Raw genomic sequence first — 72,089 nt, 5'->3', positions numbered from 1 at the left:
AATGCAAATATGTGAATTGGTCATCACTTATTTAAGAATTATTTACTGTGCACATAATGTGTTCTTTTACTTTAATAATTACAGAAAATATTTGCACTGTTTTTGTTTTTATATCTCACAAAATATGAATATAAGAAGAGTAGGTAAAACATTAGTTCACAATTTTTGATAAACTGAGAGCAACCCTGAGGAATGTATGGTGGAACATTTATCTCTCAGTATGATTTAGAATGCTTTCACAGGATTGCATGCAGACACTTTCAACAATTAAGGTTGGTCAGGAATGAGATTTGGAAATGTATTCTTCTAGATCCTGCTTTAGAGAGTTGCTTTTAAAATAAAGATAGACTAAGGGAACTACTCTCATGTATAAGCACTTATTTTTTTTTTTTACTTAGTCTTTCTGCAGTCAGTTTAGCTTCCTAAGTTCATTTTTATGTAAAGGTAAATTGATCAGGACTGTAGGAAACAGAGTTCTTAGCTCTACAAGTAACCTCTGTAAATAATGCATCTAGGTAAAATTCAGCTACAAATTGTGTGTGTATGGAGGAGACATACATTGATTTTTCTTCTATATTTGAACACTCAGGGAGTAATATACATGTATTTAAAATATTAATATAAGTGACGGTGAGTTCAAAAATCTATTCCACAACAACTGTTCAACCAGGATTCTGAAACACATTTTCTAGCAACATTAATACCTAATTTCAAACTAAAAATATCACATATTCCTACCAGAAAGAATTGTCAAGCACAGTTCAGAAACATATTTACAAATGTTTGGTTTTCTTATGAGAAAATAAAAGTCTTTCAACAAAGGTAACATTTCTGCCAGTCATTAAAATATCTTAAGTAGATCACAGTCAAGGTTGCCTGCAAAGCCCCTCTGTGTCGTATGTTCACTTCACTTCTGCTTATTGTTGACTTACTGAACCCAACAGAATGCAGACACGGCGAGGTGTGTTCAATGAATATCTCAAGTTCCAATTTCTAACTTGGGTCCAATGATGGTCACACATGACAATTTAATTAGAAACAATATGCAGAATCAGCTAATAGTCTGTGAAATTGTTAGCTATTGCCTCCCATCAGTTTTATTGAGGGCAAGAAAACAGAGCAAAAGTGTAACAGGCCCTGTGTGCTGAAAGGTGGAATCACTGGATCACCCATTGCATTAGTTTTCCAGGACTCCTGTAACAAATTACCACAGCCTTGCTATCTTAAACCAACAGAATGTATTCTCTTGCAGATTTTGAACCCTGAAGTACAGAATCCAGGTATCAGAATGGTCATTCTCCTTCCAAAGGCCCTGTGAGACAATCCATTCCTGCCTTTTGCAGATTGCTGATTCCAGGCATTCTTTAATTTGTAGCCAAGCAACTTCTATCTTCACCTGTCTTTGCATGGCTTTTTCCTCTTCTCCATGACCCATTCAAATAAACCAGGATGATGTCATGCTGCAATTGTTAACTTAATTACATCTGCAAAGTCCCTTTCATCTTTTATAAAGGTACATTTACAGGTTTCAGGGATTAGGAGATGGACATACCTTTTCTTTCTTCTTTTTTGTTTTTTGTGCATGTGTTGGGGGGATACAAGCCACCCCAGTATAACTTCTACCACTATTTATGCTGCTGCATTCTGCTATATATCAATGGAATGGACAGGTTACATTTTCTTCTGTAATGTCTGCCTACCTGCCTTCTCTCATAGAGTGGTGCACTCTCAAGTAAATTGTTTAATGATAACAGCAATAACTATGATAGTTAATATATCTTGAATTTCACTATGTGCCAAACACTTTTGTAACTCATTTACTCCTCATAGCAGCTCTATAAAATGAGGATCATTGTGCTAGTTTTACCAATCAGGAAACAAAGACATAGAAATGTAATTTGTCTGATTGACACAGGTAGGTAGTAGAGGAGCTGGGATTTGAATTCGGACAAGTTGACTTCAGAACCTGTACTGATAAATTATCAACTATATTTTGTAGGCTTCATATCACTTAAACCAAATGATCTAGAAAAAATCTTAGCAAATATATGGAAATTTTGAAACCACAATACATTTATTAAATTTTACTTTGTAAATTAGTTGCTATTTTTCAAACATGGGTCATACTGAAGTATTATTCAAATAATTCATAGAAATTTGATGTTACAGGGGCAGATGTGGTGGCACAGCATATTTTAAGTCACAGCCCCCTAAGAAACTCCATTCCCTTAATCCTAAGGGACATTGAAGGGCATAGAATCATCACATCTTTAGCTGCTTCCTGCTTATGAGGGGCATAGCACATGCCCTGCCTGTCCTGGGTCTGGAAATCTGTCTATCTTATCTAACACATCTGCTTTGTGAGCTGAAACAGTCTCAGTCACTGCCAATGTCTATGTCTTGTGCATGGTCACTTATTGCCAGAAGTCGAGTCCTGAAACATATACATTTGTTAATTAGCATAAACATAACTGGAACAAGATCAATTGTGAGTAGAGTACCTCTCAAGATGAAAAGAATGTATCTTACAGACTCCCAGATAGTAGGTGGTGATAGACTACCCTTATGTAGACTATAAACCCATTTAGCTTGAGTATAGAGAACTATAATAGAAGAATCCATTAGGGGTTTTATTATCAGCAACAGTTCTCAGAGAGAATCAGAAGAGGCAGGTGCAGCACATCTGCCTGAAGGGGCAGCAGTCTTGATATGAGGAGAGTAAAGGTTCTACTTACCCTTTTTGCTTTGAAGAGGTACTTAAGGTCTCTGATTGGCTCACAGGAATAGTCAAGCATGTCTTTTGAGTTCACCTGTGAAGACTTGAGTTGGACGTTTAATCCTAACTTCAGCGAGGTAGTCGTGCTCAGTAGCACCTAGAAAGGTCCCTTCCATTTAAGCTGTATCTGATCCAAAGAAGATCTTTCTATGAATGGCTTGCTCAGGAATTCCTATTGTGGGAGTTTCCATTAAAATCTCCCTAATTCCTTGGAACACATTCTGGAGCTCCCCTGTCCAACACAGTGTGTCTGTGTCAGAGGCTTTTTAAGCAAATACAAGGCCTACAAAATCCAAATCCTGGAAATCTATATTCCATAGATGCCCATGCAGTCTTTGAAGTACCCTTGTATATTAGAATCCAGAGATGAAGACGTCATTTTATCATATATAGAGAAAGAAAATTTTACAAAAGGAAAGCCATACATCAATAAGGTTTAAAGAGCAAATTAGGAAATCTAGTGAAGAAAGCAATTCTGTCTAACTTCTATGTCTAATTTTTGTTTGCATTTGATAGGGAAAAAAAGGAACAAGCCAAATTGAATTCTCATAATTAGAGGGAATGTGGCAAATTTATTTCCCAAAGATGGCTATACCAGTATGGATCCCAATCTATTTGCCTGAAATACAACAAGACATTAACACATCTTATCAAGAGATAACAACTATTCCACTTCTCCTGAACCTGGGTGGGCTTTGGAACTGTCACAACCAGGTGGTGCAGTGCTGTGGGAGGGTTGTTGAGGCTAAGTCCTATCAGGGAATAAAGCTTCTGCTAGCAGTTTCTGTATCAGTGTCTGTCCATATCTCTTTTTTTGAGACATGGGATGTAGAACCGATATTTGAGTAAGCTCTGGCCACCTGTGGAGGCCGTGTGATTGTTAAGGTTTACAGCCCACATCAACTCAAGCCATATTTGAGTAGGACTTTATATAATACAAGTCCCTATTTTTGATTATTCTCACTGATTTTTCAGACAGATAAGGCATTTCTGTTGTGTCCTGCCTAACGTTCTACACCAGGGAACCGTGAGAAGTATTAACCACTGTTTTTTAAGCTACTAAATCTTGGTCGAATTTGTTAAACAAAATTAGATAATTAATACAGGGACTTAAAACATCATGCTTTTTTCCATATTGAATATTACTTTATCTTTTAATCTTATAAGTTTACTTTTCTGACTAATCAAGTTTCCATTACATATAGACTTTCATTCATTCAAGAATATTTGTTTAGCATCCTCTAAGAACCATGTTTTGTGATACAGAGATAAAAAAGTCACTAAAATCCCAGTATTGCAGAACATACTTTTTAACTTCACAGAAATATAACTCCTGCTTTTTTTAAGTACATACTTCAACTTAGATATATGAGAGAGGCTCTGCCAAAGTAGTCATGATTTGTATCTTAAGTTCTCCAGTAGCAGAGCCTGAGAGGAATATTTATATGCAAATAATTTATTAAGGAAACAATTGCAGAGAAAACCACAAAGAGAGACGATGAAGCAGGAATGGAAACAGCCAAGCAATGGAGCAAGTTTTTGGTAAAGTTTCACCATCAGCTTGATCTTAAGGTACAGATTCATGGGTGTGTCATACCTACAAATTTATCTCCATTACAAATGACAAGGCTAGACTTTTGTGCTCTTATATTGGTTGGTTATCTTCATAAATTTCCCATATATGTATATATATATATTTGACAGGTAGAGTTATAGACAGTGAGAGAGACAGAGAGAAAGGTTTTCCTTCTGTTGGTTCACCCCCCAAGTGGCCGCTATGGCTGGCGCTGCACTGATCCGAAGCCAGGAGCCAAGTGCTTCCTCCTGGTCTCCCATGCTGGTGCAGGGACCTGAGCACTTGGGCCATCCTCGACTGCCCTCCCGGGCCACAGCAGAGAGCTGGACTGGAAGAAGAGCAGCCGGGACTAGAACCCGGAGCCTATATAGGATGTTGGCGCCGCAGGCGGAGGATTAACCAAGTGAGCCACAGCACCGGCCCCCATAAATTTCCCTTTAGTTTGAACAACACAATCCTCACAATGCAAGGGAAGTGTGGGGAAATATGCTTACTGAAACTAGGTGCAAGATAAACAGAAATGAAAGAAATAAATTTAAGAGATCTAGGAAAGCATGGATGTGTGTTCCCCTCAGTTACTTCTTATTAATTTTAGGAGCAGAAAAGACAAAATTTACAAAGCATTAAACTTGCAGAAAGAAAAATCAAGAACCAAAAATGAAAATATTGAATTATACTTACATAAAGTAGAATATCTTGCACCACTAAAAAGAAAGCATATTTTGCAACTCCAAATGTATGTACATATTGGTGCTTGAATGTCTTGTTCCTTTATTCTCCTTTTTTTTAAGTTCTTTTTTGTTTTTGACAGGCGGAGTGGAGAGTGAGAGAGAGAGAGACAGAGAGAAAGGTCTTCCTTTTCCACTGGTTCACCTCCCAGTGGCCGCTCCGGCGGCGAACAGCATTGATCTGAAGCCAGGAGCCAGGTGCTTCTGGTCTCCCATGCGGGTGTAGGGCCCAGGCACTTGGGCCATCCTCCACTGCCTTCCCGGGCCACAATAGAGAGCTGGACTGGAAGAGGAGCAACCAGGACAGAATCCGGCGCCCCAACCAGGACTAGAACCCAGTGTGCCAGCACTGCAGGAGGAGGATTAGCGTATTGAGCCACAGCGCCGGCCCCTTTATTCTCTACTCAACCTTACTTGGTAATAGTGATGTGGCTTTGATTTTCCTGTAGAGTCAAGTAATGGAAGGGTTGAGTGAAGAAAGTATTCATATTTTGTACACCGGAGGCAGAAATTGTGTGTTCTTTCTCCAATTTGACTAGTCTTAGTGCTTGTGATTAGTTTTAGCTCTACTTTTAATTTTTAGCTTCTTTATTTTTTGCTACCCTTGTACTGTTGTCCAGTAACTAGAATTTCTTTGCTTCTACAGTCTACTCATGGGCAGTGCCAAGGCCCCCACTTTGGAGCCTGGGAAAAGGAGTGAGACTTCCAGATATGGGTTCTATGTATTTCCTTATTTACTTTACTGGGAAGAATTTTTTCAGTGCCAAAGCAAACTTAAACTGAGAGTTAATGGTTAAATATAGAATATAGTGAAGAAAGGTATAGCTACCTTCACTGATTTCTAACCATTCCTGCCATTTGGTAAGAAGAGCTAAGATCAGAACATGTGATAGAAAATTCATTTTTACTGTTTTTAAAAAGGGTAGAATTTCTCTTCTCAGCTCTTTGCTAGTTCTCAATGGATGCTGAAATCGTTATGTGAAACTTTGTTAAACAAAAAATATTCCTCTATGATACTTCATTTGCATCCAATAGGTACAATAGTATCAAAAGAAAGGAGTCACTTTATCTAACAGAGTACAATTGATGAATCAAAGTGTGACTAAATACATGTGTGTGTGTATCTGTTATCTGTTGCTGTATAACAAATTATACACTGTAATATTTGTGGGTCAGGAGTCCATGTCTGGCTTTCCTGGGCTCTCTACCACAGTGTCTCCCAAAAAGCTGCAATGGAAGAGCCACCAGCCTCATCTGAGGATGAAGAGAAAAGATCTCTTTCCAAGCTTACATGATTTGTCAGGATTTGGCACACTGTGTTCCTTCTGAGGATCTGAAGTCCTTCCCTAGCCGTCACATCGGGATTCCCATCAAACCTTTGCTTCTTAGTCCTCTCTGTCTGGAAAGATACGTGGTCAAACCAACAAGAGCCAGTGGAAAGTATCTAAGCTGGGCAGAAGCTAAGAATGTTAGGTAACATAGTCAGGGAAGCAACATCCCACCATCTTTATTGTATTCTACAGGTTAGATATGGGTCACAGCTGTTACACTCAAGGAGAGGGGGAAATCACACACACACACACACACACACACACACACACACAAACATGAACAATAGAAACCAGTCATGATGGGGAGCCACTTTGCAGTCTGTCAGTCCCTGTGGTGGCATAATGTAGGAATTAATCACTTCATTCAGGCATAAAGCAGGTTTTTTTTTTGTTCTAGAAATTTAAGATCTAGGGCTGAAAATGTCAAAATAAGCAGCAGCTTTTGCAGCATTTTAATAAAAGTATGTTGGTATGTTCTCATTTTGTTTATGAGTTACACACAGTGACTATAACTTCTGATCAATGGTGTTGCAAAAGCCTATCACTTTACTTTTTCAAAGTGACTGTTAAGCAGGGAAGATTGGCCATCGAATAGTCACACTGGACCTGAAACAGTATTATTGAGGAAACTACAGAGACAGGCATAGCAATTGCATAATTGTCCTGTTGCTCATCACAGTCTAAGGTTGCACATAATGAAAGAGTGGAACAAGAAATAGATTCTGGAGGCGAGAGCAGTCCTCTGGGTTGTGGCTTGTACAGTTTCATATTACAGTAAACACAAGAGCTTCCACTGCCTTGATCCAGAGTGGAGTCCAAACCTAGACTTAACAGCTATGTACTATGCTGCACCAGTGATGTTCAACCCCAATCCATCAACTCAGCACTTTACTAGAATGGATTATTTTAGCATTTAGATCTTGCAGCTGATTTCAATATCAGTTTCAGTTTCAAAGTATCTTCATGGAACCAGCTCCCACATAGACAAGTTAATCCCACATTCTCAGTTAACAGCTTGAACTCCCAAAGATGGCCTCAATGGTTACCTGTCTCATCACCAACACTTCCCATTTCAACCCATTTGCTAACATAGTTATAGCAATGCTGTAAGCATTCTCAGTATAGGGCTTTGAGTTCAGCTTTAAATCAAGTTACTTAGTTCATGTTTAGAGACTTTAATCTATAATTTAGATCGTTTTTAGATAAAAATTTTAATTTTAGAAGTTAGTTTTTTCCATAAAATTAATTTTAATCACTTGTGCATACTTTTCCTTTACATTCTATGCTTTTTAAAAGACTCTATCACTTCTTCCACAAGATATACTCTAAGTTGACTTTAAAAATGTATACATTTAGTTTTTCAGGCTGTTTTATTTTATAATTCCAGATAACACTTTTTGATACATTTTATTGAGTGGAAATATCTTATAGGTAAGAGCGTTTTATTATAAAGTTTTATTAGTTTCTTATGAATGATACTATTTTAAATTTGTCAAAAAATATACTTTTTATTTCAAATTCTGTCTGAGGCCAATAATATTAGAGAACATTTTCAATATATCTCCTTTTTTGTCTTTTCTAAAGGTTAATGGTCTAGTTTCTGAAATAACCATTTAGTAAATGTTAACTTTATGCTAATTCATATTATTCTCCAAAAATCTGCCCTGAACTAATCTCTTGCCATTTTTATACTTTAGCTAGAAGAAAATAAAAATGATAAAAAATCTGATGGTGTCTCATGAAAGAAGGGGAAAAAGAGTATTAAACATATATTACTAAACCTACAAAAGGAAAGCTTTTTTGTTTGTTTGCTTGAGCTATTTTGACATATATTTGACTATTCTTTTCAATGGGAAAATGCCAGAGTCAACGTTTTTCTTTTGATGTTTATGCCAGAAGAAAATAAACTCACTTAAAAAAACAAAAACAAAAACAAAGAAATGTTCCTCTAGGTAATGTGAAGTATCTGATTGGATTGGTGGAGTGCAACAGCTTAGAAGTGTAAAACTGAGTGAAGGGATGAACCAAGACTGGTTAGAAGTATGAATTCAAGACTTGCTTTTTGAAAATTCAACAAAAAGAGAAGACTCGGTAGTGATCTTTTCACAACATTTCAATGATCCAAAATAACAGATCAAATACTGCCTGAGGATAAAAGGTTAAATTTTCCAGACATCTTAGCAGTAAAATATGGGAGCCAGTAGACAAAGTTTTTTTTTTCTTTTTTCTTTATTTTTTGACAGGCAGAGAGGACAGTGAGAGAGAGAGAGAGACAGAAAGAAAGGTCTTCCTTTGCTGTTGGTTCACCCTCCAATGGCCGCCGCAGCCAGCGCGCTGCGGCCGGTGCACCGCGCTGATCCGAAGGCAGGAGCCAGGTGCTTCTCCTAGTCTCCCATGGGGTGCAGGGCCCAAGCACTTGAGCCATCCTCCACTGCACTCCCGGGCCACAGCAGAGAGCTGGCCTGGAAGAGGGGCAACCGGGACAGAATCCGGCGCCCCGACCGGAACTAGAACCCGGTGTGCCGGCGCCGCAAGGCATAGGATTAGCCTATTGAGCTGCGGCGCCGGCCAACAAAGGTTTTAAAAATAATTATGAACTACCCTTTTCTGCACTGTAGACAGTCTATATCCTTCAGACATTTTCTATCTTTTTCTAAAGACTGAATATAGAGTCCTGCCCATTTTCTTTAAGCAAAAAGTGATAAAAGTGTAATATTTTACTATTCCTCTCAAAATATTGCCACTTACAAATGTGTAGGGTTCACAAAAGTAATTTGTCTTGACAAACAATATTCATTAAAGTCACTTGAAAATAGATGAAAACAAACTTAAAAATAATGCCTAGTCCACTCTTAAAATGTTATTTGGAATTTCTTTTTAAAAATTTTCAAGGATTTATTTATTTACTTACTTATTTATTTGAAAGAGTTACAGAGAGAGGGGGTGGGGGAGAGACAGAGAGGACTTCCATCCTCTGATTCACTCCCCAAATGTCCAGAGCTAAGCCTATCAGAAGCCAGAAGCCAGGAACCAGGAGCTTCTTTGGAGTCTCTTACATGGGTGCAGAGGCCCAAGGATTTGTTTGGGTCATCCTCTGCTGTTGCTTTCCCAGGCCACAATCAGAGACCTGGATCAGAAGAGGAGCAGCCGGGATCTGAACCAGCGCCCACAATCAGACGCCAGCGATGCTGGCAGAGGCTTAACCTACTACGCCACAGCGCCAGTCCCTGAAATTTCTACTTAGAATAAATACTGTGACTGCAAACAAATAAATGGAAATGAATGGTAGAATTTGTGTTTTATAATTATGCACTCCCTCTCTTACATAAAAAAAATCTTTGTATGCCTCTGACTTAATTCTTCCTGTCATTGTGAAAATGCTTTCCAATGTTTTTGTTTTATGTATAAAAATCTATACTAAATAGTAATTGACAGTTCCCTCAGATGTTGATATACAATAATACCAAGAACAGATTCTATGGAATAAACTAAAAAATAGCACTTAGGGTAAACCTCTGTAACACCCCAGTATTCCATTAGTAAGTTGAAAGGGAAAGTGAAGGAAACACACTTACAGAAAAGAGGAATCTGCACACACAAACAAAAGTCTTTAGAATGCTTTAATTAATGGATTGTGGTGGTTTTAAAATAAGTTCACAACTCTTTTCACATTCCTTCCCTCAAGAAGTAGAATCAAATTACTCTCCCCTTGAGTGTGGATGGGCTTACTGATGGCCATCTAATGAGCAGAATAAATCTGAAATGATAGTGTTACTTGATAGACAAGGTCATAAGACAGACGGTAGTGTCCTCATCACTCAGACTTGGATCACTCATCTGGAGGGGAGCCAGCTGTCACGTTTTGAGAAACGTCATATTAAGAAGCTGTAGGCTCCACCCAACAGCCATGCATGTAAGCATTCTGCAAAGCAAATCCCAACCCCAATTAATCCTTCAACTGACTGTTCACCCTACCGTCAACATTCTGACCACCATCTCATAAGAGATCCTGAACCAGGACCAAACATCTGTGCCAATCCTGAATTCATAAACTATGTAATCTGTGCAATAATAGATATTTTTGCTATAAATCATTAAGTTTTGGAGTAATATATATATAGTTAAACACAATAAATAATACAAGAGCCAGGAAAATGGTAAGAGTTAAAGGGAGAAGATAGGGCTGACCATGCCAAATGTGTTAAAAGCTCCTGTAAAATGAGGACCAAAAATTGTCCTTTGGATTTATAGGCTTAAAAGCAATTTATGATCTTAGCTAGAGCAGTTTGATGGAAAAGTGAGAATTCAAAATTAGAAAATGTGACTAGGGAATATGAGAAATTTAGCTTAAAAATTTGGCTGTGGATTATAGAGGGAAGATAAAGTGGTAACTGGAGGAGGAAGAGTTCCAGGGAGACTTATTCAAGATGAATAAACAAGAGAATGTATGAATGATGTAGGAGTTGACATGTAGAAAGGATAAACAGTGAATCTGAAAATGCCAAAGGGAAAAACAAGCAATCTCTTTTTTGAGGGAAGTTTACAGAAAAGGGGTAGTTGTAATTTTTCATCTGAATAAAAATGGAGCAGAAATTACACATCCAGTTACATACAGATTTGCTAGTAAAAAATTAAAGTATGTCAGTTTGGTTGATTATATTACTTCCTTAATGTTGAGTTACCTGCTACAAAAATGGAACTGAAAATTTTAAAACAGCAGCTTAAAGACAGAAGTTCTCAGGGTGGGTCTGTGGTGAAGCAGATTAAGCCGCCACCTGCAGCACCAGCATCCTGTATGGGCTCCAGTTGGCGTCCCAACCACTCCACTTTTTATCCAGCTCCCTGCTCATGAGCCTGAGAAAGCAGTGGAAGATGGCACAAGTGCTTGGACTCATGCACCTTTGTGGGAGACCTGGATGAAGCTTCTTGCTCCTGATTTCACGCTGGCCCAGCCTTCTTTGTTGTGGCCATATGAGAAGTAAACCAGAGGGTAGACGATCTCTTTCTCTCTTGCTCTTTCTGCCTCTCCCTCTCTTCTGTAACTCTGCCTTTCTAATAAATAAATGAATCAGAAAAGACAGAAATTCTCTCCTTTTTTAAAATCGCCTAAAAATCAAAAAAAGATTTTAAGAAACATAAAGTAAATTCGATTTTTGATAAAGATGCGAAGATAAATATATACCAAAATTGTAAATAAGGATTAAAATTAGCATACTAGCCAAAGTGTTTAATAAAAAAAAAAAAAAAAAAAAAAAAAGGCAAGCCAGCACCGCGGCTCACTAGGCTAATCCTCCACCTTTGGCGCCGGCACACCGGGTTCTAGTCCCGGTTGGGGCGCCGGATTCTGTCCCGGTTGCCCCTCTTCCAGTCCAGCTCTCTGCTGTGGCCTGGGCGTGCAGTGGAGAATGGCCCAAGTGCTTGGGCCCTGCACCCACATGAGAGACCAGGATAAGCACCTGGCTCCTGCCATTAGATCAGCGCGGTGCGCCGGCCGCAGTGCACCAGCCGCGGCAGCCATTGGAGGGTGAACCAAGGCAAAGGAAGACCTTTCTCTCTGTCTCTCTCTCTCACTGTCCACTCTGCCTGTCTAAAAAAAAAAAAAAAAGGCAAATAGAAAGATATTAAGAGCAAATGATGAATTAAACAGTGGCCCAGAAAATAATGTACCTACCCGGAATCTTTAAATATGACCTTATTTAGAAAAATAGTCTTTGCAGATATTATTAAGTTGAGGATCTCAAGATGAAATTGTCCTTGGTTTGATGAGATTTAAATCCAAATAATATTTTTGGTTTTTTTAATGCTACAATGAGAAAGAGGACATGAAGGAAAAGCTTGTGACATGGCCCTTTGCTTTGTGTCTTAGTTCTACGTGACAATGCAGCTGAGATCGACGTTCTGATGCAGAAGTCAAGAAACACTAGGATCCACTGAAAGCTGGAAGACAGGGACGGATTGACCTCAAGAGCTTTCAAAGGAAGTGCAGTGTTGTCAGCACCTGAATTTCAGAGTTCTCGCCTCTGGAATTATTGAGGCAATACAATTCTGTTGTTTTTCAAAAATCTATGGTAATTTGTTAAGGCAGTCCTAGGAGACTAATGCAAACCTCTTTGGTTTTACAATTCAGAAAAAGAGCCACAGTATGTTCTTCAAAGGCCCGCTCTGTAAACTATTCACCAATCAAACCATAATTTGGAAACCTGGGTAGACAGTAAGACCTTAAAAGAACTGCTTTGGAATAAAACCTCCAGATTAATAGAAAACAGGACTTGAAACACGTCACAAAGGCAAGCCATATTGTAAGAGTTATTCTCAAACTTAGTGCAGTACTAATCTTAGTAAAAATATAGTTAAAAATTCTCAGAGAAGTTATGTCAAACTTTAAAAAGCATATGAAATATGACAAAGAAAGTACTAGATAAAAGGTTAGCATAAAACAAACATTAATCCAACAAATACAAGCTTCCAGGAAAGTGCAGCCACATTGTATTTAGCAACTAATTAATTAGATTTGCTGACAATTTAGCAACTAACATGCAGGATAGGACTGGAAAAAGAAGGTAGATAGTGGATAAAATGGAGATGAAAAAGGAATCAAAAAATAAAGAATAATGAATCATTTTGCAAAATCAGTACCAAAAGAAAATGTATTAACTAGAAAATGGTAAAAGTATCCTAAGATAAAATAAAACTTTCCAAAAATTATATATATCTCTTTCCAGTATAATATAAAACTTTCCAAAAATAAACATATGAATCGCTAGATTTTATGTAATGACATCTGTAATAGGAAGAACTGACACAGAACATCCAATATTTATAAATATGATATGTATATGTGTTACTCACTGTGGGTTTTTGCTTATGCTCTGTCCTGTGGTGTAAACATATTGTTACAAATGTCAAAAAGGCCTGCAGATATTTCTATGAATAACAATGCTAAGAAAAAGAGGAAGAATGTATGTTAATTTGTAGCACAAACTCAAGCTGCTGGAGAAACTGGACAACAGTGTATGCATGAAACATCTTGCAGCAGAGTGTGCAGTTAGAATAACCACAATAGGGACAGTTCCGGCATCCCTTGTGGTCACCAGTTCAAGTCCTGGCTGCTCCATTTCCAATCTATCTCCCTGCTAATGTACCTGGGATAGCACCAGAGGTTGGTGCAAGTCCTTGGGCCCCTATAACCATGTGAGAGACCCAGAAGAAGTCCTGGCTGTAGACATCAGCCTGGCCCTGCCCCAGCCTCCACTGTTGCAGCAATTTGGAGTTTGTGGAGGGAACCAGTGGGGACAGGATCTCTCTTTTACTCTATCTCCCTTTTCAAATAAAAGAAATGAAAAAACTTTTTCCCAAATTTGTTTAAAAGTTGTAACACAATATTTCTTTATTACTAAAAGACCCACTTCCTGCTCTTTAAAACTAATTCTGAAGTTTCTTCTCACCTAAAGAAAAGACATGCAATATGAGTGTATTATATACTTTTAATCCTTTCTTTGTTGTTTGTATGGTTTAGCAGTGATACAACTAATGCTGCTCTATTGCTTAGCTTTCCTGAACACATTATTTTTAGACAGAACTAATGATATATTGCATTTTTTACAGTTAATACTTATGTGTAAGTCTAAGAAAATCATTGCTCATCATTAGTATATAAATTCAGAGTCTGGGATGATGGTGATGACAAACAACCACAAATAGTCTACTTGGGTAGCTGAGGTAACTTTGCTTTCTGATGGTTCAGTGTACACATCTTTGTTTCATGCACAACATTATTTAAAAACTTGTGTTGTAAAATCATGTGGGGCTGGCATTATGGTGTAGTGGGTTAAACTACTGCCCACAAGTGTCCCATATGGGTGCCCATTCACATCCCAGCTGCTCCACTTCCTAGGCAGCTCTCTGCAGGTGTCTTGGGGAAAAGCAGTGGAAGATGACCCAAGCACTTGGGCTCTTGCACCCACATGGGAGACCCAGATGAAGCTCATGGCTCTTGACTTCAGCCAGGGCAATTTCTGGTTGTTGTGGGATTTGGGGAGTGAACCAGTAGATAGAAGATATCTCTCTCTGCCTCTCTTCTGTCTGTAATTCTGCCTTTCAAATAAATACTTTTTAAAAAAATTGTGTAAAATCAACTTTAGGGTATATATGTATAAGGTATATACAAATACGAATAAATGTGATGCTTAGACTTGAGTCCCATCCCCAAGAAAGCTTGGTATGCATATGCAGATAATACAATGTCCAAAAAAATAAAATCTGAAGCAATCCTTGTACTTCAGATACAGGATCCTCAACCTGTATGATGGAAGGATTGTTTTCTTTGAAAATGTAGAAATAATTTAAGTAAAATGTTAATAGAAGGAAAACAATGATTGAATGGAATAGAATGTCTCATGTTTTATAGATACAAGTTAAATGAAACCATTTAATAGTATAAATGGTTTAACTGTTCTTGAAATATAAAGCTAAACAAAAATAGTAATCAACTAAAAGTTTAAGAGGACATAGAATGCAGAGAAAAGAAGTAGAAATATTGAAATATACCGTTGATTATAATAACAGACATCTAAATAAGGAGGACTGTAGTAGGCATGGTGACACAGCAAGTTACACCATCCCTTGGAATGACCACACCCCTGATCAGAGTATCTGGGACTGAGCCCCATCTCTATTTCCAATGTACCTTCCTTCCAATGCACCTGGGAGACAGCAGATGTTAGCCAAAGTATTTGAGTAACTGCCACCCTCATGGGAGACCTGAATGAAGTTCCAGGTTCCTGTAGACTTCAGTCTGGCCCCGTGCAGGCTCTTGCAGGCATTTGGAGAGTGAACCAACAGATGAAAGATTTGTTTCTTCCTCTATGTCTCTCACTATGCCTTCCAATAAACAAATAAATTAATAACAAATAAAGAATGTACATTTGAGGTATAATTAGAATTATAAATTCTTGAACATCAGAAATATTTCATAAGAAAAAGGAAACTAAACAATATAAGAAATAATGAAAAAGCAATAAATAGTAAACTAAACATAGGATGTTCAAAGCAACTAAAGTTGATCAAAACATATATCAAGCCACTATTGTAAACGTACTATTTATTTATACTAAAAAACTACTCATATTCTCAGGTTAGATTATAAAACAAAATATGTTATAAAATCCAAATACTTTTAACACATTATATCTATCTTGCCTAAAAATTTACAACTGAGTAAAAGCATACCAGACACACATCTGTGCATCAAAATACATAGTTTTATCTTTAATGGATGCAAAATCAACAGAAAAGACACAAAGGAACAAAATTATAATTCAAAAATTTTTAAAGATTTATTTATTTATTTGAAAGGCAGAGTTACAGAGAGAGAGAGGGAGAGATCTATAGAGAGAGATCTTCCATCTGCTGGTTAACTCCCCAAACAGCCTCAACAGCTGGAGCTGGGCCCATCCGAACGTAGGAGCCAGGAGCTTCTTCCAGGTTTCCCATGTAGGTGCAGAGTCCCAAGGACTTGAGACACCTTCTGCTGCTTTCCAAAGCCCATTAGCATGAAGCTGGATAGAAAGTGGAACAGCCTGGAGTAGAACTGACACCCATGGAGGATGCCAGAACTAAAGGTGGTGGCTTTACCCCCTAGGCCACAGCACCGGCCCCAGTAGTAGAGAATTTTAAAAGTCATTTCTCAATGTACAACATATTCAGAAGACCAAAAGTAAACAAACATAAAAAAGTAAATAGTTTTAAACCCAATTTTATTAATATTATTTCATATTCTTTATTATATGTATATGTGTGTGCTTCCAAAGGATAGAACAATATATATAATTTTCAAATTCTTAAATGATATTCACATATTGACTATGTATTGGACCTCAAAGAATCACTTAATAAATTCTTAAGAATAAAAACACAACCTCAATACAATAAGATGAAAATTAATAACAAGAGCAGGTAAATGATCTGCCTAGTGGGAAGTGTAAAACTTCTCTCTTACAGAAAAAAGGACATTAAACCAAACCTGGAAATGAATTAGACAATTTTGATAATTGAAATGTATTTCTGTACTGATGAACTGTATAGTTAAAATAGGGCATATAGGAAGCATAATATATAATACCAACAGAATATTCATCCAAGTTTATATGTTTGCAAAGGAACCAATATAACGAAAGATATGAGAAATAAAGATAAAAGCTGAATTCAATTAAACATGAACTGCCAGATGTTAGAACCAATAAAATATCCTCTTGCTCTTTCCTTGGACTACAACTGAGAATATTATGTGACCTTATCTGTGACAATTAAAAATAATCACAGGTGTGGTAAAAATTAGAATTCCAGAATAACTAACTTGTTCAAATCTTTGCAAGTGAATTTGAGAACATGGATGAAATGGATGCTTGCCTTGGAAAATACGCACTGCCAATATGACTTAAAAGTGGGCCTGGAAAACTACACAAACCATTTATCATTCAAGAGAAAAAGTTGCCTAATAGCTATTGCCCAGATGGTTTCACAAGGGAATTCTTCCCAACTTCAAATAACAGATAACCACAATTAAATTTTATTTGTTCAGAGCATAAGTTAAAAAAGTGAAAATATTCCTAAGTGCATTAGAATATATACATCACATTGATCCCCAAATCTCATTAAAGGTGCAGACACACAAGAAGACCACAGAACAATTTATTCAAGCACATTAAGATAAAAAAGACTGCAAAAACAGCCAGCAAAATTCAGCTGTTTATTTAATGAGTAGTAAAGCAAGTGCAGTTTACTCCTGGAATATTACCGAGGTTAAATATTAGGAGAGTTAAAATTGTAAGTCAATGTATTTAGCAAGCCACACAAGACAGGCACGTGGTGGATATTTGGTGCAACAGTTAAATTGATGAGTGAGAGCCTGGCATCTTGTGTTGGAATGCCTAGATTTGATTTCCTTTCCCACTCCTGATTCCAGCTTCCTACTAACGCATACCCTGGTTGGAAGCAGATGATGGCTCAAGTACATGGGTCCCTGCCACTTATGTGGAGACCAAGATATGCTGTTCCCAGTTCTTGGTTTAGAAAAGGTCTAGCCCCAGCTGTTACAGGCATTTACAAATGAACGAGTGGATTAGAGCTGTCCCTATTTCTTTATCCTTCTTTGTCTCTCTCTTTCTCTATCTCTCTCTGCCTTTAACAAACTAAATAAATAAAGTCTTTTTTTAAAAAAGATCTTATAAATCTTACTAGATATAAAATCTAACATCACATTTTGATTTTAAAAATCATAATAAAGTAGGGTATTTTCAATATGTAAAAATACCATAAGTGAAAATAGTGTATATATATGTTGAAAAATCATAAGAAACTTTTTTTAAAATCCAGAATAAAGCAATAAAACTGGCTATTAAAATTTTGATTAGAAATTGTTCTAGTGGGACCAGTATTGTGGTACAGAAGGTTCAGCCCTCTGTGACACCAGCACCCCTGGTCTCTGTGCAGGTTTGAGTCTGGCTGCTCCACTCCTAATCCAACTTCAGGCTAATGAACCTGAGAAAGAGCAGAAGGTAGCCCAAGTACTTGACCCCTATCACCCACATGGGCAACTTGGTTGTAGTTCCAGGCTCCTGGCTTCATCCTGGCTATTCCCATTGCAGGGGGCATTTATGGAGTAAACCAGGAAAATCTCTGTGTCTCTCCTTTCTGTCCCCCTCTCTTTCTGCAACTTTGCCTTTCAAATACACAAATAAGCAAATAAATAAATCCTTAAATTATAAAGAAATTGTTCTAGAGATATTAGCCAACGAAATTTGAAAATATAATGGACAATGACTTTAGATAAAAAATTAGAAAAGGGAATTTTAAATTACCATAATTTTGGCCGGCACCGCGGCTCATGAGGCTAATCCTCCACCTTGTAGCACGGGCACACCGGGTTCTAGTCCTGGTCAGGGTGCCGGATTCTGTCCCGTTGCCCCTCTTCCAGGCCAGCTCTCTGCTGTGGCCAGGGAGTGCAGTGGAGGATGGCCCAAGTGCTTGGGCCCTGCACCCCATGGGAGACCAGGAAAAGTACCTGGCTCCTGCCATCGGATCAGTGCAGTGTGCCGGCCGCAGCGCGTCAGCCATGGCGGCCATTGGAGGGTGAACCAACGGCAAAAGGAAGACCTTTCTCCCTGTCTCTCTCTCACTGTCCACTCTGCCTGTCAAAAAAAAAAAGGAAATTACCATTATTTCAGATTAGCAGATATTTTACCCCCCTTCCCAGAAGATCAATTGGAATATCAAAATAAATAACATGAAAAACTAGTTTCAGGGTTGGGTTCAAAAGTATACATAGGAATCAAGGGAGTTCTCACATGGACAATAACTGGATACAAGAATTAAACATCAAAAAATAAAATGCAGAACTTAATAAGAAATATCCAAAATTCTGTGAAGAAATTGTACATACCACTGAGAAACACAAAACAAAGCTTTAAGATAAGGAAAGAAATATTCTTAGAAAAGAAAATGCAGCATCATAAGAATGTCAGTTCTCTTATAAATTAATCTATAAATTTAGTGTGGTGCCAATAAAAATACCAACAGCATATTTTTGTAAACTAGACAAGTTGGCTCCAAAGTTAAAAAAAGCAATAAAATAGACAAAAATGTCTCCAAAATAGAGAGATATAAAAAGAGAGAGCTATGCTTTTCTAGTTCTATCATTTTAATTTCGTAATAATTAAAGCAGCATGATACTAAATAGAAAAGCAATTTATCTATTGTGAAGCACTACAAGCATTTTTACATTATTAGCAGTTTTATTTTTTTAAGTCTGAAACCAGCCAATTACTGATCATCATATAATGCCTTTTAATAAACTTTTAGTCAACAGATAATGTAAATGAAAAGCACATTTAAGAACCATGTAGAAAAATATATACAAAGTAAAGGAAATATTAATCAGAAACAGCTTTGCGCCTGAATTAGAATCAAACAGAAGGAAACTGTTAGAGTCAGGAGAGAAGTGATTAAATCAAAATTTTTTCCCTATGGAAAAGGAGTGAGATTCAAGATATGATATCATGAAGAGTGACTAACTTCTGAAGGCATGTTAAAAAAAGAAAAGAAAATTGAAAGATAGTAGCAAAATTGTAATCTCTTCAAGAAAAATTGCCTATCATGGAATACAATGAATTGTTCTGAGTCACACTTAAACCATAGTCAAAACTACAATCAATTAGTGAGTGGTTTTAAATGTATCTATTTTCATTGAAATTCAGAGGTTAAATGCCAATTGAAATTTTTCATGCTAAAGGAGCATAAAACAAATTTCTACATTGAAAAATATTTCTCTATGGAAGGCCACGTATTCCCTAAGTCATTTGCACTTTGCGCTCTTTCATTTGGGGCACTAATTTCATATATGACTTATCTTCGCTTTCATCTGACTAGATGAATTATAAGAATGAGAGATGTGGAGGAGATTGTGCTTTTTGTTTTTTTCTTTTAGTGATTTTTTTCCATTTTTGCATTTGCTTCTTTGTCTTCATGAAATAGCTAATGCTGTGAGGCATAAACTTTCTGAAGTGACTCATTCATTTGGAGAGCGAGGTTTCTGCACATACTTTTGAGTGGCATCTCTGTTCATTCCCTGTGTATTCTTGAACACTCTGCAGGGCTGGTTGGATGCCTGATGCATGGTGTAAACTCTAAATTGACAGGCTGGGGGCCACTGCATATTCTTACAGCTTTTCTGGTTGCTCCATTATTATAATTTAAGAGTAACAATCTTGTTGCTGTTGTTCAAAATCTTAATGTTATGGTTCTGGATAAGTCTCAGGTTTCCTATCTATTGTAGCTGACATGAAATACTCTGGTAGTATTTCCTGAAAATTTGGTAAGAATTCTATGTGTTACATTAATATATATACATGCATGTGTTACATTAATATATATATATACATATATACATATATATACATATATATGTAGTTGTAGATTTCTGCCTTATCTGACAAGAACCAATTTTGATTTCTGTCAAAACAATCCATAATCAAATCAAAATCATAAAGTTTTTCCAAAAGATGGGAAGGTTCTTTAAATGAAGTTTGGTGTTTTGTGTGTTCATGATCATTTTTCAGCATCATTTCTCTTGTGATAACTAATGGTTCAGAGGTCATATTGATTAGATCTAATTAGATGTTCTCATCCCAAGAAATCCAAGGTTGCAAGAGAAAGTCAGGAAACCAGGGTATATAACTGAATCACTGCCAGTGCCACATCATAAAGATTATTCTACTGCAGACTTTCTCTGAACTGACTTATTACAGAATTAGAATGAAATTGATTTCATTATGTGAGAAGTTTCCATGTTCTTCTCTATTTTTGCTAATTTGTTATATTTTTAAAATGTGGAATTTCACCCCCAATTTTAATGAACTACAATTGTTTGCATGAAATGCACTGATAGGGGCTGGCACTGTTGCACACTGGGTTAATCCTCTGCCTGCATCACCGGCATCGCATAAGGGCACTGGTTCTAGTCCCAACTGCTCCTTTTCCAATCCAGCTCTCTGCTATGGTCTGGGAAAGCAGTGGAAGATGGCCCAAGCGCTTGGGCCCCTGCACCCATGTGGGAGATCTGGAGGAAGCTCCTGGCTCCTGGCTTTGGATCTGCTCAGCTCTGGTGTTGTGGCCATTTGGGGAGTGAACCAGTGGATGGAAGACCTCTCTTTGTCTCTCCCTCTCACTGTCTGTAACTCTCTCTCTCAAATATATAAATAAAATCTTTAAAAAATAAAAATAAAAAATAAAATGCACATATGTTAAATCTACATTCCAATGACTTTTGACAAATGTGATGGACCATCCTTAATAAAGACAGAGAACATTTTCCTGGGAAATACAGCTCACTCTATTTTGTAGGCAGTCTCAACAGTGTCCCTCCTAACAATCCACTGCCAAAACCAGGAAGCACTTTTACAATCTCTTAGCAGAATTTGGATATAAGTGGTCGTTATTTAATTTGAAAAAATGTTGACTAACAAGCACTATTACTTCTCAATCTTTCCCCATCACACTCTACTCCCAGTCCGCCTGTCTACAGCCCATCCATTAAAGTTACTTGGGGAAGATTTCAATGCTGTTTTTCTTTTTTCCTTAGTTGTTTATTTATTCATATATTGAATGCCTTTGGCAGGCCAAACTATATTAGTCTCCGGAGACACAAAAATAAACAGAAAATACACTCTCTCTGTGTCATGATACTGAGATCCTAGTATGGGACTTAAAGAAGTAAACGTAAAACTACTGTGGAATCAATTTCAACAACTCAGTACCATTTGAAGATAACAGACTCCTAACGATCATAGTGTAGAAAAAGCACTGCTAATGAAAATATAGTACCAGCATTTCATAACCTTATGTAGTCATCTAACTATTTCCAGCCAATGAGTCATCAGTGCCACAGCATATAACACTTTCAGGCATGACCCCTAATGATCCTTTTTAAAAATATTTTTAACTGGGACCAGTGTTGTGGCATAGTAGGCGAAGCTTCCGCCTGTGGTGCCAGAATCCCATATGGGTGCGGGTTTTTGTCCTGCCTGCTTCTCTTCTGATTCAGCTCTCTGCTAATGGCCTGAGGGAGCAGTGGAAGATAGCCCAAGTGTTTGGGCCCCTGCACGTGCATGGGAGACCTGGAAGAAGCTCCTGGCTCCTGGCTCCTGGCTTTGGATTGGCCCTGCTCAAGCCATTGTGGGCATTTGGGGAATGACCAGCAGATGGAGGACCTCTCTCTCTGTCACTCTCTCTCTCTGTCTGTGACTCTCAAATTAATAAATTTATTTTTTTTACTTATTTATTCAAAAGGCGAGTGACAGAGACAGACAATGAAAGATAGAAATTCACTGGTTCACTTCCCAAAACAGACTCATTAGCCAGGGCTAGGCCAGGCTGAAGCCAGGAACCTGGGACTCCACCCAGGCTTCCCACACATGGGTAGTAGGGTCCAAATAATTGAGTCATCTTCCACTGCATTAGCAGAGAGTTGGTGCAGAGATGGGACAGCCAGGACTCCAACTAGCAGTCTGATAAAAAGGGATGCCACCAATGCAGATGGCAGCTCAAACTACTGCACATTGCCAGTCTCTCCTAATGACCCCTTAATTGTGTCTCACCAAGATCATTTCCCTTGTGTCTAACTAGTATAGCTGAAAATGAGCTCTCTCAAAATGGTGAGTTGGAGCTGGTGCTGTGGCTTAGCCAGTAAAGCTGCCGCTGGCAGTGCCAGCATCCCACATGGGTACCAGTTCGAGTCCCAGCTGCTCCACTTCCAATCCAGCCCTTTACTATGGCCTAAGAAAGCAGTGGAAGATGGCCCAAGTCCTTGGGCTCCTGCATTCTCATGGGAGACCCAGAAGAAGCTCCAGGCTCCTGACTTTGGATCAGCACAGCTCTGGGCGTTGCAGCCATCTGGGGAGTGAACCAGTGGATGGAAGACCTCTCTCTGCCTTTGCCTCTCTGTAACTCTGCCTTTCAAATAAATAAATAAATCTTTAAAAAAATGTTGAGCTGAGGATGGTAGTCTCTCTCAGGCTGGTACCTAATGAGCTCCAGAAGGAAAGTTGCTCTGAGGAATGGTAACTTCACTAAATAATGGCTGTTACATGAAAAGGAAGAAACTTCTGATTAATTAGAAAAGTTATTCATTTTGTTTGCTTTTCATGAAACATTTATTTATTTGAAAGGCAGAGGTTCAGAGAGAGAGAGAGAGGGAAAGAGATCTTCCATCTGCTGGTTCACTCCCCTAATGGGCACAACAGCCAAGGTTGGGCTAGGCCAAAACCGGGGGCCAGAACTCAATCCTGGTCTCTCACATGGATGGCAGGGCCCCAAGCTCTTGGGCCATCTTCCACTTTCTCAGGGCCATTAGCAGCGATCTGGATAAAAACCGAGCATCAGTCATATGGGATAGGGCACTGCAGGTGATAATTTAACTTGCTGGCACTGAAACATGGGCCTCTGAGCTTGCTTTTTACAACTGGCAATTTTCTGCAACTGATACCATGAAGGTCTGTAGTGTCCCTTCATACGTATAAAATCAGCTTTCCCTTTTCAGTCCATTTGGCAAGATATCATATAGAAAAGCATCTTAATATTTAATTCCATATATCAACACCTGAGCTGATGAGCCCTTCTCTTGGGGGGGGGGGGGAGGAAGGAGGGAGAGAGAGATCAGAAACCAAATTAATATTGTTGTAAATATACAGCTTTCCATATCAGAACGCCTGTTTGAGTATCTACTACCTGGCTTCTCAGCCAGCTTCCTGCTAATGCACCTGGGAAGGCAGCAGCAGACGATCCAAGTCCTTGGGCCCCTACTGTGCATATGGGAAACCAGGATGGACTTCCTAGCTCTTGTCTTCAACCTTGGCCAGACTTGGCTGCTCTGGGCATTTGAAGAGTGAACCAGGAGATAAAAGAAGATTCTCTCTCTCTCTCTCTCTCTCTCTCTCTCTCTCAGTTTCTTCTCTCTGTCTTTCAAATAAATAAATCTTCTTTAGAAAGGGAAGCATGTGTGTATAGTAACTCAGTTTCCAATTATAACAATAGTGTCTTTTCAACCTTTCCCCTTAAGTAGCATACGGGTTCAAGTGTAAACATACTTATGCATCAGTGAAGTTTGTTGAGCATCCAAAATGTGCCAGTAGTTGCTTGGAGCCCTGACAATGTATTGCAAGCGATGAGAGCCTTTGGTCATGTCTCTGACCTCCTGCCACTCAATGCACCTGACAGGAAGTGTCCGCCTGCACTGGTATAATGTGTGGCCAGTTCTGTTGTCATGAGGTCATGCCTGGTCACGGTGCTGGTGCTCTGTGCTATCTGATTTGTTCCTCAATGCAGTCAAACACCTCAAGTGTCTGAGACAGCTGGGCAATAAACACTTGGGAACTAAGCACTGAGTGCATGCTACCTTCCCACTGAAATGCCCCCCAGAGATAGTGAAGACAGAGGGAGGAAAGGAAACACAGTGAAGGACTGAGACCCTGTGGAGTTTCTTCCCCTGTGGCCTTCTCCTCGTTGCTCATCACAATCCTCCCGCCTGTGTATTTGCCACCCAACACCCTCAGCTTTACCAAGAATTTGTGGAGGAAGCTGACAAAATCCACACTGACAGCCTCCAGATATGAGTTTGCAAGAGTAATACAAATCAAGGCAGGGACTGGCAAAATATTTTTCTGGCTGGAATTCATAAAACATCTCGGTTGCATTTTTGGGATTTATTACACTGCGTGTAACAAGATTTACTAGACGTTATGTAGGTAATTTAGCACCCCAAACATTGTGTAACACAAAGGCCTATTTCCCAAGGAAAATTCTATGCTGCTTTTGTCCAGAATATTTTGTGGTTAGCTATTTTAAGCTCAGAATATACCTTTTAATAAAACAAGAATGTACTTGGGGCTTTTAGAAAGTCTGCTCTCATTTAGATGAAATCACTTTGAAATGCAGTAGAGTTTATACCATCACTCCCTCCCCCATTTAGGCAAGGAGGAAAGCCTGGCTCTCCTATTGGCTATCTGTATATTCAAAGACACTGAAGAGGTGCCATGGTTCCCAGAGGCCCAGAAACCTTAGCACCACTTCCATCTACATCTGCACTCTTGTGTCACAAGGGTCAGAGAAAGGAAAAGTGTCATCCTCAAAGCTTTGTTCCAGAGCTTCTTCTAAAGTTTACTGGGTGGTGGAAATCAAGATGTGGACCTGTGACATTTTACCCTTCTCAATTTATTCACCCTTAGGGCTGTATGCTCCCGACAATTAGCTGTGTTATCTCTTTTCTGTAGCAAGAGGACTTTTTTCTCTGAATATTCTATTTTCTTCTTGCATTTCCCTCAGGCTTATGGTAAAATTTCAAGCTCCTTTTTCCCAGTTCAACCCTTGATACATAAAGAGAACTGTTTCATGTTTGGAAAAAATATATTTCTTTTCTCAAGAAGTGAAGTTTTCTACTGGAGGGTCTTTCTATGCACTCAGAAATATTTAAATTGATACTCCTTTGTTTTTGATTGTATAAATTTGCCATTCTATTTGTATCAATACCAAAGAAAAGCAAGACAAAAATTGGTAAAAGTCTAGGTGGTCACAAAACAAGCAATATCCTTGTAAATATTTGGAGAGGAGTACTGCAAAATAGAGACAGCATGATAAATTATCAAGGAGTACCATTAAATAAATAAATGAAGAGATAAAATCTGAGATAGCAAATAAGAATTAAGGGCATCTTGCAGAAGTCATAAAAGGAAATAGAAAACTATTACTTTAAAGTGCCAGAGTAGAATGTGTTATTGCAATTTTAAAAGTCAGAAAGTATGTAAATTTTGGTAGCAATTTTTGTAATGCCAGCTTCCCATAAAATTTTTTATTAGCTTCTCAAGTTGCACAAACTATCATATAATAAAAACATAATAAATTAAAGACACATATACACTTCTATTTACTGTCTATTGTATACTGCATATTTATGCAATGTACTTTTGTTTAGCTTATGTTAAAGGTTCCCATTACTTCTGGGTATTAAAATTGTATATGGAGACCATGACTGTAGTTACGCAGATGAAGAATGAAACAAAGCTTAGGCAATAAAGTTTTTCTATTGTAGTGTAGTACTCTGAGTATTATTCAGTTATTTTTTTAAAAAAAGTAAACTAACCAGATGATTCTTCATGACCCACATAACCTAATTTATGAGTAGAATGTTGATTTTAGCAAGCATATAGAACTATTTTTATCATTCACAGAGATACATTAATACAAATGTATTACTATTAGTATGACATCTTCACTTTTACAACATGAGACAGCTTACACACATGAAGGCAGCTATGTTTTGTGAATTTAAGCCTTGACTAAGGAATTCAGATACCCAAACTCTTTTGGAATGCTTGCACTTTTGAAATTATTTTTAAAGCAACATAAGTCTTTAAGAGTTTCATATAGCTTGATTTTGATACACAAATATTTATTGCTTACCCAGGTGTCAGTGTATAATTGATACTTTACCAAGATGCAGTGAATTGGAAGCAAAATATCAAAGCATTTTAAATAGTGTTAGTGTTTTTCTTAACAGGAGAAAAGATAGACAAGTTTATTACATGTGTGGGAGTCATTTTGGGGGAGGGAGAAGCGCTACCCTTTGTTCCTTTCTGAGAGTTCATGCATGATTGAAAGCTGCCAGGTCAAACAACACATTTTTCATTCATGCAACCAATCAGTATGAAATTATTAATTATTTTTAAATAGTTACAGTTATTTGAATGTTAATGTGTCAATAATTCAGATTCAGCTTTCAATATTTTCTGATACTGGTACATTTCAAAAGAATAAAACAAGGAAACTGAACCACTTTGCATAAATGTGATTTAATCAGCAATGCCAATAAGACAATAACTTACTCATCTTTTACCTTAACAGTTATACATTGAGAAAAGATAAATCTGATTTGCATGTGAGCAAGAATTTCAGTGACTAATAAAGTTATAAACAGCAACTAGTCAATACCAAGACAGAAATGAATGAGAAATGAGTAACAATGTTATAACTTTGAAGAATTTAAAGAAAGATAATTCTAATAATTGTATCAAAAGCATTTAAATAAGAATTTGTTAAGTAACAGATTCACTGTTAAATTTCATTTTTGGAAGATAATTCTCATAACAGATGATTATCATTGGAAAACATTTAAAGTAAGTCAATAGAGCCAGCGACATTAAGAAATAATGAATGGAGAAAGAAATTTAAGTGTTTTTTGTTTCAAACTGAAGAGGTGTATGGGATCAATAAAGACGAGATAAATTTGAGAAGTTGGGTCGCTAAGTCTTCATCAGACATCCCAGTTTTCACTAAAATGTTATTACTGGTGAAGGCAACAGGAGTGAAAACCTGAAATTGTACTAATGTTCCCTTAGCTGTGAACATGGGGACCAATAATGAATAGAGAAGACGATAATCAGCCATTCAGAGCCTGCAATGCTCAGAACACCAGGACATACAAAGGTTTTGTGTTGGATACAAACTTGCGTTTTATTTACTTCCCATTAATCAAAGTATCAATTTCAGCTTTGCTTCTTAAACTATTGTTGGTGCTTTAAATTAAAAAGGGAGGTTATGGGAGTTTTTTTGTTAATGATACTATGCACTGGCAGGAAGTGAAGTTGAAAGGAGAAATATATTTAAATGTGGTTACCATTTGTATGTGTAATCTACTGAAAACACTGAAATTTCACTTGTAATTGCAATCTTTCCTTTAAAGGAAAATGTGCTTTTTGAAAGAGAGTTCTCATCTGAGAAATCAAATATCTGATTTCTAGCCATGTTTTGGTTTACTGAATGTTCCTAGTATTTCAGTGCTGTACTAGTAATCCAAGGAAGAGAATATTTTCCCATCTTGGAAACATTATCAGGAAATCATCTTTTTCCTTCAAAATTTAATACAAAATGTTCCATGAAAGTATCCTTTGTAATCTGAGAAATTTCCTAGCAGCTATTATTTATTTATTTATTTTTCTTGACACTCACATGCATTGTTCAATCTAGTTAGAACACAGTCACTTCTTTTGACCCACACTACAGGTAGGTCTCAAACTCATTCCTCACACTGTGGTTGTCTTGTTTGTCTGATCAGCTGAAGGTCCTCTCTAACACACCCTACAGGCTCTCAGGAGGAGTATGTTGCATACAAAGCTTTTGGACGTTTATATATGAACAAGACTCTGGCTTATAGACAGCTCCTCAGCTTCACTTTAATTTTCTTTTTATTTTCATTGACAGCAAAATTTTCTGGAGAGTACAATCAAGATAGTGTATTCATAGAAATAATATTAATAGAAGCTTGGACATAAATGATAATAGTCATAATAAGGATCTTTCTTACCAAGGCATTCCACACAGAGAGCTAACAGCACAATAAATAAAGAATTTCTCATATGTCACAGAATTGCTGTAGCAAAAAAGGTGATTTTATAAACGTTCATATACTAAAAATACAAGCAAAAATATGACATCATGCACTGGAGACAAAACCTAAATTAATCATAGCAAAAAAAAAATAACATTGCAAAAGATAAAAATGTTCAAGTTTTGTGAGAGGAAAGGGGGGAAATTCAACTAGAATAGAATCAGAACAAATCAGTTTCCATTTGCTACCCCAGCAGAGAGACAGGAGTGTGACTGTCTTTGTCCAGTAATCCCTCCTGCTGTTGAGATATACACTGCTACCTATGTAAGGGACAAATGCCATTTTCTCAGGTCCCCTCTCTTATTACAAACCCGGAATGAAATTCATCGTTTGCTTAATTGTAAGTAGACAATCAGTGTAGGAGAAGTGTTCTGAAGAACAAGCCAGTGTGCTGCCACGGAAAAGTAGGGACCTGGGAGTCAGGAAACCGGGACTTTGCTCCTGTGTTCACCATAGTCTGGGAAGAACTCATTTGAGAGGCATTTCACAAATATGCTTCCAGATGGTTCCCAGGCCTGAAACAAAATTTCACTGCATTGGTCGACGGTACTGCAAGAACTGAACTATCAGAGCTAGCATAGGGCAGTAGCAGTGAGAAAAAAATAACAACAAAAGCTTTGAACAATTTTAATAACATTTCGTTTTTTAAAAAGCATTGAAAAAGAAGCAGGACCACTTAATGGAACTCAGACTCATATAATGCTTTCGTGGGGTTGTTCCTACCACACAGCCTCCTAATTCTTCCCCAACATCACTAATCTAAGCAGTGCCATTACGCTTGGTGGGTGAACAGATGATCTGAGCAGTGGCTAGTTTCTACATGATTAGGAAAGACATGTTTGTCATGGGAGTAAAAAAATAAAATTTGTTTGTTAAATTACACATAAATATAAGGTACAAATGTATTTTTAAAATACAGATTAAAATAATCACACTTGCATTGTGTACATACGAAAATACGGTATTTCATATTCAATATACACAGACACATTTATGATAAATGCAACGATTTGGCCACGCCAGTTCTTCCCGGGGTGTTCCTGTCTCCCCATTTCCAGAGAGAGGGAAACCAAGCCGCCCAGCTGCAGTCTCCTAGCTCTGGCGCACGTCCTGCAGCAGTTTGTTAATCTCCGCCACCAGCTCGCTGGCGTCCATGAGTTCGTGCTTCCCATCGTTGAGGTGGTTGAGCACATTGTCAAAGTCATCTTCCTCGTAGTTCTCCGGGATCTCCTCCATGGCCGGCAGCCATTTAGAAGAGGGCTGCACACTGGAGTGCGCGCCCAGCGCGGGCGCCGAGTTGCTGGTGGGGTTTTGGAAATGCGTGCTGGCCGCCCAGGCCGCCACGCCCTGCGGGTAGCCGCCGGTCTTGGCGGGCAGCGGTCCCTTGCGGCGCTCCAGGGAGTTGGCCCGCTCCGCGTCGCCGCACTCGGCGTAGGTGTCCAGGGAAGGCGGCAGCAGGCGCTGGAACACGCTGTTCATTTCCGAGAGCAGCGAGGACGTGCCGGTGTCCCCGGTGTCCTCGTCGGCCGGGGCGTCCTTGCCGAACGTGGAGAAGCTCTTCTTCTTCTCCCCGCACTCTGCAGGCGGCGCGTCGTCGTCGAGGCTAGGGTGTGCCGGCTGCTGCGGGGGCTGTGCGGGGAACTCCTCGCCCGGGATGAACATGTTGCTCCGGTAGTCAGAGGACGGCGAGGGCAGCGGCGGCATCCAGCACTGGTCCGAGTGCCCCAGGACTCTGCACTCCTCCGTGCACAACCTCATGGCTGCAAGGAAACCGGCAAGCATTCGTTAGTGCACGGGGCGTGATCCGGCAGGCCAGGGAGATGCCAGCTCATTCAAAGAGAAAGTTTCCAACGACTACCCTCACAGCTAGCCCATTGTTACCCTACATTAGACGGTCTGTAATTATGGTTTTAATTTGAATACTAACTTTAGGATCCTCCCTAAACCACAGCTGCTAGTGTATTTTTTTTCCTTGCTTATAAAATACAGGAGAGTATTTGTGTACTTCTCAGAAATATCCAGCTACTAAAGTAATGAGAAAAATAGATGGCAAAAGACCCAGGATGTGGCTGATGAAACAAATACTTAAATTCTCTCCCTCCCTCTCTCTCTCTCTCTCTCTCTCTCTAATTTTAAGGTATACAAATTTCATGTATTTCTTATATACAGATTTAGGAACACAGTGGTACTTCCCACTAAACCCTAGACTTGCAAGGTGAAGTTCTCAACTTTGGCATGCCACCAGACAGTCCTTGAGTTAAAACTCAAACTTTCTTTTGAGTTCTAACTGACCCACTTTAGTTTTAATGGAGGCACTGAAAATAGAATAAGCTATCAGGTAATCATACTCATTCATCTCTCTTAAAGCATTTATAAATTATTTACTTGCTACTTAAAACAGCAGGGAAGAGTATCCTCAACCACTGGCATCTGTTAAGTCCTCATTTAATGATTAAAAATAGGTTAATATTCAAATATATGGAAAAGTCATCAAAATATGTAAAGAAAATCTGTTCCTTAGTTATTCCAGATACACTCATGCCCTACTGGAATGTAGGTAGTCACATTCATAGAAAATGGTAGATGATATAAGAAAGGTGGAAAGAAAAAGAGGGAAAAAATCGCTACTTGTGGCAAACAAGATAACTAAACTACATGACAATCAGGAAATGTAGATTTGTAAAATACACCCAAATCATCCGTTTTTCTTGATGAGAACTAGATCTCTTCGATATAATTTCATCTTAGAGCAAACAACAAAATGTAAAAAACACAAAGTAATTCTCTTAGATCTGAAAGAAAATCGGATCGATTTCAGCCAAACTTAAAATTTGGAATGGATTTTTTGTGAATCTGGCTATTCAAGATTCCTCTTCCTCTCAAGTTATTGCTCAAGTCATGACTAAAAGAATACCAAATCCCTTGTCAGGGAAGTTGCCTGTTGTGCTTATTGCAGTATCCCCATCACCTGTCAAAGTGTCCGTTTATGGGACTGGCAATCCTTCTAGGTGCCGGTTCGAGTCCTGGCTGCTCCACTTCCAATCCAGCTCTCTGCTGTAGCCTGGCAAGGCAGTAGAACATGGCCTGAGTCCTTGGGCCCCTGCGCCTACGTGGGAAACCCATAAGAAGCTTCTGGTTCCTGGCTTTGGATCAGCACAGCTCTGGCTGTTATGGCTATCTGGGGAGTGAACCAGCAGATGGAAGATTTCTCTCTCTCTCTCTCTCTCTCTCCCTCTCTCCCTCTTTCTCTGCCTCTCTATAACTGCCTTTCAAACAAATAAATCTTTAAAAAAAAATTGTTGCCCAGAGTGGATATTTACTACATGCTTTCTGAGAAAATAATGTTGACTTTTAAAAGCAGACAAGTAGTGGTCTCTGTTTAAACGTGTAGAAATCACTGCTCTTTCAAGATGACTGTCTTCTCTAACTTCACCAAGAAATTCAATTCTGGGACCTCAATTTCTATTGTAAAAAGGGATAATTTGAGGGAAAAAGTGAGAGCAATGGATTTGAGAGAGGGAAAGAGCCAAATCAATAGGAAGTTTAGAAACAAATTAATAAAGTCGGGGAAAATGCAGAGAAAATCCTGACAACCAATTCCGCGTGAAAAGAGAGGATGGACATTGCTATGAAAAATGATTGAGGAGCCGGCACTGTGGTGCAGTGGGTTAACGACCTGGCCTGAAGCTACAGCATCCCATATGGGAGCTGGTTCTAGTCCCGGATGCTCCTCTTCCAATCCAGCTCTCTGCTATGGCCTGGAATAGCAGTGGAGGATGGCCCAAGTGCTTGGTCCCCTGCACCCATGTGGCAGACCCGGAAGAGGCTCCTGGCTCCTGGCTTTGGATCGGCGCAGCTCCAGCCATTTCGGCCAATTGGGGAGTAAGCCAGTGGATGGAAGACCTCTCCCTCTCTCTCTGCCTCTCCTCTATCTCTGTAACTCTGACGTTCAAATAAATAAATAAATAAATAAATCTTAAAAAAAATCTCAAAAGAAATAACGTACCATATTTAAAAAAAAGAAACATGATTTACCTCAAGACTTCATGAATTATTACTACTTGAAAATATTTACAAACTGTTGTTTTTGATCATTGGATGTGCACAAAACCAAAGGGAGTTGAAAATAAATGGAATACCTTAACAACAATGAGGTTTTCTCATCAGTGAAATAACTACCACAGTGCTTAAGGTTTTGTTTTTTTTTTTTTAAATTCCCTGGGTCTCTGCAAATGGAAAGGAGAGCTATGTTGTCTTACTCACATCCTGTCATAAGGAAGGAGAACAGACCTGCTGACACCTCTTCATTTGTTTTCTGGCCTTTAACTCTGTGGTTTTAGGCTTGGGAAAGACTTAGCTGTTTGCTTGATTGTTTGATTGCTTTTGTTTGGCTTTAATGTTTAATAAGGGATGTGGAGAAAAAAAATCACACAGGCTTCTAATATTCTTGAATTTTATCAAGTTTTTCTGGAAATATGAAAATAATGAGCATAACTAATGGTATAATGCAACAAAATCTAACAGCTCATACTCAAAAATCATTTTGGTCACAGGGATCTTTTTTTTGAACAGTGAATGCTATTTAAAATTGCATCACAAAAAAAAAGTGGGGCTTTAACTATAAAATAATGAAGTAGAGCCCCGCATTGTGGTGCAGTGACTTAAGTCACTGGCATTTTATGTGAGTACCAGTTCAAGTCTGGGCACTCCACTTTTTATTCATGATAATAGACCTGGGGAAGCAGCAGAAGATGGTCCAAGTACTTGGCCTCTGCAACCCATGTGGAAGACCTGGATGAAGTTCTAGGCTCCTGGCTTCAGCCTAGCCCAGCCCCAGTAGCCATTTGGGGAGTGAATCAGTGGATGGAAGATAGCACGCTAGCTCTCTCTCTGCTCTGTCTATCTCTCCCTCCTTTCCTCCTTCCCCATCTTTTAAACTTTTGAAATAAAATAAATCATTAAAAATAATGAATTAAGTTAAAAATGAAAATACACAGTGGTTGTTTGCAGTAAAAATCTCTGTGTCCCATATAGGAGTGCTTGGGATGGATTCCCAGCTAGGGTTCCTGACTCCAACTTCCTGCTAATATGGATCCTGGAAGGCAGTGGTGATGGCTCACATAATTGGGTTCTGGTATATGGGAGACCTAGATGGGGTAACTAGCTTTCAACTCCATTCTCAGTCCACCACAACCATTCTGAATATTTGGGGTATTAATCAGTGGATGGGAACTCGTGTGTGTGTGTGTGTGTGTGTGTGTGCATCTGCTTTTCCAATAAGTAACAGTAGTGAAACAGAGGTCATTTTTTGCAATTTCATTAATATTCTCAACCTTTTCCTTGGAGACTCAACTGTTTAATACATCCTCATGGTATACGTAATAAGTTCCGCAAATGGTCCATATCACATCCCAGGGATCAGGACTTACTGGAAAGTGGTACCAGTAGCTAATCTTTCTGTCACTCCTTAAAAGCTCTTTAAGGTGGTTAAGTCTGCTGCGGGGTAGGGAGGCAGGATGACAGCACGGTGGAAGTCATTAACTCTTCTTTCCCACTACAGGACTGTGAATTTTGTCATTAGGCTCTACCTTTTAGGTGGGGTAGAAAGCAGAACAACCTACACCTGCCTCTATGAAGGCATTAAGCATTAAGTTATCCACCAGTTATCTATATTAAGATCTTGATGTATGTGAAATGCTGTGACAAGCACCCTTCCGTCAAAACCTTGAAGATCTAGTTCTGAGTCTAGTGTAGCAAATGAAGTCATAAACATTCAGTTAAAATGCTAAAGTAGATGAGGCTGAGGGCATAGGAAGGAAAGACAAAAGAATGGAAGTGGAGCTGAAGTAAAGAAAGAGCAGCTTTACACAAACCTGGAGAGAGTACCAGGATCTGGAGACACAAAAGGGAAGCCAAGACAATTGTTCAGGTGGGGAGTGAAGCATGCGCTCAGGATGGGGGTGTGCTGTGAAGGAAGGCCTCTGCTTTTGCAAAAGACACAAACGTGGTAAAATTGATACTTAATTAGCTAAGAGTGGATTTCAGTAGCCTTTGAATATTAAGATAAAGAATTCAGTTCTGTATTGCTGGACAATAAGACTCAAGAACTGATTTTGAGCCAAAAGAATGTAAATGAGTCTATTCTGAAAGGGTTGTTCAAGTTGTATGAAAGAAAGCTTTGACATAAGGAAGAGCAGTAGAGAGTGGATATTAACTTGACTGTTGGTGCAGTAAACCAACCATGGGAGCAAGGCCAGAACAGAGCTTGGACATCACCCATTAGAATGGAGAGAATGCAAAATTTTAAAAAGAATGTTGAAACAAGTAGTCACAGATAGCAGATTGACAAAAAGCAAAATGGGCTTCACCAAAAAGAGAAAGCATTACAAGAACCAAAATCAAAAGCCTTTATAAATCATAGTAGTGCAGCTCTTACATTGGGATAATGGAGATTTTTGCAGGCACATGCTTAGTGTTACAGTTCAAAGCTGAATGAATAAGGAAGAAAGTATGTTAACTAACATAAGCCAACAAACAAAAATGCATGCTGATTTTACTGATCAGAACGTAATATTTTGTGTGGGAATTCATAGAGCAAATGACCTGTAGTGGCCCTTTGGCAGCAATGCAAAATAGCATAATCTATATTTGTCCAGTCTAAGGGAAAAAAATAGATGGAATAAGGACACTTATGTCCTAAAAATACACTTGTGTCAAAAAACTTTGCTGACCCCTGTTAAAGGCATTCAGATGTGAACTTAGAGTTTTCTCTACTTTGGATATTTCCTAGGAATATAAGTTTACAAAGCACAAGTTTTAAAGCCTAATGTGCCTGTAGAAGTTGCCAGGAATATGAGTAAAGCATCATCAATATGCTGTTCATAATGGATGATTAACCCTCTATAGTTCCTCAATGTGCACACTGAAATCTTTGTTGGCCAAACATGAATCTACCACTTGGACCACTGATAACTGCCTGATGCTCCACGCCTCAAAGACAGCTCTGATCACACCCACATGTAGGCAGGCAGCTAATGGGGCAGAATTGTGTCTACCACCTAGAATCTGCTGTAAGATAATGTTATGTGCCAGCAAAATAGCTCTTCCACCATATACCCGAATTAAGTGGACTGTTCAAACATGAAATTAATTTATATATGAGGATCTATATACTAAAGCAGTTATTTATAATAACATAAAGATGAGCCTTTAATTTTGAAAAAAAAAGTGATGTGGATGGAGCCTAAAGTCACCCCATAAACAGGATTTAAAGCATTTATCTATGTCTACTTTATACAGTATCTTTATCCTTAATATTTGTTGTTGTTATTATTAATTCAAGTGCTAGATAACTCTCCTGCCATGAACATACATGGAAGAGATACTTTTGAAAATATGGGAAAAAGTAAAAGAGGAATCTTGATCATTTAAAAACAAAGCAGATTTATGATTACTTATTAGAATCATACAATTTCATACTTTAAAGGGACTTGGGGTATTATTTAATCTCACAAAAGACAATGTTTTCTAAATAGAAACACTCTCCATTTAACTACGCAGATAAATTTAAATTTCAGTGAACAAATTTTACAAAAATCTCAAAATGCACAATATGCCTATTATGTTATTTTATTGTTTTATAAAATAATATAATTTGGGAAATTGCATTTTTCAGTATTTGGGATTGATATTCAAAATTATGGCTCTGTCAGCACCATGGAATCATAGAAATGCAGCCAGATCTTACATGACAGTAGGAATAATAAAACTGGCTGTCTTTGAACAGAATGTCTAAGACATATATGATTCACTGGCTTGCCAGAGATTCTCCTCAAGCTGAATGTGGGGATTTTTGGAATTTAAAAAAGACAATGACACTACAGCTGCCTGTGCAAAGTACAAAGTGCAAAGTGCAAGGTACACAAGTGGTCCTCACTGCCACTGGAAGTCCTTACTGTGCATTCATCCACTCAACGATATAGTGTCCAGTGTTGTGACGGCCAAATCAAATGAACAACACTAGAGTAGTTTCATGGAGGTTAGTAAGTGTTAGAATATAAAAATAAATGAGCCACTCAAACCAAAAAATCAAAACAAATCACCTATTATTTCATAAAAATTGACAGACTTGTGTTTAAGAGTATGGGGTTGGATCAAATTTCACCTCTACCACATACAAACTGCCTGAGTTGGCTTTCATTTGCTAAACTTTATAAACTTTAATTTTATTATCTGAAAAAATTGAATATTTATTGTATTACCACTGCTACTAATTCCTGTGCCAAAGGGTTAGGAGAGGCAATGCAGGTACAGAGTTCCCTAAGGACCTAGAGCACGAGGCACAGCAGTGAACTCTGGGACACAGTGAGTACCTCCCACAGCTAGTACGACTAATACTGCTGTTGCTGGGCCTCTGCTCCCACCATAACTGAAGAGATCAAGGGTTCCTACTTCCTGATTCCTCTTGAATTTTGGTGCTTTCCTAGGCTCCCTCATGTTTACTTACACTCTCTTACTTGTATTTAGAAAACAGATAGCAGCAGAATCAAGATGGGTGCTGCTCTGCCTTTCTTTCATTTATCAGTGACAGTCACTTCATCAACTCTTGTGCAATTTAGAAACACAGACAGCCCTAAATATTCCTATGTGGTGGAAAGGCTTGATTTAATATTGCTGTCCTTAGGAACAGGGTTGCTACAGTGATGTTGCCAATATTTACTTGGTTGCTTTAGAGAGTTTCTACTGCACCATTAGAGGGAAGAGACACTAAGGAAAACGTGGTTTAAGACTTAATAGAATCATCTACAAATAGCAGGGGGTACTTATGAATTCCCCTCATTTCAATATAGGACAGTCACAAAATGAAAGGTAGCAAAAACAAAACAAAACAAAAACCCATTCTGTGCTTACCACCTACAAAGATGCATTCTTTCCCTTATTTTTAGTGCTTAAAGTATACCATTCTTACTGTATTTTAATCTCCGACTTTGTGAGTTGGTTCCCAGCACAGGAAACCCAGCCTCCAAATTATAGTCCAGTTCACCACAATGCACCAAAACAGACTGAATAAAAACACCACCCAGTAATTTTTACGTAGTTGCTCAAGAGGGTTCTATGGCAGCATAGGTTGGGGTAGAGAGAGGGGGAAGTGGTTGAGTTTTCCATTCTCCTCTCCCATACCTTCCTTCTTGACCTATTAAATGCTCAGGTTTACTCTTTCTCTACCAACTGCTTACTATGAATTTGAAGGAAATCATTTCAGTTTCTGCTTATTGCTAATATTGTGCAGATTACAAATACTTTAGTGCAAAGCTCAAACAGAAAACAATACAAGCCTAAAGGAGTTCATTTTACTAGTGAAGCAGTAGATCTGCAGATACAGATTTATCTAACTCTGCCTCTTACCTGCAGGAATTCTTCCATCTGTAAGGAACAGGTCACTGAAGCCTTCGCCCAGCAGTCTGTCTATTGGAGAATCTCGCCCCAAATCATAGTCACTGTCTCCCGCTTCACTGTCACCACGGCCACTGTCCTTCAAGCTAAATTTGTCCATGTCTTGAAGGGCATACCTGCAAAGATAAGTCAAAGAAAACATAGATTTTAGTCCTCTGCATTTACGTGGCTTGAGACTCAATGGGTAACATAAGAATAATTCATACCTATAGCTCCTGGAATATTTGTTTCCTCGAAAACTTGGCCTTGGCTGATACTGCCCCTGGTGAAGCATTGAGAGAAGCTGGGAAACCTGCTGGAACCAAGCAGAAGGAACTGATTTCCTGGAAACAAACCTCCAAATACTCACAGGCTTAGAGCAAAGAAAAAGAGTAACTTTTTTCATACTAAGTCACTGAGCAGGTCTTCATTTTAGAGACTGCATCTGCTGGGCTGTGGCAGGCTGAGCAGGCAAGCACCAGATACAACGGAAATGCATCCCAGTGAGATGAGGATGATCTAAAAATACAACTTCTACTTTTTGAAAGCAAATTCCCTTTTAAATAACGGATTGGTTTCTTTAAGGATTTAGATAAAGTTATCAGTCATCAAAGCTCATGAATATGCTGTAAATTATAACACATCTAGTTAAAATAGTGTTAGGAAATTTTTATATTTGTACAAATGCAACAGGCACGGAGATGGGATTCTGAGGCCTCAGTTTTTGATTTTTTTTCAGTAGGGAGCATAAGCATAAGAATGAAGGAAGTTGCTTTGCTTTTTGGCTCCCCAGTATCTTAATCCAGGAAGTCAAGGGACTCTAAGGAGATAGTCCCTTGTAACCTTCACATTCTTTTGATAGTAAACATTTTACACGTAAGTAAATTATAAAACAGTATACTAAAGTGTGTATACTTGCTACACACACACAACAAAACTTGTATCCCAATAACTTGTATTTTGTCCATATTGCTAATTATTAGGGGTGAGCATAAGAACTAATACACATACAACTTCTGAGCATTAACAGCTGACAATGTGAGTGAACTGATACAGGTCATGATCTTACCTCAACAGCAGGAGTGGCATGGGTGAGTTCTAGTGAGAAATTCTCTGGCACGTGGTTCGATGAGATTGTCACCAAACTGTTGAGCGACTGGTGACTCTTGTGACTCTGCCGGCTGCCCATCTGCCCTCTTTCTAAGGTAGGAGATGAAGATGGAGATGATCTGTGATGTGACCTGATGGGCAGAGTGCCATTGATGGTAGGCACCAGGGTGATGTCCCCTTTGTGAATCTGCCTGGATGGTCTTTTTGGGTGGTGCTGGTAAGTTGATTCAGCCACTCTGCAGTTGTAGGATCTCGTGTCTTTCTTTTCTCTGTTGCACCTTGTTGCAAATAGTACCATAATAACCAACAACACTGCACAAATGGCTCCTAAGGAAATAATGATAATCATGGAGACATCCAAAGATGCCTGGCTTACTGAGGTCATTGCTGTACTTGTAACTGACTCTGCATATTCAAAGATCATGCACTTCAGAAGGACTTTGGTATGCAGCTGAGGATTGCCTTTGTCCTGGATGATAACAGAGAGCTCCCATTCTGTGTAGGGAACAGAATCCATGCTCACATTGGTGTAGATGTCACATGATCGTGGATCAATTACAAATATATTCTCCTCATTACCTGATACTATAGAGCAGCTGAGCTCAGCATTCACACCAGAGTCTCTGTCGATCGCCCTTATTCTTGTGACATGAAAGCCACTTTCAGCTCCTTTAGGGATGGAGATTTCTGCAGTATTATTGCGCAGTGCAGGTCCTATAACCACAGGAACGTTGTCATTTTCATCAATGATGGTGAGCACAACAGTGGTATTGCTTACAAGTTGCTTTGGACTTCCTCCATCTCTTGCTTCAACCACGAAAGTGATCTGACTCACTTCCTCATGGTCAAAGATCCTGAGGGCATAGATGGCTCCATTTGATGGGTCAATGGTTACATAGGTAGTTATGGAATTTCCCAAGATAAAACTCTCCAGAATGGTGTATGTCACTTGCCCATTTTCTCCAAGATCAGGATCTGTGGCTGTAACAGTGGTGATGTATGCCCCTGGCGAGTTATTCTCCGAGATCACAAACTCATACCGACTTCTCTGGAAGTGGGGTGGATTGTCATTTATATCATTGATTTGAACAGTAAAATGTTTGACTGTAGAAAGACTAGGTGTCCCTTTGTCCTCAGCAATTACAGTCAAACTATATTCAGATCTCTTTTCTCTATCCAGCGTGGCATTGGTCAAGATTAAATAATTGTTTTCATAAGTCTTTTGAAGTTTAAAGTGACCATGACCATGAAGTTTACAAACAATTTCTCCATTCAATCCAGAATCCTTGTCTTGAACCCTGACCAAAGCAACAAATGTGTCAATTGGATCCCCTTCAAAAATATAAGATATTTCTTCTTTTCCAGGAGGCATGAGGTTTATGTTAATTTCAGGTTTATTGTCATTCACATCCACAACATTAATTATAATTTTGCAATGAGCTGGAATTGAATTCGGACCCAAATCTTGAGCCTGGACGTCAATCTCATAGGATTTGGTGATTTCATAATCCACTTGCTTGAAAAGAGTCAAATGTCCTCTTTCTGAATCAATTTTGAAAGTCTCTATAATTTTGGGAGACACATGACTGCTAAAGGAATACACGATTTTCCCATTAGCGCCCTCATCTGGGTCAGTGGCATTCAGCTCCAGGAGCAAAGTGCCCACCGGAGAGTCTTCTAAGAGTTCTATCAGGTAAGACTGCTGCTCAAAAGCAGGACTGTTGTCATTGGAATCTGAGATGGTGATTTTTAGTATGGATGAGCCAGACCTCTGAGGCACTCCCATGTCCGAGGCCGTGAGCCTTAGCTCATAGCTTGACTTCAGCTCCCGATCCAACTCCCTGACCACTATGAGTTCTGCATACTTGGCTCCATCAGTCCTGGTCCGAACCTCGATATTAAAAAAGTCATTGGCAGAGAGGGAGTACGTATGGAGGGCATTTTCCCCAACATCTGGATCAAATGCACTGTCTAGGGGAATGCGAGTTCCAACGGCCGCACTCTCAGATATCTCAATAGGGATGACAGATCTTGAAAACTGGGGAGAATTGTCATTAATATCCAGCACTTCGACTTCAATATGGAAAAGCTGCAGATGCTCTGTGGGTAGGGTGATCACATCAAACTCTATGGAACAGTTCAAGTTTTTCTGGCATAGTTGTTCGCGGTCAATTGTAGCCCCTATGCTTATCTCCCCGTTATTCTCATTGACCACAAGAAGAGAGTTTCCCCTTTGCATGGCTCGAAAACGAACGGCATAAGGATTAGGTAGCTTGGATAAAACATCAGCCACATCCTCCGATAGTCTTGCAAATACTGATCCAATCGTCTGTTCCTCATAAATACTGTATTTCAAATTCTTGCCAAGGACACGGAGGTTGAAAGATACCAACAAGAGTGCAAACACAAATCTAAAGTGCATTTTAGTATTCATTTGGTGCAATGGTCAGTTTATGAGAGTCCCTTCACAGAGCAAGTTATAACAGCAAAGCAATGCCCCCCAACTTGCTTTGGCACCAGAAAGCTAAGCTATCTTTGGCACTTGAAACTTGAAAGCGTCTCCTAAGAATCCAGCACAGCAATTAACAGCTCGCAAACTTTTGTTTCATACACACCGTGTCACGACTCCCAGCTCTTCTCGGCGCGGCTTCCAAGGCTTGCGCTAGCTAGCTCGGCGGTCGGTGCCCTCTCCGGGCAAGCAGCGCGTCCCGCCGCGCGCCTTCGCCTTGGTGGAGAGGAATCCAGCGATGGCAGCGCGCCGCCGGGGTCTGCGGCGAGGCTCTCCGGGGCGATCCTTTCTCCCTTTCTCGGCTCGGCTGCAGACTAAACACCCGTGATTGCTGACTCCGGGCTGAAATCTGTACAACTTCACTTCAACTCAGACAAAGCTCTGGCCCGGCGTGTGTTGAATCGCTTCCAGCCAATCAGCGCTCTTCCAAATCAAAAGCTGATGGAGTCACCGACGCGAGGGAGGGCGCGAGCGGAGGGTTGGGAGAGGGAACGCGGTGGAAGAGGAAGAGGGGGGGCGAGGACGAGAGAGAAGGAGGAGGAGGAAGCTGGGGGAGGGGCGGGGGTCGCCGGAGCGGGAGGAGGCGGAGGGGAGACGGCCGGTGGGGCCGGCGGAGGAGAGGGGCGCCCTTCGCCTCTGGCGCCTCCCTCCCGCCTCCCCGCGCCCGCTCCACCCCTCCATCTCCTGCCTTCACTTTCTCCGAGCGTGCCGCGACAAAGGCGAGACAAATTACAGCAGAAAAACTTTAAATCAACTTCTGGTCGCCTTTATTTAGATGGCACTTGAAACTGTGCTTGTTTTCTTAATTGCCCTTTTTTTTCCTGCCACAAACATGCAATCATCTTGCTTTTCATAGTCCTTAAATGCTGGTTTCACTTGAGATATCTCTGAATGCATTTTGTTGGTGGAGGAATTTAATAAAATTGGGAAACTTGCTTCCAATTAAGCTGCTCAGACAGCCTCCGTCCCCTCCCCCCCTGTAAATACTTGGGTCTCCCTCCTAGGAGCACAAGCAGATTGTCTTGGGGTTGGTTCTGTTTTAAAGAACAGGACAAGTAAAGAGGTTTCCTTTTTCTGCCTTCTTTCATCTTCATTCTTTGAAGATAAGAAAGGGCTATCCTGCACTTTTGATTTCTCTTAATTAGCAAGATTTACAGGAACACCTCAGCACGTGGAGCTAATTAATATAATTCTACCTCCTCACTCCTTTGTTTGGGTTTGGACAAAATTGTGATATTTCTTTGTCCTCTTCCTTTTCTTCTTCTTCTTAAAAAAATCCTATTTGTCTTGGGTAAAAGACGTTTCATGCTTTAGCATGCCAATTTCTACCAAAAGGTGCTATCTCTGTATGGTGAGTCTGTACAATGAATACTGGGGGGACATGGACCGGTTAGTTTACAAGTCAAATTTTTACAATATATGCATTATTTATGAAAACGTTTTTCAGACATGTATTTTAAAAACCCAAAGCTTGTTTACATTGACAAATAAAACGCCTGAGCTGAAAATTGCATTTTGTGTGCATCAAAATGCTAGGAAATATCATGGGAGGCTTGTGCTCTATCCAGGTCACAGAAACTGATATGGTATTCTTATTTGAAAATATGATTATTTATGATGTTCTTTCTGCTCTGCAATTCCTTTTAAGTTTATCATCGTGGCTCCATTCTTGCTGCGTCTCCCCTGCACCTTTTGCATTATTCTTCAGCTGTCTTCATCCACTTGCATATTTGCTGTTTCACATAATCTCAGTGTCACTTTTTCCCATTTATTTTCTCCCACTCTCTATTTTGCCCCCCAGAAACATATAAAAAAAGTAATTTTCTGATTTTTCCACTTTGCTTACTCTCAGCAGAGCTCAGCTAAAGTCACTAAGAAGGTTCTTTCCAAAAAAGAAAGCAAAGGAGTCTCAGCGTGAACTCTCCTTCTTTTTAGGCATTCAAAGGCATTTTATAAGCCATTGTTTTTTTTTTTTTTCTCCCCCTTCTGAAACCAGTGCTGTGTGGCAAATTGTGCAGAATAGAAATGCCTATAATGAATGTATTTAGTACCGGGTCATGCTGAAGAACATTCTGCCCCCATGAATAATGTTGTTTCACAAGTTTGTAGCCCTTTCAAATTGCTGATCCCCAAACCCTATAGGCAAACCAGGAAAACTACCAAAAGCTTCTGGGACGTTAGAAACCCATAGCCATCTGGACTGGGTGTCTCACAATCCTGGCCAATAATTGTATCAATGCAGGCTTTAGTGAACCCCTTTGCAAACACCAAAAGAGCAAAGGAAGGAAGTAGTGACTCTTCCAAGTTGGGGTGAGGATTCAAAGGTAATCCAATTCCATTAGTTCTAGGACAGTTTTCTTTGTGATTTTCATAAGCCTATCCCTCAAAATACCAAGAGCAGTGGATTGGATTCACTTTCTCTAGAAGATACTCTCCCCTAAGTTCAAGAAGTAAAAATCATTGTTAACTACCCCTCCCCCCTTTTAAATTGCTGACAGTGGACTTGGACAGAATCAACTGTTGTGAACAGTTCTTCAGTAGAATTTACGAACATATTTTAAATGGGTCATAAATCAGTATAATCATACAGCATGTGTTTCTGGGGCCAGTGTTGTGGCTTCATGGATTAAGCTGTGGTTTGGGACTTGGGCATTCCAATTGGAACCTGGCTCTAATTCGAGTCCTGGCTGCTTTGCTTCTGATCCAGCTCACTGCTAATGGCCTGGGAAGAGAGTGAAGGAAGGCCCTAATGCTTGGGCCCCTGCCACTCATTAGTGAGACCAGCATGGAATTCTGGGCTCCTGGCATGGTCTGGATTAGCCTCCTGTCATTGCAGCCATTTGGGGAGTGAATCAGCTGAATGAAGTTTGCTCTCTCTGGTCCACTCTTCCTTTCAAATAAATAAGTAAATCTTAAAAATAAATAAATAACATGTTTCTGTTAAGTCTTTAAAGAAGTTTAGGTCATTCGCAGAGTTTTTGTTTTTCACTTGCAATATCATACTTTATAAATATTATTTCATTTTTAGTTTACTACTTCTTTATTTTATTTGAAATTGTGCTTTTGATTTATCCTTAATTTACACTACTCTCTTCTTCACACTTTCTTTTACAAAGTATAGAATTTCTGAGGCCAGAGTGCTATTTAGGACATCTGCCATTCTATGAGTCTGCTGTGTATCCCACTTCCCATGTTGGATGGTTCTCTCTCTTTTTTATTCTATCAGTTAGTATTAGCAGACACTCATCTTGTTTATGTGATCCCTTTGACTCTTAGACCTATCAGTGTGATCAATTGTGAACTGAAATTGATCACTTGGACTAGTGAGATGGCATTGGCACATGCCACCTTGATGGAATTGTACTGGAATTCCCTGGCACATTTCTAACTCTACCATTTGTGGCAAGTCAGCTTGAGCATGTCCCAAAAGGGGACATTCAGATCTGGTTGAAGAGCTCATGAGAGTATTTTAGGCATGGAAAGCCAAGACACTCTGGCAAAAAAACAAACAAACAAACAAAAAACAAACAAACAAACAAAAACTAAATGAAAGATCTCTGCGAGTGAGATCCCAGTAGAAAGAACAGGCCATCAAAGGAGGAGGTACCTTTCTCTGAAGGGGCAGGAGAGAACTTCCACTTTGACTATGACCTTGTCTAAATAAGATCGATGTCCACGAACTCAAAAGGCTTCCATAGCCTTGGCAACTCATAACAAGAGCCTAGGGAGATTACTGATGCCATAAACAAGAGTTTCAATTTGTTAAGTCAACAACAGGAGTCACTGGGCACTTACTCCTCATGTAGGATCTCTGTCCTTAATGTGTTGTTCAGTGCGAATTAATGCTGTAACTGGTACTCAAAAATTACTTTGCACATTGTGTTTCTGTGTGGGTGCAAACTGTTGAAATCTTTCTTTAATATATACTAAATTGATCTTCTGTATATAAAGATAATTGAAAATGAATCTTGATGTGAATGGAATGGGAGAGGGAGCAGGAGTTGGGAGGGTTGCAGGTGGGAGGGAGGTTATGGGGGCGAAAAAGCCATTGTAATCCATAAGCGTACTTTGGAAATTTATATTTACTAAATAAAAGTTAAAAAAAAAACACAGTATAGAATCTAAAATACATCTTACTTTTGTACTCTTGATAGTTTTAGAAATCCAAAATTTCTTCACTTGGTGTCTCTAATAATACCAAAATAAATAAATAAAATATACATCTCTCAAATACAATCTGTGAATATGTTTATGTTATGTTGGAAGAGGGGGGAAGTAGAAGTGGATTGATAAGCTTTTATTAGTTGTTGTCTAAAAATGAACTAATTGAGCTTTCTTATGGAACTTTACAAAATCATGAGGATGTGGCAAGCCTTCTAAAGGACTTCTGGGGTGGCCAGTAAGAAGAGCTGTTGGAATGTTCTTAGAAGTCCATTTGCTCCTGAGGTTTGCCTTTGCTGACAGAGCAAGTGGCTCCCCCTCTTGAGACTGTAGCATTGTGAGTGACCTCAGGCCAGAGGACAAAGTATGCCTGAGCTTCTGGGGGAGAAGCTTGGGAATACCCATCTTGTCCGTATTTTATCCCCACAACTTCTTTTTGCACTTATTCTAATTTGGTTGCAAACTGTTAAACCTAGAAAAACATACAGGTTTGTATTTGTAGTACTTTCTGTCACCTCTAATAATACTTTCATTATGCCATTTATTTGATTACTTTCATTTTAAGGAAAATTAGCTTTATAAGTCTAAATCTTTCATATTCTCTTTCCTATTGAAGAGGAAGAAAAATCTAGGACCCAATCGTAAAGCTCAAACGTCTCCCCTGTATGTGAAGGATAATTTATCCTTTTTTGATCCTAGAATGCAAATTAAAGTCACAAGTTTCTGAACAGCAGATGTGTATTTTGTTCTAAAAATTCTTACACATTAATTTATATTTTATTAGACCACATGAACATAAGAGAAGGCCATGTTTTCCCCACCATGAAAATAATATTGTCAAAGCATTGTGATCTTTCTTTAAAAAAAAAAAGATTCATTTATTTATTTATTTGAAAGGCAGAGTTACAGAAAGGCAAAGGCAGAGGCAGAGAGAGAGAGACAGGTCTTCCATCCGCTGGTTCACCCCCCAGATGGCCACGACGGCTGGAGCTGGGCTAATCCAAAACCAGGAAGCAGGAGCTTCCAAGCCATCCTCCACTGCTTTCCCAGGCCATAGCAGAGAGCTGGACTGCAAGTGGAGCAACTGGGTCTAGAACTGGTGTCAATTTGGGATGCCAGCACCACAGGTGGCAACTCTACTAGCTACACCACAACACAGGCCCTGATCTTTCTTCTTAGAAATTGTTTGTCGCTCCCCCTCTTCATGGAGGAACGACACTAAACCCTGCGCTGTTCTTTTGTCTGCTCGGCCCTTCCCGGGTTTGCTGCTGGTTCTTCCCGGGTTGGCTACCGTCCTTTCCACCTCCGTGGAAGGGCGGTTCCCCCTGCCACGTTCCCCACTTCCGCGGGGGAGCGGCACACCGCCGGCCGGCTCTCTCGGGGGCTGCACAGGTGTTCCTTCAGATGTTCCCCTTAGATGTTCCTGGTGCATGTTGTCTCTCTCCTCCTTTATAGTCCTCTTCCACCAATCCCAACTCTGCTACCCACACGCCGAGTACGCTGCTCTCCTCCAATCAGGAGCAGGTCCTACAGTTTATTGGTTGAACTGGAGGCAGCTGTGTAGAAGCTGTTTCCTCCTCTCCCAGCACCATATTGTGGGAGAGCAGATGCATAGAATAAGTCTTAATTCGAGTAACAGTCTAGTCCCAGTTGCTCCCCACAATTGTTAGGAGGGGCAGCACTATGTGATAGTGGGTAAAGCCGCCACCTGTGATGCCAGCATCCCAGTTCATGTCCCAGCAGCTCCACTTCCAATCCAGCTCCTTATTAATGGCCTGGAAATATCAGAGGAAGATGGCCCAAGTGTTTGGGCCCCTGCCACTCACCTGGAAGACCCAGTTGACGCTCCAGGCTCCTGGCTTCAATCTGACCCAACACTGACTATTGCTGCCATTTGAGTAGTGACATGCTTGACATCATATTGCTATTACAAACCTAAATAATTACTAAAAATCTTGGGAAACTAGATCAGGGCAAAAGGTTTATTAGAGGGCAGTAAAGTTAAGCAACCCCAATACTCTATAATATTGAAGAAAAAGCATTTGGCTTTTCATCTGAGCCCAAAATACATATGATAGCAGTTACCACCAGATATGAAAGCCTGAACAAATTGTTTAATTTCTCTGAGCCTATATAACATGTGAATTATACTACTTTACTATAAAAAAAAAACTCTTGCAAGAATTTGAATGATTAGGATTTTCCACAAGGGTGACCCAGAGTAGACATATAACAATGGTTAGTTTCCTTTCCTTAGCCTCTGTGTGCCTACTTTCATCCTAACATTCATTGAACAACCAAAATTGTGGATCATATCCATGGTACTTGCTGCTTTTTAGACTTTTGGTTTAGATGCTTCTATAATTTTATGGTGGAAAAGAGAAGTGCTCTCCATTTTGATTTATGAAGTTCATCTATGAAATATAATCCACAAAACTGGACTACGATGATCCTAAAAACTTGCTGCTTCACTGAAGAAAATTCCACAAGGTCATACCCAAATATACCTCCAGACCATCACAACACATCTGATAACACTATTAAAAGAAGCCTGCCAGGTTTACTTATCTTTTATATTTGGTAAGACACACAGCTAATATTTGCTTGTTCTCAAGCTATGTGGGCTAAATGGTTTTTTTTTTTTAATTTCACATCTTACAATAGTAGAAAGACAAAAGTGTATGATTTTATATGACATCTTGGGAATGATAAAGAACGATAAAATTTGTCAAATAATACCTTCATTTAAAGTGTGCTATTAGGTTTTATATTGATCATATTATACCTATGTCAATCTCTATGTGTTCCACTTACTACTTTGTTCAAGAATATAAAAATGAAAGCTCACTAAGAAGAATGAACTCTTCATTGGAACAAATTTATCAATGTAAGATAATGGGTTGAGAAATTAGAACAGATCTAAACTATTCTTAGGTTTATAGGATACAAATGAACATTAAATGGGCTTTGTGCCTGTATGAGGGCCTCCCACCTGGAGTCCTAACTGTGCAGGTGCCGGGATGCGGCACAAGCCAAGGACAGGGAAGAGTTGGAGTCCATAAAATACAGTGACAGGTGCTGGGTCAATTTTGTCTGTGTGGACAATCAGCATTTGGGATGTCCTGCCAAACGTAGTGTGCCAATTTCTAGCAGGTGAATTAGGAACTGGCGAAAAGCAACTGAATGAGTCCAAATGAGAAGCATGTAGGTGTTACACACTTTATGACTGCAGGCCTTCCACACCATGCAGGTTATGAAATTAAAGATTAAAACAAGGAGAGCAATACAGGCTTCTAATGATCCAGTGGTTTAAAAATGGACACATACTAGGAGCTCAGTCAAGATCTGAGAGCAGATAACTAAATTAAACCAGATGAAAGCAAGGTTAATTTTAGGATTAATCTCACGAATTACTACGGAATCCATTAAATTAGCTCTTATTGCACAGTATCCTGAGGCAGAAAACTAAGCCTATGTAAGTGTTCATTTTGTTGCAGTTGGTTTAAGGAAGGTGTGTGAGGGGGTGGATGGGTAAGCCATTTAGTTCATTGAGTCTACCCTTGATTTCAACCATTGCTACTCAAGGTATGGTCCACAGAGCAGCAGCAGGGACATTATCTAGAAGCTTGTTGGAAATGCAGAATTTCAGACAGCCCCTAGACCTACTTAAATGGATTCTGCACTCCAATAAGATCTCCCAGTATTCCTAGGAACATTAAAGTTTGAGACACATTACCATGAGATAATCTATTGTCTAAAATGGTAACAGTTCTAATATGATGATACTTAATTCCTATGTGCTCTGAGATTGTACTCCTCTAGGGACTTTAGAAACAACTGGCATATGGAGAAGATGACCATGAAAAGAACAAGGGTGTCAGCATCCTTAATTCAAGAAAAATATGAATCAAAATTATATAGGAAAAACTTCTCTATTTAGTTAAATTCATAGAATAAGAAGGGAAATTAAGCTTTCCTCTGAACTCTATTTTAAACCAGTTATTATCCTGTTTATTCATGCAGTTTTCATTACTGAAGGAAATATTTTTCAGAAAAAGAGACTTAATTCCTTTTGAAGAGCTATTTCTGAAGGCAAAAATATGTCTAATGCCATTACACATACACACCCACTCACATAAACACACACATGTACATATGAATATGTTTAAGAATCTCAGATTGAATGTTTTGCATATGTCAAGTATGTATAAATCACAAGCTTGCATTATGTTTTCTTCATGCCAACATTCCTTCACCATCCATCATTCCTTCAACATGTGGGAAAGCAAATCTTAAGTATACTGTTCATTTACTCTTAACTACTTCCAGGTCAGGATTAAGAAAACAAGTTGAAGTGTGACACAAAGTTTACTACCAATTTATGACTCTAGTGTTCATGTTAAAATACATTTCACTTATGATACTTCTGTGTGCTCTTAATATATATCTATATTATTAATTATGTTTTATCCCAACTAGTAGCATCTCACTGTTCATAGATTAGTGACTACTCTCAAGACAAAATTTCTAAAATTATGGAAGAGAACTATAAAACTTAGAAATATATGGCATAAAGGTTAAAGCTGCCGGCTGCAGTGCTGGAATTCCATATCAGTCCTGGCTATTCCACTTCCAACCCAACTCTCTGCTAATGGCCTGGGAAAGCAGTAGAAGGCTGCCAAAGTTCTTGCACCCACATGGGAGACCTGGAAGAAGCTCCAGGCTCCTGGCTTCAGATAGGCTCAGCTCTGGCCCCTGTGATCATTTAGGGATAGAAGTGGATGGAAGACTTTCTCTCTCTTGAACTCTCACCAGCCCCTCTGCCTCTCTGTAACTCTACCTTTCAAATAAATAAATAAATCTTAAAAAGAGAAATATGAAAATAAGATAAATAATACCTTAGGATATATTATATTAGATTAAAGCAGTGAAAAGGGATTTTAACATAGGATGTTAAGCTTAAATAACTGAATATTAACATCTATAATACACAAAAACTTATTATTGATGAATAAAGCTAGATTTATTACTCATAAACAGAGCTAAGTTATTTCCCACCTCAGGGTCCAAATGCTTATTTACTTGGATTTGTGAGAAATTATTCACTTCGTGGTTACCATCCATCAGTTGAACCACTTTCAGCAGTGAGCAATCCGGAATATTTGTAATGCAGTTAAGAGCAATGTTAGCAAATTGAGGCATGCTTAAAATTGTACAAGGAAAACAAAAAGCTCATGGCATTCTTTCAAATAACAACTTTCATTAAAAATTATTAAAATTTCATGAGGTAAAGGAAATAAATGATTAAGAGATTTAGAACATGTAGCATATAATTAGCTGTAAAGTTGATCTTTATAAAATGTATATGTCAGCCGGTGCCGTGGCTCACTTGACTAATCCTCCGCCTGTGGTGCTGGCACCCTGAGTTCTAGTCCCAGTTGGGGCGCTGGGTACTAGTCCCAGTTGCTCCTCTTCCAGTCCAGCTCTCTGCTGTGGCCCAGAAAGCAGCAGAGGAGGATGGCCCAAGTGCTTGGGTCCCCACACCCGCATGGGAGACCAGGAGGAAGCACCCGGCTCCTGGCTTCGGATCAGTGTAGCGCCTGCCGCAGCGCCTACTGTAGCAGCCATGGAAGGAAGACCTTTCTCTCTGTCTCTCTCTCATTATCTATAACTCTACCTATCAAATTAAAAAAAAAATGTGGATGTTTATCATTTCTTTACCAACATACAAGGGAAATAGTTTTCACATACTTTTCACATAGTAAGTGCCTTAATGGATAGGATTTGCAGTCATTCACCACATAAAGATGTTTAAGTCAACAATGGATAACATGCAACTGTGGTTCCATAAAATTATATCATCTAGTGATATTGTAGCCATCATAGTTTACTTAAGTACACTTTGACCTTTGAACAACAAAATCATCTGATGATGCATTTCTCAGGTATGGCCATAAGCTCTTTATAGAAGATACTTCAAATGGAACAAAGCTGAGGAGAGTTGCTAACTTTTATTAAAAATGTCTATTTCCTATAAGTCATAAGGCACAACACCATTCTGTCACAATGTAGTGTTTCTTTTATTAACATCTAGTATTTGTTTTGAATATGGATGTTAAAATCATTATAATAAACTAATCAATTATAGCCAATAGTCTCCTTCCAAAAGAATTTAATTCCCAAAGAAGATTTTCAATTTAGTAATAAAAACATTTTAGGAAATATCTATTCCAAAAATGCAATTAAGTGCATAAATTTAACAATTTACATTTAGATGGTATTACTCATAAAATATCATGTAAAATAGTAACATCTCACCTAATGTTTAATTGTAAGGGTTTTAAAACATAAGAGATGTAAAGGTAACAGTCATTGAACAACATTATGTCCCAAATGTTTTTCATAATTTTTTCCTTATTTAATTCTTGCCATAATTTTTATTTGAAGATTTACTTATTTATTTGAAAGAGTTACAGAGAGAGAGGAAGAGACAAAGAGAGAGAGATAAGGAGAGAGAGAAGGCTTTCATCCACTGGCTGACTCCCCAGATGTTCACAATGTCCAGGGCTGGACCTGTCCGAAGCAAGGAGTCAGGAGCTATATCTGGGTCACCCATGTGGGTGGCAGGTGCCCAAACACTTGGGCCATCTTCTACCGCTTTTCTCAGGCCCTTAGGAGGGAGCTGGATAGGAAGTAGCACAGCCAGGATACTAACTGGAGACCACATGGGATGCTGGCATCACAAACAACAACTTTACCCACTACAGCACAATGCCAGTCCTTTTGCCATGATTTTGATAAAGAAATGTTTATAATAATTAAAATCATGTAAGATATAAGTAATAGAACCTAGTCAAATGTGTCAACAGGAAGGAGTTTATTGTGTCTAAACACAAGAAAAATTGAGATAGGACATTTCCACTATGGAATAATTAATCAGTTCAATAAGTGACTACATCAATCATGGTTCTCCGATTCTTCCACTCTTTGATCTTCAATATGCTGGCTTATTCCTTTGTATGGGTTAATTCATGAGCCCAAGCCAACATCTGGAGTTCTAGGGAATACCTCTGATTGACTCAGTTTCTTTTTTCTTTTTTCTTTTTTTTTTTTTTTTTTTTGACAGGCAGAGTGGACAGTGAGAGAGAGAGACAGAGAGAAAGGTCTTCCTTTGCTGTTGGTTCACCCTCCAATGGCCGGCACGCTGCGGCCGGCGCACCGCGCTGATCCGATGGCAGGAGCCAGGTGCTTATCTTGGTCTCCCATGGGGTGCAGGGCCCAAGCACGTGGGCCATCCTCCACTGCACTCCCAGGCTACAGCAGAGAGCCATCCTGGAAGAGGAGCAACCGGGACAGAATCCAGCGCCCTGACCTTGACTAGAACCCGGTGTGCTGGCGCTGCAAGGCGGAGGATTAGCCTAGTGAGCCATGGCGCTGCTAATGATTGACTCAGTTTAATATAGAGTTAGCAAAAAAAAAAAAAAAAAAAAAAAAAAAGAAATACATTTTATAATACATCTTCTTTCACAAAGCAATATATTTTCTAGAGACCTTCTACAGATATCCTATTAAAGCTTATTGGTCAGATTTTTATGGACTTTCTTTAACCAATACATAGCAAAGTGAATGAAATTGTCATGACTGACCTGGACTAAAAGTGCTTTAATCCTGGGATAGAGGAATACAGCTCCTTCCCTTCACATAGTACAAATGCTAAAATATTGGGGTTTAGATGAGGAGGTAGACTGGACAGCAGATGCTGAGTGGAAAACAAAGTTGTATCTTGGAACTACTTAATGTGTAAGGAATATAAAATTTACAAAGTTTAAGTAAATTTTTGCACAAATAAAGCACAGATGATATTACATATGTGTAACTCTGTCTGCCTCCAAAATCTAATAAGGTATGATAGTAACCTGTTTCTTGGATATAAATGAAAAGGACTACCATATTTTTCCAATTCTTTCCTATTCCAAAACTGTGAAGCTATGGGAGATAAGAATATCAATTCACATTATGATGAATTGTTTCATAGAATGATATTGCAACCTATGCAACAAAAAAGTCATCCCTACTTTCCCATTTGTGCATTACCCATGAAAATAATTGTTGATAGAGGATTAATTTAAGGGATTCCTAATTAAGGGTGGCAAAAATTGAGGATGTGAAAGTAAAGGTGAAATTTTTACTGGCTCTGAATACCTCACACACTCTACACAGGACTTGAACACATACCCTGTAATAATAATTCCTGGAGTCTAGGAGTCTAGATTCCTCTAGAAGGAAATACAATTGAATCAACTGTAGGTTAAAAAGTGTGAATACAAAGTCAATGAAAAGCTAAGAAAAGGAGAGTAGGTATCAGCTTCTTATTGATGTTATAATCAGAAACATTCCAAACTTGGAGCAAAAGCCAACCTTGAGACTGACACAAGGGAGTAGCAATATGCAGTAAGTACAAGTGATACTGACCTGAGATCAAAGAAACCCAGTTGCCATTCAAGAATTCTTTGATGTTGCATTATTGTGTGAACCATCACCAGTCTTTGCAGGGACAAGTCACCCTTCACAAATATTCTCTTAAATAAAGGATCGAATCCTAATTTGGGAAGGAAGACATAAAAGTGTACCTACATATGCTGCTTACTCTGAGTATTCAAGGGTATAGTATTTATTTTGACAGACTTCTAGAACTCTGCTCCCTGTTATAAGGCTAAATGAAAGACATTAATATTTCTCATAAAGAAAGTAATATATTTTCAGGCAAATGTACTTTATCTTGGTTAATCAAAATTACTGAATTTAATTGTCCAAATAAATAATAAGAAACTTTTCCTTAAATTTTAAGAATCATGTATAGTCTGCACAGAATTTATTTCTAACATGAATTTCATAAAATCATAAAGTAATATTCACCTTCTCCATAACTCTCAATGCAAATTTCCTTAGACAAAATGGCTGTACATTTCTATTTTAATGCTTTCTTCCAGTAATAAGAATATGTACAAAGCAAACCTCAACATGCAATTGACCAAAGTACAATGAAATAGTTGAAATGATATTACTGGATAGTGTTAAAATCTCTCATTTGCAAAAATAAATAAATAAACATAGTTGAGCTTTTTCTCAAATAATCAACAACTACACCATTCGCTGTGATCCTTTTCTGTTTTGCTGTAAATCAGCAATGTTTTAAATTCAAAAGGTTTCTGCTAGGATTGGATTATGATTATTATGCAGGAGCATATCCCAGTATAAACAGCTTGCTTGGCATTTACATATTGCTCCCACATGCTTCCATATCTGACTTCTCAGTAAGTCAGAAACACATATTTTATTGTTATGAAAAGACTACACTTTTTTATTTACTCTAGAATCTTGTATCTTTACAAACAGAATAATCCAGCACAACAGAGCTTATTCAGCCAAAACCTGAATTGATAATCATGTTGTAAACTTACAGCTCATGTAAATATTTCAATCTAGACTCTGTATTATTAATGCAAGATCATCAAATGTTTTTCACAGTGAATTCAGAAATTCCAGCCTAACTAATTGCTTTTATAACAATAGAGTTGACAGATGAACAAAAAGTGAAGATTAAGCGGCTTTTGTTTTAACCTAGACAGAGACAGGGAGCCTCTCTCTCCTGGGGCAGAGTGAACAGACAAATTTGCTTGTCTTCAGTAGTCAATCGAATGAATCCTATGTTCTAATACTAGAAATATATGCACTGTTTCCTGTAAGGAACATAACAACACAGATCTCTGAAAAGCAGGTGTATAAAGCCTCACAAATGAAAGTAACTCATACATAATAGAGTGTCTTAGTTTCATGTCATTCTGCTACCATCATGGACAGTCCTAAACTACTATGTGGAAAACAGTGCTATACAGAAATAAATTATCAGTATGGGAGGGTCACTTTTTTGCTCGTATCCATTCTGATCATTCATTTTCCTAAAATGGAGCATTTTGGCTTTCATGATTTTAGACAGCAAATTGGTACTACAAAACGATCAGTTGGAAAAAACTCACATTGGATAAAAGCAGGCCATTCTGAGAGCATTTTGGCTAGAATGACACCAAGCACCAAATTTTTAAAATTTTTAGTTAGAGATGAATATTTAATGATCTAAGTCCTCAACATTTCTCTTTTGCTATTCTTGCAGGAACAAAAACAGCCCCTTTTCTTAAGGTCATCAAAAACCATATGGTCTTTTAAATCTGCTGTAGAATAAATAGCATCACTATGGAGTTACAAGAAGAAAGGACAGGCATGTTTTCTCAGAAGAATATGTATCATATACTAAACATCAGTCTTTCCTGGTAAGTCATTAACTGTTTTAGGTGCAAATGTTTCCTTATAAAGAATCAGATGTTCCATTCCTCTAGGATGGTAAAACTGGTGCCATAAAGTCATTGCAAAAGATAGCAAACAACTTTGTTATTGTAATAGGCTTTTTTTTTCAACAATAGGTCTAGCAGGTGGCATGTGGCTATGGCTGGGTCTATCTCCATCTCCAGGGTGCCAAGATGTCCCTCAGAGTTTCTGTGGGAGGAATTTGTTGGTGGGATTTGGATTGTAAAGGCACGCGAGCATCTGCTGCCTCCCTGGTCTCATTACCATTCACACAATTAACTCCTGCAGCTCTGGCTCAACAGCCAGAACCAAGGACTCAATTTTACTGCCTCTTTGACAGTGCTCATTATCATTCATCCGAACTTAAGAGTTCTCAGGCTTGCAACTCAATGGAAAGTTTTCCCTGGAAAAAGAGATCCACACACAAGAGAGCACTGGCATAGAGAGTGAAAGAAGAAAAAACAAATGACTAAGAACCCAAAACTGAGACTAGAGAGGAACTGAGGCTCTGGAAGGCGGAATTTTATTTCATGTTATAGTAACACACCACATCTTTCAAGAATGTATCATATTTCAAAGGCTTGCATTGGATTTTCTAGTATTTTCAGGTAAGGAACTATGATCTGCTAACAGTCGTCACTATCACTGTCCTCAGTGTTTCCATGTCCAATTTCTTATTCTATAAAGGCTCTGGCCAAGACTAAAACTGTCTCCAATAAGAGTTTTGAGTGATTTTCGGTAAAGATGAAACAGATGTTTTACCATGCAAGGAGGGAAAGATTCACAAAAGATATGGCATATTCAGGTAAGTCTGTATTTTCAAAGCCTTAGCAGTCTGATTAATCTGTGATAAGTAGCATAGATATCAGAAATACTTCCTGAAAATTAAAACTGTACTGTCTCTTTAATGACTTTACCTCATGATAAATATTCATAAACTCCATTTATTAACACATCTATATTGGACAAGACCGAGGTGATAATATATGAGTTTTTTGTAGCTTAAATCCTGGAAGTCTGTCATTTATTAACATGCAAGACTACAAAGAAGTTAAAAGAAAACCTCCTTCCTTGTTATTAAACAAGTGATATAAAAACTACACCTTCACTGAGAGATAAAACTTAATTTTGAAAAAGGAAGCATTTAAAACAATCTGCTCCAGAAGAAAAAGGACCTCTTTGTTTGAAACACCAAAGGAATGATTAGGCTGTAAAACACTCTGGAAGTAGTGCCATGGTGAAAGCTATGGTGTTTTAATTTGTACTTTCATAAAAAAGATCATGAAAGAGAAAGTTTACAAACTTGTCTCTTTGCAATAAGTAAGACTTCATTGCAATGACTGCAACTGGGAAAAATATAATACTTGCCATACCATTATTGAAATTTTATTATACTTTATATTGCTGATCTTGATTATATATTTTTTTAATTTCATGTTAAAACATAAAATTTCACTAATAATTTAAGTTTGGCAATAGAAATAGAAATATTTTAAAAGATCGTGTAGATTATTTTAAATTACTTAATTTTATGTGCCATTCTATATTGCCCTCCAAAATGCAAAATTCTAAAACATAACACATGAGAAAATAAATTTTTAAGATGTGAAATAATTCAATCTTATCAACATGTGGGTGGAGACAAAAGGTTTCATTGCAGATAATCTAATGCTTGTTACAATTATGTGTGCAAGACAGGTAATGAGCAATTGAATCTGCACAAAATACATTTTCCTCAGTATGCTAAGACAAAATGTATCTTTGTCAGGATATAAGTGATTAACACTCCATTAAGAAACTCCATGCTCCCAGAATTTCTCAAAAAACTGGATAAAATACTAGAACATGTTTCTATTATGCTAGGAGTCTAGTATAAACATCTCTGGTTACTTAAAGTACTCACAAAGACTCTCATAGGACGACTGTAAAATACAAATTTTGGCTGTTCATTACTCTCCAGGAGTGAGGTTGCAGATTTTTCTATAAAGTTGCCTTCAGGGAAATGAAATTTATGTCTTTATTTGTTTCTTGAATTCTGGTACCCATATGAAATGCTGTCTGGGTCACAACCTTTGTACTTCTTTTCTTTCTCATCTCAGATCCTGAAGCCTGCCCCTTCCATCCTTAGTGCTGTGTGCTCAGGCCCAAGACATCTGGAACCAATCTTGTCCTGAGTCAGGAAGGAAGTACAATGCTGGCTTTCAATGATAATTGATGCTTGCATTGAATCTGACACTGAGCCTGTTCTCTCACTCTAATAAGACTTCTTTACACCTGTTGTGTCATTGTTGCCCAGGATTCCATCTTAACAGTTGACCTTCATACAGTCTTCGGGTTTGTTTCATTTTCCCACCATTCCAAATTAGATGATTCTGCTCCAAACATTTTTGGCTGTTGCCTTTATTGTGGCTAGTGAAATTCTGTACTATCCATTCTATTTTGGGACTCTCCTGGAATCCTCTTTGCTTGTATCACCTACCAGTGAGAGTGTGGAGCATCTCACGTTATGTTGCCAAGTGTTCATCAAACGGCAGCTTGTAGTCTGCTGCCAAACCTTCTGATTTCTTTCAGTGCTTCTGGAAAAGTTTCCCTGGATCTTCTCTGCTCCTGCAACAAGTTTTGTTGACAGACTGTCTCCCATCATGACCTTGAGTTATCATGTGGTTAACCAAGCCATGAGTGTCATGTTCGCTTGTGTCTGCAACATAAACGAGGCTTTAGTGATATTTCTGCTTCTAAATGCACTATAGAAAATGTAAACTTCATAGAAACAGGAACACATACCTATTTAAATTCATTTTCAGATGTTGGAGAACTCTATAGTATAGAGTATGGTTAAAAATAATGAAGACAAGCATATATGTTATTAATATAAGCAGATCTCCAAAAGTAACAGGTTGTGTTTTTTCTTTGTGAATCATGTTAGTGATATTATCTCCAGCATTTTATTTTTATTGTAGCTAAAACAAAACAAGCTGATACTAATGAGCCAGGATACTTAAACCACATCAACCAAGGTACTTGCTTAATCATTATTAGGCTAAAGTAATTAAGAATTGGGAACCATTATAGCAAATGTATTTACTACAGTTTCTCTAGGGAGTCTAATATTCACGAGTATGTATTCATGTAGATTGTGTATACATATACAATATCATGATTCATTTATATATTATAGTCATATGTCAATTTAACTTTTCAGGGAAATGTAATAACATGTAGTACACATGTTAGAATATCATTAACATAATCGAGTGCATTTTATCTCCAGAGTTATAAGTATGACAATTTTTAAATGTTTGCTAAAATGTTTTCTAAAAAGCATATGCTTCCAGGCACGTGAGTTAAGTCCCCGAGCAGATACAGTGCATAATGAAACAGCTGGCATTACCTTTTTAAATAAGAGTATATAAATATTAATATTTTCATGATAAGAATTAGAATTTTCAGGTTCTAACATGCATTCAAATGTATGTGAAATTTTTTTATTGTTGGTCTGGTAGAAAAATAATTTTCCTAATAAAAAGTAAAATCTTACCAAATTCTTACTAAGGGAAAACAATTTGTGTGTGTCACTAACAAAACTGATGTGCTGAAATTAATTTTTAGCAGAATATCCACATTATACGTATGTTACTAATCAATGTTAAAATGTCATATTCACATTTTGCCTCGAGCACCCTTTTTAAGTCATCATGTTATCATTGTTTGACTGTTTTGCCCTTACAGAAGTCCTCTTAAATCACGGAATAAGGCTGTTAGATAAATGTAAAATAAGTCAACCATGCATTGTATAGCATATGGGCAATTTCCATTGAAGAAGTCTGTATGTGGATAAAAGTGAAACTGCATAAAACGGAGTCTAAATGGAGTTGGAAGGTAACCGATGATGCTATACTAGTCAGATTCCTTGGATAAGCTGAATATCATTCCTACTTATTTTCCTTCTCTAACTTGAACAGGGACTTTAAACATTAGCATTTAATTAATTTTTTAAAATCAATATGAATGTAATTTTTAAGGTTTATTTATTTGAAAGGCTGAGAGACAGAGGTGGAGAGAGAGAATCGCAAAGGCTGGCACTGAGCCAGGGTGAAGCTAGGAACTACATCTGAGCCTCCCATATGGGTGACAGAGGCCCAAATACTTGGGCCATAATTTACTGCCTTCTCAGGCACATCAGCAGGGAGTTGGTTGGGAAGCAGAGCAGCCAAGACTTGAAGATATGCTTGATCTAGGATGTGGGAGTCACAGGCTACAGCTTAACCTGTTGCACCACAATGCCAGATATGATCTTATTCGTCAGAGAATTACTTTTGACATAATTTTTAATGACAGATTGGGTAATGATGCTTCTGATGAAGAATTATTTTTCAGAATGGATGACACTGGTTCTAAAGGCATTTCTGCTCAGGGTCATGGTGGCCTCTCATTAAGAAAAGCTTACTTTTTTTAAAAAAAGATTTATTTTATTTATTTGAAAGACAGTTACAGAGAGAGGCAGAGGCAGAGAGAGAGAGGTCTTCCATCCGCTGGTTCACTCCCCAGACGGCTGCAACAGCCAGAGCTGCACCGGTCTGAAGGCAGGAGCCAAGAGCTTCTTCTGGGTCTCCCACGTGGGTGCAGGGACCCAAGGATTTGGGCCAACTTCTACTGCTTTCCCAGGCCATATCTGAGAGCTGGGTCAGAAGAAGCACAGCCGGGACTAGAGCCAGAACCCATATGGGATGCTGGTGCTTCAGGCCAGGACTTTAACCCACTACAGCGCTGGCCTCTAGAAGCTTATTCCTAAAATAGTGATTATGAACTGCCAATATATGATCCTTAGAGAAGTGCATTTTTTTTTCAGTGAAAAAGTTAAAAAAAAAAGTAAAAATACCTATTTAGTATTTTCAATCTTCCCTTTGGTTTGACATTGGAATCACCTGAGAAATATTACAAACTGTGATGCCAGTCTTCCCCCCAGAGTCTCACTTCATTTGTCTTTGCTTCTTGGACATTTTAGAAAATTCCCTGAGGTGATTACATTCTCCACTCAAGGCTGGGGATCATTTTATTGGAATCATGCTAAAAACAAGCAATTTTGTTATCAAAACCATGCTGTCTGTATTGTACATGAAATATTGACATTACTAAACTAATTTCTAATTTGGTAGTGAAGTTGCTACCATATCTCTTACCAGGTTGGACTACAGCAATGAAAGAGGTGCTTAACAGAATGGATTGTGGTGAGGATAACAGAAGGGGAATGGGCATGACTTTTTGATAGTGCAGGGAGGGTGCCCAACTTGAATGCAGTGGAGGAAAGCTGGGATAGGAAGCTCAGAGCATTCCCGTCAGTCTTATTCTCCCTCAAACTGCTTCATCTTTGTGTGATTCACCTAAGAGCAGACATTGAGCATATAAATAATAGTATAGTGAAAGGAGAACAGCAAAACACCAAGGCTAAACAATAGCTCTTGTTATTGCTTCTCCATTAAAAAATACAGACAAAAGACAAATCAGAAACACATTCTGCCTCTGGTCATTCTCTAGAATAGTGAGCTGATTTCTGATCACAGAAAAGTCGGGATGTCTAATTGCACAGATGACCTTCCACATTTCCCTGCAGCCACTCTAGCACACTAAAAATTATGTTCTTGATTCCTGTTTAACCATCATTTTCATTCTCCCTGAAAAATTGTCAGTTCAGAGAAGAGAACAAAGAAAGTGGTGATAGATGAGTTATAACACATATGTTACACATTAAATAATTTAAAACATTATGAAAGTGGATACAGAAGGACTCTCTTGAGGCAAATTGGAAGCAGTGTGTTTGCATCAGTCACATGTTTAAGCTTAGTGGTCCTCTGAAGGCTGTGGATTGGCTCATCCCTGCAAGGGAGATGAGAGTTCTAAGCTAGGCCATGTGATCAAGGATGGCAGCAGATAGGATATTAAAGAGTTCAAGAGATTTATTTTTTCCCATCATTATGGGGAAGTGCCTGGAAGACTATTTAGTACCTTCAGTGTGTGCCAAGTTACATGAATAATGTGAAATAAATGCATCACTCTATAGACCAAGTATTGAAATTATAAAACATTAATTTTCCTTTAAACTATATATTGTAGATGACTACTGATCAAAAAGAACAAGGGGCAGTGTTTAAATAAAGACAAAAATAGACAAATACAAAGAAAAAAGGTATGATATGGGAAGATTCCTGATGAACACCATGCTGAGGGTAATGTACTTTTTCATGGGTTCTGCCCCTGTTCTGAGATTAGATAGTCAAGTGAAATGTGAAAAGATGGTACTCATTTCCTGTGATATTTTTTCCCCAGTAGTCTGGATTACAATTATTTGGGTTTATCAATCAATGGCCCAATCTATTATGTTCTTAGCACTTCATCTTTAGGCCAATAATTTTCTTTATTTGGTAAATGGAATAACTACTTACTTTAAAGTGGTGATTATAAAAAACAAGTCATTGAATGACAATAATAATAAAGTATTTGAACAAAGTTTATTTCTCCCAGCACTATTTGTAATCACACAAAAAAGTAAAGTTAAAATGGAAACAATTCATAGCTCCAGGAATTCTTAATTAAATTATGATACTTACTTAGGTATAAATGTATTTACATACACAAATATATATATATGTATATGTAAACAGGTGTGGATGTGCCTTTGTGTATATTTGTATCATTTCGATGTTCAAAGAGTAAACAGAATCTCAAGATTCAAATTAATGGGAGGTTTATATGGCTTTTTAGTTAAAAATAATCACATTCACTCTTCCCACCCCCAGTTCTTTCCATGTAACTAATCTACATGCTACTTTGGATACCATATCTTTTCTGAGACTACAAAAATTATTCTCTCCTTATCCAGAAATACATTTGAGTTATTCTATATTGCTAGTAACATTACCACATTTTCCCTTGAATTATAATTATTTGAGTAGATCCAGCCTCCACTGCTTGGCCTTTTCTTGATGGACCAAGACTTTATCAGCTCAGAAGCATCCTGGCACAGCAGAAAGTGAGGATCAGCTAGTTGTGAGAGTTGTCACAGGCAATAGTAAGAACCCCTGTGCTAAACTGTGGTCATGATTCACTATTTTAATACAGTAAGATGGCTTCAAATGAACTACCCTCTCTCATTTCTCTTTATTCAGATATTTTATCCTGAGGGGGAATACACGGGGGTTGAAAAATGTACTTCTGATGTGCTGAACAAGGTGGCACATGGTTGTGAGAACCACCTCCCACCAGGGCTTGGAGGGAAATAAAGTTGGCTGCCCCCCAAACGGAGCCTGGACAAGTAGGTACATTTTTAGCATGGATGAAATATGAAGAAATGAGTGACTTGAAGATGACATAGCTCAGATTAAATAATCAAGAAAGGTGTAATGATTTAAATGACTATGAAATAAACTGGATATTTTTAATAATTTGTGGTTACCTAATTATGTTCTAATTTTCTATGGATCTATTTTCAAACTGTAGAAAGAAGATAAAACACTAGTGAAGAGGAATGATTTCCTGATTATCATTCAGAAGTAGTGAAGAGGCAAGAGTGAAGATAAAGACTTGTGCAAAGAGAGCATAATTTTGAGAAAATGCTATTACTCATCTTACTTCAACAATGGTGAGGAAGAGAAACTGTCAACTTTTCAGAGTGACAAAGTCTAACCTTGTAATTATTTTGCCTCTAAAAATCTCACATTTTAAAGTTTGCTTCTTATTCTGCAACAAGTACAAAGTAAGCTAATAATCTACATGTAATAAACAAAACAATTGGCTGTCTTTATTCAAAAAATGGAAACAATGCAAATACTTACCAATAGTGTATGTTTTAATGAACTATGTTGAAAAATTTGTTTTTTACAGGATTATGTAGTTGGATGAGTATCCATTCTATGAATTATCCATTCTATGAAGTAACAGGATATGAAAGAAAATTATAACAACTGTGTTGCAGGTTATTTAAGAAAGATTGGATTTCAGAATATGGGTGGGTGTGCTTTTATATTAGGAAATATTAGTACTAGAATCCAATAAGTTCCTAAGCTTTATAGTTGGAGAAGAAAGAGAATAGGTAAAGGTAAGAAGAAAATAAGCTGAATTTTTTTTTGCTTGTATGACACTAATAAGTTGAAGTTTGCCATAATATAAATATGGTTTGTAATTATAAAATAAAAGCAGTTTTTAAGATCTAAAGATAAAAATTAATGTTCATCAAATGAATATAAACATGTGTTTTATTTTTAAAAAAATATACTCACTGGGGCAGGAGATGTGGCACAGCAGGTTAAGCCGCTGCTTGCAATGCTGATATCCCATAATGGAGTGTTGCTTTTAGTTTTAGTTGCTCCACTTCCAATCCAGCTTCCTGCTAATGTGCCCGGAGAGGCAGCTGAAGCTAACCCAGTTGCTTGTGTTCTTGCCACCCATGTGGGAGACCAGGATAGAGTTCCCAGGTCCCGGCTTTAACCCGGCACAGAGCTGGTTGTTGCAGCAATCTGGGTAGTAAACAAGCAGATGGAAAACCTGTGTGTGTATGTGTATGTGTATGTGTGTGTGTGTGTGTATGTATCTCCCTCTCTTGCTGTTGCTGTCTTTCAAATAAGTAAAGAAATAAAGAAATCATTAAAAAACACACTCACTGATACACATATTTTCTATTTTTAACATCAGTGACCAATCCAATGGAAATGTTTTCCTTTAGTGACCTAATTGTGGTCTCTCAATACCATTTTCCATTGATATAATCTGGTTATTTGAAGAAATCTTGTCTGTGACAAAAAATGAGTAAGATGAGTGTGGATCATCTTGCTGTAACAAAAAACAAAAATGTCAGCAATGCCTACAAAAATAATGCCTTAAGGGTTTGTGATCAGTCTTGAATAACTCTCATCAGCCAAAGATGGGATCATGGCGTCACAAAAGATAATAACTTCAGTGTATTAATGGACATCAGACATATTTAAGTCCACGAATTTGTAACAATAATCAGAAACAAAAAAATGCATCTACCATGTTTCCAAGATGCTGGGTAACCAAGTAAATAAAGAGTAAGAATCAAGAATTAGCTCATCTTTTCTATCCATGAGCTCTACATCTATTTAACCAAAAATTTGATATGGGGACCTCCTTTTAGAACTGTTTATTCAATAAAATAAAAGAGTTGTTAAGAGTAGACTATCATCATTTTTCAATCCTATGGAAACAATGAGTCTAGGAATGATCCTCCATGACTTATGACATCACAGAAAGCCAGCCAGAGATATTATGTGCATCCTGATGGGAAGATATGCCACTACTTAAGAAATAGACCTGCTAGAACCTAAAATGAATCTAATCAATCCTCTGGATCTAATTACCAAATTACTGGAAATATATGGGAAGAAAATCATCCTAAAGAGACTGCCAGGATGCAATCAGCAAAACTTGGAATGTGAGAAATTCTGTAGAAATACTAACTCAGGTCTTCAGCAAAAATTCCTGGAATGACTGCAGAAATAAGTAGAATACCACACATTAAGAGAGATTTCAATTCATCATAAAATATGATATGCTTTTTAAAGAAAAGACAAAACAATTGGGAAATGTTTATGGTATTAAGAAATTGTTTTTAAAGATATGATAATGATATTTTTACTAAGTTTGTATTAAAGTGCTGATGAAAGTCAATCAATAAAACAAGAAAACATCATTTTAGCCCTTTAAGTTTTCTAAGAGGCACTCTAGAAGATAATTTCTATGAGAATAATTAAATTTATGCAATGATTTTTTATTTAAAATATACACACAATTAATACTACCAACACTCACTTACTTCAGTTGCCACTTAAGCCTGTAGATCATTGTTGTTGCTTGAATCAATAAATCGATATGGCAATATTCAGTGCCAGTAATTCAGAACTTGTTCCAAGCAGTGTGACTTTCTGGCAACTGTCCTTCCTGAATTTGACATACAACCTGAGAGTACAAGAATTCATAATATTTTATTGATTTATACACTAACAACTAATTTTCAGGCTGCTGGTTCCTATGTTTGTGTTTTCATAGGGTGGAAATGCAGACACTGTGTAATTAGTTAGTAAGAAATAGATCTCAGTACAATTGCAACATGAAAGTGAAATGGTAAAGGACAGCCGAAGCATATTCCTTATCATTTCAGCTCCTTCTTTGAAGTTTAATTCAAACACCCATGGCTATAAGTTTATGAGACATTCTTTTATATTGCTTCCAGATGCTTGTATTTTTATAAATGTCTAGATGATTATGTTTATACCTGCTCATATACGCATGTGTGCACATGAGTTTGTGGGAATGCATGTGTGCATGAGGAGAAGGTGGGAGAAAAGAGGAAATGAGAGGTGAGGCGTCTCACAGTTGTTTGCAGCACAAAGACTCTGGAATTAGATTTCTCTGGGTTTGAATCCCGGTTTTATCCTTGACACTAATTGCTCATGCATCCTGGCCTAATTATTGATATTCTCTGATTCTCAATAATGTTTTCTTTAAAGTGAGAAAAGGGTGCTGGCATTCAGCCTACTGCTTGGGATACACCTGTCTTCTCTTGTAGTACATGTATTCAATCTCCAGTTCTGAAGACTGAGTCCGGTTTCCTAGGGGTGACTCAACTACTTGGGTTCATGCTGCCCACATGGGAGAACTGGATTGAGCTCCTAAGTTATTTGAGTATGCCGAATCTTCTCAGAAAGTGCCATTTCATCACCTGGGTGCATTATCTTCATCTTAGAGCTCTAATTTTTACATAGAAGAAATATCTAGAATGTACATTCAACAAGTAAATTTCATAGCCTTCAAAATAAAGTCAAATTTCTAAAATGAATTAAATGAGATCATTTCATATACTTCCATAATGATGATTACTGAGGCAAGGGGCAAATCTCAAAGTCATGTTACTTTATATTAGTGAAGGTTTGATGGCATCCAAAGCATTCTCATATACATTATGTCTTTTAAAAAATGTTATTTATTTTTGTTTATTTGAAAGGGAGAGTGAGAGAGAGATATATCTTTCATCTTCTGGTTTACTCCCTAAATGGCCACAACAGTCAGGACTAGGCTCGGCTGAAGCCAGGTGCCAGGAACTGCTAGCAGGGACTCATGTACTTAAGCCATCCCCTGCTGCTTCTCAGGCACATTATCAGGGAGATGGATGAGAAGCAGAGTAGCCAGGACTCAAAACAGCACTTATGCACAACCTGCTGTGCCACAACACCCACCCATGGTATATTTTTTGATCCTTCTACAAGTGGTAAACACTTATCAGAGCAAGTATTCATATCCCTGTTTAATAAATGTGAAGTCTCATTGAAATAGTCATGATATATCAATAATGTGTGGTAAATGATTTGTCTCTAAGAATCACACAGTGTTAGAGTTAGAAGGGAATGGTTTACTAAAGTGGAGGAACTTAAAAGCAGCTCTGATGTTATTGTTTGGAGAACTTCCATATAGACATAAAACTATGCATGGCAATGGAAGGAGGTTGATTAGAGAAGAATCAAAGTTTCATTGTACCAAATAGTGTACCAAATAATACCAAGTGAATGATGGGGAGCACTTGGAATATTATGAAGATAGAAATAATGAAAGAGAAACAGAAACATTTTATAATATAGTAAAATGAAGTAAACTTCCAAGAAACGACTTGTTAGAAGTGGGAGATTAATGATATTGAAGTGTCAATGGGATCTGGGAGAGTACCAAGAGTACCAAGCAAACGCACCCGAGACACAGAGAGCTGGGGTTCTAGACTCAAGGGATATGCAATAGAATTAATTTCTGAGCGAGAAAGAGGCGAGTATTAGCTATGCTCGGAAGTTCACGTATCATCCTGTTTTTCTATGAGACGGATAGGGCCTACAGTGAAGAAGATGGAAAAGAAAACAATTCTGAATGGTTACAAAGGAGAAGAGGGCTGGAAGAGCTGAGGAGGAAGCAGGAATCCATACCAAAAGTCACAGGATTGGGAAAGGATTGGTTCTGAGGAATTTGCAGTGTGGGAATGAAAAGATAATTACTGACTTAGGACTCTATAACTGTTATAGGATAGTCTTCAAATCTAGAGAAAAAGAAAAGCCTATAACTATAGAGATATTTTATTTAGAAATACATAGTGGGATGGTAGACCTTGTGTGTCACCTTGATGGCACTGAAAGGGACAGAAAAATCATAAGTGGGTAGAAAACCTTTGAATTATTTGTATTTTCATATTTCCTAACATTCCTAAAAATCAATAAAACTAAACTATGATATGTTCAATTTTGGAGTTATATTTTGAATTTGAGAAATGAAAAAAAAAAACTAATGTTGCCATTAAGTTTTCATAGTATAAATTACATTGTTCCATATGGGTTATTAAAAAGGAAAAAGTAATGAAATTCAACACAACTTACTCTCTCATACCATTTACCAGAGAAAAATGAGGCAGAAGTGAAAAACAAATTTATAAGTTGAAGACAGAAAAAGCAATCCAAGAACTCTTGGTAAGCAAGTTTGTTCAGGTTAGAAGTTCGTTACTTTGCTTACTTTCCTGTCCTTGGTTTCTCATAGAATGAATTGAGGGGAGTTAGAAAGACTCAGTTTGAATACAGTCAAAGCATGTGACTGGGCAAGGCTCTGGATCGGATACCTTTGGAGATACAAGGTAAACAAGGCTTCATAGAGCATTCACAAGACTAAGGGAGATGACATGTGCACAAAAGACTCACACAGACCACAGGCTTAGTTAGTGTCCTAGCAGGGACTCCGGGAGAGGACGCTTAATTCCTCTTGGGAGTATGACAGATTTTATTGCAAGATGATAATACATAAATTGTACTGGTAGAGATGGGGCAGAAGTCAGTCAACAGAAACAGAGGAATTTGAAAATGTAAGGCAAGTTCTAGGGCAGGCACCTTTTTGGAAGATATAATTGGCAACTCAGGTAAGGCTTTGTGAAGGCCCTGTTGATGAGAAACTCCTGTGGGGATCCAACGACAGCTGTTCTCAAACACAAATATCCACTCAGGCAATGTTTTCACGTTGTTTCTGAGTTTCACAGTAGGCCTGGAGTTATCAAAAGCCCCTGCTTGTGAGCTTGGGGGAGCCAACAAAAATATGAAAAGAAGATTCTAAAAATGCCAAATTTATGACTGTGTGTAAATAGCTTCTTTGTTCCATGTGAATCTCATCATCAGCAACTAGAACTCTGGATTCCAGGCAGACTTAAAATTGTGATGGTTCTTTCCAGGTGTGGGAGGATTAAACCCTTCCCTGAAGAGGGTTATACGACACCCAGAATAGATGCTGTCAGGAAGTAAACATCACCAGTGTGAGTAGATATACCTGTTTGCGCCTGTTGAAAAAGCCTCTCTGATAAGTGTGCTGCTTTAAAGGAAAAGGATATATGTGTTTTGAAAGCTGAGAAAAAATGACTGGGTTTTGTTCTTCTCATGCTATTTTGCATAAAGGGATTTTTATCACTCAGACGTTTCTAGAATTAGAAAACAGCTTTCACAGATTTTACCCTTTGAAAATGACAGTATCTAATCTCTTTGCTTTCGTGAGCCTAGCCTGCATTGCCAAATATCTCAGAATGGGAATAGTAAACTATTTTTCACAGATCCTCCATAATAGATGAGATATGAAGTGAATTTCATGGAAGTTGAGCACCCTGGAGGTTATTAGTTTGTCATAATGTTTAACGTTATTCTGACATCATATCATTACCATGATTATTTTCTTGTGCAACCAACCTAAAACATTTGAAAAATTTATCAATTTTATAATTTATGAATTTCAACAAAGAATTTGTGTCTTAAGCCATGAAAGAATTTGTATTTTAACTTAAATGTAGATGCACAGAATATTTAGAATATTAACTTGAAGTATATTGAGATAATAATTAACCAGTAGTTAGTTAAAACAACAGACTTCTTAGAGCAGGCAACACATATTTAATTAGTACATCAAATTATTGAAATATTTGAAAAATATGTAGTAATAAAAGGGCCTGGCTCATGGATAATGTATATTATGAGAATACTGCATGGATTTAAAATGTTTTTGCACCAAAATAAAGCTTATATTTTAATTCCATTTTTCATGAGCTTTTTGAAGTACCTTGAAATATATCTGCAGCATCAAAGTCTAAAGTCACAATGCAATGATTCATGTTTGCTTTCCGGAAAGATTGGTTAGGTGCTAACCTATGTTTCAATGCTAGTAGATATAGCTAGGTAGATGGATACTTTTTCTTCAGCCTCATTCAGTGAGATAACTGAGTATGTATATTCAGTCTCTCAAAGGCTCCAATTTGCTATTCTTAAGTATTTTCAAGCAAGCTTCAGAACAAATTTCTAAAAATTAAAAATCAGGATCTTGTTCTTTATAGATAATTTTTTCCTCCAAGACTCTAGAATCCAACAATAAAATGCAAATCAAACACAAATATCTTATCTTTGTTAAAACTAACAGAATAATATACATAAAAGGGTAAAAACAAAATAAATTAAACTTTAATATACCTGACTTTAACAATTCTGTGCATGAAAGCAATGTAAAACATTATTGCTTCATTAAAATGAGATAGCAATATTGTTCACAAATATTATTGTAATCATGAGCTAAAGAAACTTTTGTTAATCATAAAGCATCTGTCCTAGAGAGTACTACAATTACAAAAACTTAAAATTCTCTATAAATAATATATTTCTTTTTTTAAAAAAATTGTTAACTTAGCACTAATTTTACTACAAAAGTCAGCACATTAAAAATTAAACAAATATTTCCTCTATGATTTCTGGTAGGAAATGTCAGAAGAACTTGCTTGATATATGTACTACACTTTCTTGTTTTTATCATTTAAAAGATTTATGGCTATTTTTCTATTTAGCTAGCAGATGGGAAGTGATTTTCTGATGTTCTGTATTCATCATGAAGTGACTGCTCATTCCTATTTTCCCTCTATTTCAGAGGAAATCAAAAGAAAAATAACTTCCATTATATTGGTGCCACTTTCATTACTGTTCCATTGTCAGAATCCTTCACACTAATCTTAGATATGAGTTAAAGCACTGAGTAGCCATTTAAAAAAGTACACAGTCTTCTTGTTCTGTCTCCAGTTGTCATATTCTGATCCTAAGCTCTTGCTTCTGCTCACCAGGTACACACAATTCCTCCTGCACTCCGATCCACTCTTGCCCTTTAGAATTCAGCTGTCTGCCTTTTCTGCTCATCTCTTATTGACCCTGCTGCTAGACTTCTCTGGCCTTTGAGTTTTAGATAACTCCTATTTCCCATTATGGGTAGCACACTAAGACAGAGTCAGTGGCCTATAATGGATTTAAGGAATATTAGAATTCTAGATATTTATATGGGTTAATTCAATGTCCACAAAAATATCTGCACCTCTCTACACATGGGGAGAATTGCTAACAACCAGAATTTGAATGACTAAGTATCCAATTCTCCCATCTCAGTTGTGAGGAACACCAAGACATTGTGCCCCAATTCAAGAACAGAGAGAGGAGAAATCCCCCCACCCCGTCTTGCCTTGCATTACTTGGCTCTCACACTGTTCCTTTTTTTCCAAACTGAAGCATAACCTATCTCACCAGGATAATTCTATTCCTTTCCAAAGACATCTTGCTGGAACACTGTTTTTACTTAGGGAAATCCCTGTCTTCTGTTGAAAGGAAAAAGGAGAACTCCTCAAACTGTATATAGGGAGACTTTAAAAAAGAGCAGCCCATTTGAGAGATCTCCCCTGTTCATTTTTACCCACTGTGACATTCTTTTCAAAGTTCCTTAATTTCAAATCACTTAAGACTACATTATTTTTGTCTTAGAGCTATCCTTTATGTTCAACTCAGCATAAGTGTAATTGAATGATATTCTTCTTTGTGCCATGTGTAAAAACATATTTTCTGGGGCCAGTGTTGTGCTGCATTAGGTTAAACAGCTGCCTGTGAGTTGGCATATAAGCATGGGTTCAAGTCCCAGTTGCTCCACTTCTGACACAGCTCCTTGGGAAAAGCAGCAGGAGATGACCTAAGTGTATGGAATGCTGCCATCCATGTTGGATACCCAAGAGAAACTCCTGGC

At 38.1% G+C, this 72,089-nt stretch overlaps 1 protein-coding gene across 2 annotated transcripts; it reads right to left on the bottom strand.

Annotated features, from left to right (window-relative positions):
• Nucleotides 1–26,788: 26,788 nt before the first annotated feature.
• On the bottom strand, nt 26,789–41,873 carry PCDH18 (protocadherin 18). Of its 2 annotated transcripts, none has more exons than XM_008267437.5 (4): nt 38,904–41,873; nt 38,062–38,150; nt 37,808–37,971; nt 26,789–30,162 (listed from the first exon to the last, which is right to left on the bottom strand). In XM_008267437.5, exons 1-4 carry the CDS (start codon nt 41,376–41,378, stop codon nt 29,495–29,497), a joined length of 3,396 nt encoding a protein of 1,131 aa, XP_008265659.1. In that variant the 5' UTR covers nt 41,379–41,873; the 3' UTR covers nt 26,789–29,494. The 2 variants fall into 2 exon arrangements, with proteins under 2 accessions (XP_008265659.1, XP_002716989.2); XM_002716943.6 differs by having other exon boundaries at nt 38,062–38,147; nt 38,904–41,848.
• Between the last annotated feature and the right edge of the window lie 30,216 nt (nt 41,874–72,089).

This window comes from Oryctolagus cuniculus, chromosome 8, assembly GCF_051225735.1.
Source record: "Oryctolagus cuniculus isolate XC-2025 breed Fujian yellow rabbit chromosome 8, ASM5122573v1, whole genome shotgun sequence".
Classification (NCBI taxonomy): domain Eukaryota; kingdom Metazoa; phylum Chordata; class Mammalia; order Lagomorpha; family Leporidae; genus Oryctolagus; species Oryctolagus cuniculus.
The sequence above is the reverse complement of the archived record's forward strand: the minus strand, read 5'-3'. Positions and strand labels throughout refer to the sequence as shown.

Coding starts and splice junctions, on each gene's coding strand:
- PCDH18 (XM_008267437.5), bottom strand. CDS start 41,378: ATGAATACTAAAATGCACTTTAGATTTGTGTTTGCACTCTTGTTGGTA. Junction 37,972..38,061: donor AAATATTCCAGGAGCTATAG/GTATGAATTATT, acceptor TTATCTTTGCAG/GTATGCCCTTCAAGACATGG. Junction 30,163..37,807: donor AGATGGAAGAATTCCTGCAG/GTAAGAGGCAGA, acceptor GTTTCCTTGCAG/CCATGAGGTTGTGCACGGAG.